Source organism: Quercus lobata, chromosome 4, assembly GCF_001633185.2.
Source record: "Quercus lobata isolate SW786 chromosome 4, ValleyOak3.0 Primary Assembly, whole genome shotgun sequence".
Lineage (NCBI taxonomy): Eukaryota > Viridiplantae > Streptophyta > Magnoliopsida > Fagales > Fagaceae > Quercus > Quercus lobata.
Window position 1 is genome coordinate 77,045,637 of NC_044907.1, and position 72,089 is coordinate 77,117,725.

Consider the following 72,089-nt stretch of genomic DNA (forward strand, 5'->3'; position numbering starts at 1 on the left):
TGCATGGAGGCGGATGCGGCCGTTTTTGGGCTTGAATTTTTTGGGTTTTGTAGATCATGAGCCGATGGATCTAGTGGTGGTTTCTGTTTTCTGAATTGGTGTCCCGATTTGCACAGATTTGAAGGATTAAACCGTGGGTCATCGCGAGTTTGTGGCCGTGCGTGGCGGTGCGTGGTGGCTCCGTTGCTACAGATCTTTCTGAGTTTTATGCATCAAAGTCCTTAGAAGATTTCTGTGGGTTGATTTTTTTGTGAAATCTTGTCAGAAATTTTAGAAATCCGGAATGGGAAACCGCATTGTTGGACTTGTTATCATTTCAGACTTTTTTAGTCCACTCTACGCTGGCTGCTCTGTCAGGAGGGTGACTGCGTTTAGACTTGAGGGTCAAAACGTCAATAGTGAGCCTCCATTTTTTTGTTTCTCTGCATTAAATGCCATCTTTCATTTTCAAAATTTGGTGCAGATTTCCTAGACTTTGAGTGCATTTGAGCTTGCAAAATCCGACTTTGAGCTCCAATTGTTCAGTGGCAGCATTTGATGACTTGCGTACTTTTCTTTTTCCTTTTTTTTGTCTTGTCTCTCAGAAGTTTTTTATATAAAGCCACTGGGGTATGCATTAAGTTGTACAAGCAGCATCTCTTATGGGTAGCATAATATTCTAAGTGTAGAGAAATTATGCCTTCTTTCTTTTTTTCTTTTTCTTTTTTTTCTCTTTTTTTTAATATATATTTACATTTTTTTTTTCTTTATAACCTGCTTTATTGGTACTGATTTTTTTTTTTTTTTTTTACAGACTAGATATCAGAAATGAAGCTCTCTCTTTGATTTTTATTTTTTATTTTTTTAGACGTGCCATGAGATTTTCTTCTGATAAGCTTTTTGTTGTTGCTTGTTTTTGTTATGTAGCATGCTTTCCTTGGCAATTAAGCTGCACCAACACTTGTCTTTTCAACGCAGCCATTTCAAGAGTATTTGCAACGTAACCGCATCAAGAGTTTTACCACGAAGCCGTGCCAGCATCTGTCCTTGTATTGAAGCCGTGCCAACATTCAACTTTGTCATGAAGCAACGTCAACACTTCATTCGTGCCAACATTCATCTTTGTCATAAAGCTACCTCGACATTTTATTTGCATTGAGGCCACATCTACACTTCATCCATGTCGAAACCGTGATAATATTCATCTTTGCCATAAAGCCATGTCAACACTTCATTTATACCGAGGCCATGCCAATATTGCATCTTTGTCATTGAAGCTACGTCAACACTTCATTTGCCGAAGCCGTGACAACATTCATGAAGCCACATCGAAGCTTCATTTGCATAGAAGTCATGCCAACATTCATGAAGCCATGTCAACACTCCACATTGCCATTAGAGCTCTGTCAACACTTTATTCGCACCGAAACTGTGCCAACGTTCATTTTTGCCATGAAGCTACGACAACACTTCATTTTTGTCAAAGCCATGAAGCCACGTCAACACTCCATTCGTATTGAAGCCGTATCAACACTCATCTTTATCATGAAACTATGTCAACACTTCATTTGTGCCGAAGCCATGCCAACGTTCGTCTTTGCCATGAAACCACGACACCACTCCACATTAGCACTTGCACTCGCATTAAAGTCGCACCAAATTTTTAGAGGCAACATAGCTCAGACATCAAGGGTGCATAACATTTGAAGACGCCAAAGCATGCTACCAAGACTTTGAGGATGTTGAAACATGTTACCAAGAATTTTGACATTGCACGAACATGCCCATTGAGGAGAGATGATGTCACACCGACTCCAGATATATAATCTATCATCATTCCGGAGGAAGTTGACATCATACAGATTTCAGAGACATGATGTGAAACGACACCACTCAGAAAGGAGATGATGTGATTCTAATTTCAGAGTTATGAAGTGGCACAACCTAGAAGAGAAATGGTGTAGCTTAAACTTGCAAAGTACAAGAAGATGCCCCCAGGAGATAAGTGATGCAAAGCATATTTCAGAAATGTGGGAGAATATCCATTGAAGATGGGCAATGCCATGAAGACTTCATTTCTTGCAAAAGAAGTTGGAGATTTTGTTTTATTCTACAACCAAGCATCAACTTATATTCATCATCATTTCAAAGAAAGTTAAGCAACGTCAACTCCTTAGAGTCTTCATTTTCTACTACAACGATCTTTGATCATCCTATTGAACAATCGTCTGTCTTTAAGCAATGTCTTGCCAACCAAAGGGACCTTAAAAGCGCATTGATGACTGTTGGAAAACTCCTCAAGTTAGACTGGCCATCCTTCTTCTTTTCCTGTGACTGAACTTAGTGACAAGTACTAAGCTGCCTACGTACCCCGGAGAGGGATCAAGTCATCACGTAGTTCAACAGATTTTATTTATTTTTTTTTTTTTTGGGATGATTTCCTTTTTTTTTTTTTATGATCTTTTTTTTGATTTTTTTTGATGATTTTTTTTTCTTTTTCTTTTTATTTTTGTTTTTTTTTTCAATAATTTTTTTTAGTGCGTGACTGAACTCAGCAAAAGATACTAAGTTGCCTACGTACCCTGAAGAGGGATCAAGTCATCACGTAGTTCAAAAGATTTTTTTTTTTTTTTTGTTTGTTTTTCTTATGTGTTTTTTTTTTTTGCAAAAAGGGGGGCGCAGTGTGTAATAGTAGGTATCACCACTGATCGAACCCGAGATGGCCTCAAGGGTGACACGGGCGTCCAACCGCTACGCCACACTTGCAATTGTTGACATGGAGTGAGATTAATTTCTCCTTATTGGTACGCTTTGAAGGGTAATGGGAAAACATCATGTACTCTTGCAGCGCTACAGTGGGTAGTTTAAGCTCTTACCGAGGAGCAATCCTCGATTTTCAAGCATAGAAGCGTTTGAGGAACTTCCCATTGATGGGGCCGATCCTTACACCATCATTATCAATCAACTTGTAAGCTCCATTGGTGTAGACTTCTTGCACAACATAAGGTCCATCCCATTTTGAAGTGAACTTATTGCCTGTACGATGAGTTGTGATGATAGGTCTTCGAACGGCAAGGACTAAGTCACCAACTTGGAATGATCGTGGCTTGACTCTTTTATTGAATGCACTTGAAAGACGAGCTTGATAGCATTCAAGGCGTTGTTGGGCCTCGAGCCTTTTTTCATCAAGTGCCTCTAATTCTTGCAACCTGAGCTTGGCATTTTCTTCTCCAGTCAATCCTTCTTGAATGGCAATCCGTAATGATGGGATTTGGCATTCTAAAGGAAGGACGGCTTCAACTCCGTAGACAAGAGAATATGGCGTTGCTTGAGTAGGCGTTCGAAATGTTGTTCGATATGCCCATAATGCTTCTCCGATTCTTTCATGCCAATCTCGCTTTGTCTTGGATACCACTTTTTTCAACAAACTGCCAAGTGTTTTGTTAAACGCTTCAGCTACCGATTCTTTCATGCCAATCTCGCTTTGTCTTGGATACCACTTTTTTCAACAAACTGCCAAGTGTTTTGTTAAACGCTTCAGCTAGTCCATTTGCCGAGGCATTGTACATGGAGGAGTTGTATTGTTTAAATTCAAACTTCTCGCATAGCTCTGTCATCAGCCTATTGTAGAATGGTTTGCCATTATCAGTTATGATACATCGAGGGACACCATACCGATAGATCAAGTGAGTTCGAATGAAATTGACCACCATTTCTTTCTTTACTTTCCTAAGGGGTACAGCTTCCGCCCATTTTGAGAAGTAGTCAGTTGCGGCCAAGATGTACAAGTGGCCACCGGATGACTTTGGTAATGGCCCTATTGCATCAAGACCCCATGCATCAAAAGGCCAAGAAGCTACAGTTGGGTGTAGAGGTTCTGTGGTGTTTATCATCCGGGAGTCTTCCATGTTGAAGGTATTTAATGATCACTTGTCGCCAATCTTCTTTTTCGACAAGGCATACAGAAATGATGTTCGCTTGCTCTTCCTCTTCTTCTTCAACCACAAGAGGTATTACCCACCTTTGGGAAATAGCGACTTTGGTTGTTTCTTCTTGGGATAGTGCTAAGGCAGTAGCCAAATTAGCTAAAGCATCGGCCTATCTATTCTCCTTCCTTGGTATATGCTCCAATGTAGTGGTCTCAAAATTTGATAGCAACTTCTTCGCATATTTGCAATAGGGGATGAGGTCATCTTTCTTGACGTCATATTGCTCCAAGATTTGGTTAATAATTAATTTGGAATCCCCAAAGATCTCAAGCTGCGCTATGCCCATCTCAATGGCCATTTGTAGACCAATAATCAATGCTTGATATTCAGCTACGTTGTTAGAGCAAAGTTCGCTTAATGAGAACGAGTACAGAAGTATTTGCCTTTGTGGAGAAACAAACACTACACCTGCCCCTGCTCCCTCTCGACATGCAGCCCCATCGAAAAACATCATCCATGGTGGCATTTCTTCAATGTAAAACACATCTTCATTCGGGAAATCATCGGAGAACTCCCAATCAGATGGAACTGGGTGATCAGCTAAAAAATCTGCCAATGCTTGACCTTTGACAGCTTTTTGTGGAATGTATGCAAGGTCATATTGTTGTAGCAAGACTGCCCATCGAGCTATACGACCCGAAACTACTGGCCTGGAGAGGACATATTTGATCGGATCCGCCTTTGCTATCAAACGGACTGTATATGCTTGCATGTAGTGCTCCAGTTTGTCTATGGCAAAGAAAAGAGCGAGGCACATCTTTTCGATAGGAGAATAATTTAGTTCAACCCCATTGAGAGTTCGACTTAGATAATAAAGGGCTCTTTCTTTCCCCTCTTTATTTTCCTGCGCCATAAGAGCACCTAGAGACTTTTCTTGGGCCGCAATATACAGCACCAAAGGCTTTCCTAGGATAGGAGCAACTAAAACTGGAGGATTAAGTAAGTACCTTTTGATGAGCGCAAAAGCATTGCTACAAGCCTCATCCCATTCAAAGTGCACATCCTTTTTCATCAATCTATTGAAAGGTTGACATCGATCGGCCAAATTCGAGATAAATCGTCGTATGTAGGCCAGTTTTCCTTGCAAGCCTCTAAGTTCTCGTAGATTCTTGGGTTCTGGCATATTCTGGATAGCTTCAATTTTGGACTGGTCAATTTCAATACCGCGGTGCCTCACAATGAAACCAAGAAATTTTCCAGATGTTACGCCAAAAGCGCATTTGCGGGGGTTCATTTTAAGCTGATACTTTCTCAGTCGGGTGAACACAGATCGTAGATCTGCCAGATGGTCTTCCCTCTTTTTTGTTTTAACCACCAGATCATCGACATAACACTCCACGTATTTATGAAGTACATTATCAAAGATCTTCTGCATGGCCCGCTGATAAGTAGCACCAGTATTCTTTAGTCCAAAAGGCATTACTTTGTAACAGTAGATTCCCTTAGGAGTACGGAAAGCTGTAAGCTGCTCATCCTTAGGATTCATTCGAATTAGGTTGTAACCCGAAGATCCATCCATGAAAGATAAAGCTTCATTACCAGTAGTGGCATCAACCATGACCTCAGTGATGGGTAATGGAAAATCATCCTTGGGACATGCATTGTTCAAATCACGAAAGTCAACGCACACTCGGATTTGTCCATTCTTCTTTTTGACAGGGACGATGTTAGCGATCCATTCCGGGTACTGCACTTCACGAATGAAGCCTGCTTCAATGAGCTTATTGACCTCGGTTTCTATTTGAGGGATAAGCTCTGGCCGAAAGCGTCTTTGAGCTTGTTTGACTGGGCGCACGCCCCTCTTTACTGCCAAATGGTGTAAGCCCAGGCATTTCCTTGTAAGTCCAAGCGAACACATCTTTGTACTCTACTAGGAGCTTGAGGTATCCTTCTTCTTCTTCAGGGGTGAGAAGTGCACTGATGAAAGTTGGCCGGGGTTCTTCAGTAGTTCCTAAATTGATCTCTTTAAGTTCATCAACTGTAGCTTTTCCTCCATCTTCCAAGGCTGGAGGAGCTTCATCGACCTCTTCATTGGTTGCTTCAGCGTCTGACAATGTACCCTCTTCTATTGTAATATGAAACGAGGATGATACCTCTTCAATTTCCTCATCATGGATGGGTAACTGACTTGTATGTACAATCGTTCGTCTTTTGACTTTGAGTGATCCTTCAGTGTTGATCTCCAAGGTAAAGTTACGTTTCATGCGTGAAGGAATGCTACTGCGAATCTCATCATTGGCTTTCTTCTCCCCTTGAACGTCAAAGTTTATTGAACTTTGAGAATGACTATCAATAGGCCTTTTCGTTGCCCCCAGTCGATCAAAGACTGATTTACAAGCAAGAGTGTCCCGATTTGGTGTTAAACAAGTTGTATTTAACCTGTCGAACACTGTGATTCGTGATGACGAAGCCTCGATGCGATCAAACACTGAGACATGGGATGAAGAATGGTCTTTTCTTTGATTTGAACTTTCGCCGACCTCCACCGTTATGTATTGGGAACTCGAAGGATCGCTTCTTTTCTTGATCCATATCTAAGCTGGTTGTTCGGGAGTATAACCTAATCCGGTCTTTGGGATATGAATTTCATGCCCTTCAAGCCGCATTTTCCTTTGTGTTTTGCTAAGGCCATGCATCTTTTCTCCGGTGGCTTCTGGAATTAGCTTCCCTAAGTCTTCTTGTTTTGAGAAATCATAGCCTGCTTTGGCTAATAGCCTATATGCCTTTAGGTCGAACCATTCTTTCGTCCGCTCACTTGGTAGAATACCATGCTCTATCGGACTTTGCGAAGACCTCACGAATCCATTTAACGGCTTCGAGGGCAAAGGGTTTGTGGATGAAGTTAAAGGCATGACATGATTTTCTTTCAATATGGCTACATCCTCCATCGTGAGCTTTACAGGTCTCCCCATGTCTTTTGTAAGTTGAAGGCATTCCGCGAATGGTGATTCTCCATTCTTGCGATGTGATACTGGTATATACCGGAGGAAGGGTTCTGGGCCTTTCTTTGGGGAAGAAATGTCCTTTTTGGCGATGAATTTAACATGCTCCTTTTCATCCTGTTTACTTTTCATAGACGGGATCTCAACTGGAAGAACCTCGCTAGAAATGTCTTCTTTTGCATAAAATTTTGCATCAGCAAAATGAGCTTCGGTTTCTGCAAAAGGCTTTAAATCGGCATCGACCTTTTTTATTCCATTTTGAAAGAACTTGAAGCATTGATGCAAGGTTGATGGCACTATTCCATTTTCATGGATCCAAGGACGTCCTAACAACATGTTGTAGGTCGTCTTAGCGTCAATGACGTGGAACAAGACGTTGCTTTTCAATTCTCCAATGGATTTCTAGGTGGATCAGTCCGATTGCACGTTGTCCTCCTTGATTAAAACCTTGGATGACCAAACGACTGTGTGATAATTCTTCCATAGTAAAACCTAGTCGTTTCATGGTCATTTTTGGAAGTATGTTAACGACTGAACCTCCATCAACTAGGATACGCTCGATCCTTTGTTCACGAGCATAACCAGAGACATAGAGTGGGCGATTGTGGGGCTTAGAGCCTAACAATAGATCCTCATCAGTGAAAGTCAAGTCTGGAGAGCATGCGTAACATCCCTGTGTTTGTTGAAGCGTATTGGTATGAGGGGCGTATATCTCTAGCTCCTCAAGAGCTCAGGTGAGCACTTCTTTTGGTGATGTGGAGGATTGCAAGGGTTCAACTTCATCGACCTGAGATTGGAGTTCCTCCAAAGATGACAAGGTCTCTTTTGGATCATCATGGTCAACGTCCTCCTTTTCGTCCTGGATTTCGCAACGAGAAATTGTGTGGACGGCCTCGGCTGAGTCATTTTGAAAGAATTTTCTGGGGAAGAATTCTTCCAATGTGATGAGCTTTCGAGACTTTTGGGTTTGTGCTGAATCTTCATATACTTTTGTTCCCAGTCTCCCTTGCCTCTTATAACTCATTCTTTTTGACCAAGGTTGAATCTGCTTTTGTGCTCTTTTGGACTCTTGGGTGATCAAATGAAGAGGGAATGCCCGTTTCTTCTTCCATCTCTTGCGAACAACCATTGTCCAGCCTTCTTCCTCATCCATCATTGACCTTTTATCATCATTTGAATTATAATGAGGTGTTTTTTGTGAGAGCTGAACTTGAACTGGTTTTAGAGAACCAAATTGGATGAGCGTGGTATTTTCCCCTTGCTTAGTATTTGGAGACAAGGAACTAGGTAACCCACAAGAAAATGTGACCAGGTTTGACTGAGCAACATCATTAAAATCCAAGTCGATTTTTCTTTCCTTGGCTAGCTTCATGATGAGTTCTTTGAGAACAAAGCATTTTTGGATTGGATGACTTATGATGCGATGATACCTACAATAGTTCGGGTCATCAACTTTTCTCATCTCTTCCGGTCGTTTGCATTCTGGCAATTCAATTAATTTCAACTTGAGCAGTTGTTCTAGCATTTCAGGCATATCGGCGTCTAGAAAAGGATAGACCTTTTGTTCCCATTCCTTAAGTGATGAGCGACGCGTCTTACGTTGTTGACCTCCTTCAGGCCTCTTTTCATTGGCCTTCACATTTTTTGTTGAAATTTTGATTGGGGCAGGATTGACATTCATTGAGTCTTTGATATTACTTTTTGCATTCCTGTCATTTTTCCTTATTTCCCGTCTTTCTTTTCTTTCTTCAGGTACGGGAGGTTTCGTATTTCCATGGCTGGAAATACTTAATTCCATGTCATGCGCACGAGTTGCCAACTCTTCAAATGTTCGAGGCTTTACTCCTTGAAGGATGTAAAGAAGTCTCCAATGCATGCCTTGGATGCACATCTCTATAGCAGATATTTCAGTAAGTCTATCCTTGCAGTCTAGACTCAAAAAACGCCACCGGTTGATATGATCAACGACGGGCTCATCCTTCCACTGTTTAGTATTGGTAAGCTCCATCATGCTTACTGTGCGTCGTGTGCTGTAGAATCGGTTAAGAAACTCCCTTTCAAGTTGTTCCCAGCTATCGATTGATTCAGGCTCTAAGTCTGTATACCAATCAAAGGCATTCCCCTTTAGTGAACGGACAAACTGCTTTACAAAGAGGCCTCCTTGAGTTCCTGCATTCTCGCAAGTTTCTACAAAGTGAGCAATGTGTTGCTTAGGGTTTCCTTTGCCATCAAATTGCAAGAACTTGGGAGGTTGATACCCATTTGGCATTCTCATGTTATCAATGCGCTTTGTATAGGGTTTGGAATATATGAGAGAACTTGTGGAAGAACCTCCATATTGTGCTCGAATGGTATTTGTAATCATATCCTGCAGTTGTTGGACAGATATTGAGGCCATTGAGGTGGAATGTCCATGTTGAGAAGTGCCTTCACCTCCTTTTCCTTTATCACCCTTGGCGTTTTCTCCTTTGAAGGTAAAACCAGGTGGCTACTCAGGGCCAAGACTTGATTCACCCGAATCTTGTACCTCCAGCTTGTTCATTAGGGTTGCAATTTTGACGTCTTCTTCTTCAAGTGCCTTTGTGAGAAGGATGACCCTTTGTTCCATTTCAGCCATCTTTTCTTCCATGGTAAAGGTGTTAGTCATCATTACTGGCATAACCTCTATAGATGATGGAGAAAATGATGAAACAGGATGAGTTAGAGGTGCTTCACTCCTTAAGTTTCTCATCACGGGTGAAGAGTTGATAGAAAAGGTCTTTTTTGGGGATGATTCATTACTGGTCTCCAAATCTTTCGAGGCAGATGAATCTTCAGTGGTAGCTTTCCTATTTGCAAGAAAGTCCAAAGAGATGACAGCAGGAGATTGGTTTTCTTGGGTTGGTTGAGGTTGGAGTCGATCAAAAGCTTTGGATCGACTACGAGTGATTGGGCCGACATACTCATTAGCACTGAAATCATCAACCACTGATTTTTGGACATTCTTGCTAAAGGCCATTGAAGCTAGTAGCAAAATGATGTCGAACTTCTTTTCTTTTGAAGGAGAAAGAGATGAGAGGCAGAGAGGTCCCACCAGGCGTGCCAGAATTTGTAAGTGACTAAATTTCTAGTTTGAAATAAATCAAACAAGTAAAATAGTTTCACAAATGCGAATTTATATTGATGATTGTGTGATACAATTCTCTGGAATTACAAAAGAGTGATCCTCTGATTCGATCTCCTTGCAAAACTTATTGATTAGATTTATGGTAATGTGGATTTGACTTGAACACAAAATATCCTTCAATTTGGTTGAGGGATGGATCGAAGATTACTGAAACGGAATTACAATGAATCTCTGGCTATGAGCTTGTTTAGAAATCCTTTGTTCTTCGCGTTCTTCGGGTTCTTCGTGCGTTCTTCATCTTCGAAGGTTTGTGGTGGAAGTTCTTCGGGGCTTTAGAGGCTTGAATCCGTTGAGCTTCAATGATTTGTGATTTGTTGATGTTTTCGGACACTTTTGGCTTGATTCCCGTGAACTTTAGGATCTAGGCAGATGATCTGGATGATTCTGCTTCGAATGTTCTTCGATTTTGGGGTTGAAGTTCTTGAAGTTCTTGAAGGCTTTTGAGGCTTGATCTTCGTAGAGCTTTTTCACTTCTGAATTCTGGTCCTCTTAAATGTCTTAGGAAGGCTTCTATTTATAGGAGTTTTGGGGTGGGTGAGCGACACGTGGCGGAACTTTATTGGTGACACATGTCACAGCCTAATTGGTTCGCTTGTGTCATTGCTTACACGTGCTGGACCGCTTGAGTCATCGCTTACACGAGCGAGGCTGCTTGAGTCATCGCTTACACATACGAGGCTGCTTGAGTCATCGCTTACACATGCGCTGATGCGTGATTGGTTCTTGCATGACATTTGGCAAATTTCTATTGGCTTCTGAATAGTGATAGCAAAACCTAGCAGCAATACATGGTGCTCTGTAATTGACTGTATTTTGTGGACTTGATAATGTGACGTGTCAGCTTGTGATAGGTCGGGAATTTTCCCTTTCTACAGCCTGGACTTAAAAGTCGCAACTTTACATTAGCGTCATATCCCCACTTTAGCTTCTGATGATAATAGGCCATATGGATCATCGTTTTTTCCCTTTTTTCCTCAGCTAAGTCTAGACTTCTCCCCAGTAACTCGTCATTGTTTTCTGGGGTAAAAGTGCTAGACATCAATGTGGGGAAGCTGTTCTCGATTGTTTTCTAGTGGCCCAATCCTTATTGGTCAAGTCTTGGTCCAAAAAGTCCCACACAATGAATTTTTGTAGAGTATGGGCTAAAGAACTTGGTTTTAGTTAACTTAAACGATTTGTTGCATGGGTTAAGAAAATACAGAAAGAAGAACGAAAAAGATGGACGTGAAGAGAGATCCCTCTTAAATGGTCAGGCTCGAAACTTCATTCCTAGGCATATATTAATACAATAAAATTTCTCTTCTGTGTTCCTCCTCTCCTCTTTCTTCCGTCCCCTCCTCTTGGGGGACTTTTACATATTATATAGGCCCTCTCCTATCATCTGGGTTTTACACTTGTTGATCATCCAAACCCCTACTTGAGCACCTATCCCATCAGACACCCATATCAATTCTTTGTGAGTTGCAGTGGCCAAGGTAGCACTGTTCAGGGGTCTTCTCTTCATTAATGCGGCCAGGAGAGTAGTTGTGATGCATTTAATGTGGTGGTGGCAACCTTTGCTGAGATATTTTGAGTTTCCTTCTTTTTTACATATTTGGGGGATGGGCTACAGTGGCTTGGACGCACCTTTGATCTAGATTTTGCTGTGTCCGAGGAGGAATTACTTCTCGGACATGTTCTCCTTGCCCCAGTGGGCCTAAATAAGGATTGTCTGGGTCACGATGTCTCCTCGGAAGAACTGGTCCTCGAACGGGCTTAGGGCCCAGCCAACTTATTATTCTGAGCCGGTCCCCACAAAAATGTATAGAATGAAACTCAATGATGATATTTCATACAATAATATTCATCTATTATCACATTCATAGTGAATTCTTAAAATTTTCATTTGCAATATAAATTACTAAGTTATCTACCAAAGTGAATAAAAAAACCTCCAATGAAACCAATGAAGTCTTCAAATTATGGACCAAAACTTTAAGTGCATTATTGAAATTGAAAAAAAAAATTTAATTAATTTTATAATTACTAGGATTGTTACTTTGTTAGTCAACTATTTTTTGTTACGGCATTGTTTAAGAACTTAGAATTTTTGGGGGGATGGGAGGCAATTCCTAATTATTTTATGAACACTTAAAAATAAATAATAAATAAATAAATAAAACTCAATTAATATATACACTATAAACAAAATTTTTTAAAAATTTTTTTTTTGGATGACTATTTCAGTTTTTCTTCATTTGTTTCTTGGTTCAATCTTCATGTCTTCAATGATATCACTTGTTTTGATTTCTCAACACACTTCATGATATTCTAAACACATCTTAGATCTACCCAATTACAATTAAAGTGCATTTTGTCAAATGATATATCAATACATAATAAATATGACCCTAACATGCTCCTATATGAAACCTATAATAGCGGTTGTTTTCTATTGCAATAACTAATTTATAATAAGGTGTAAGAATGGGAGTACTAGTGGTTTTTATTTTTATTTTATAGTAGTGTTCTATAGAAATGTTGCTAAAGAATCTCTAGTAGCAACTTAGAAAACCGCAGTTAAAAATAATTTATGCATAAGGGAAAGGTATACTAGCATTTTTAATTTTTCTAGCGACGGTATACAAAACTATTGGTAAATAATCTATAGTAGCAATTACATAATCGCTAATATAAATAATTAATTCCAAAAGAAAGGTATCAATGAGTGTACTAGCAGTTTTTAAATATTTTCTATATATTCTCGCAATGCATATATTAAAAACATGGGTTTTTCGCAACAATTTGCACAAACAGGCTCTAAGTTGTGAATATACCATTCAAGGCCAACACAATATCTTAACTCGAAAGATCAAAAACCCTTTGTGATGGCACCTTATATACTGACAATTAGTTGGTCATCTAATATACCTTACGATCTCTCGTTGACATGTCTCATATGCAATTCACACTGTCAATTTATTTTAATAATCTATTATAATTTTTTATTTTTTATTAAAATTTATTTTATGTAAAGTGGTGAAATTCGGTTCTATACTTTCGCCACTTTACATAAAATAATTTTTGCTGTTCTATTTTTACTTACTATTTTATTATTGAATTTCAATTATACTATTAATTCACATATGATTTTTCATTAAACTATATACCGCATGAGCATATTATTAGTAAAAAGAAAATTTCTATCAACCTCTCATGAAAATTGAATTGCCCCAAATATGTTGTCATTCAAGTAAAATTTATTGTGCAAATCACAAGACTGGGACCATCACCTCTCAAATTTAAATTTCAATGAATCAGTGGCATTGTTTGAAGTGGAGGCTATTAATTAGTTTGAATTTCCTCTTTCCCTTCTTAAAAATAAAAAGATCCAAGAATTCCTTTCTAGATTATGAATTTACACTTGCTGAAATGTAAAATACAGTGGCTGAACTGGCGAATATCCATGAGATCAAATCCTTAACATATCTAATTGGTTTGTTAAATGAGACTTCAAGTCATCTCAACTCTCAAAGGAATTTTAGAGTGATGCCTTTGATAAATAAATGGCTAGCAATATTACACCAGGCCATGCATATAATTAGTGTATGCAACAACACAAAACCCGCCAAAGTTTACATGTGCTTATCTAAGCAATAAAGTGAAGGAGAAAGTAACATAAAATTAAGTGAACTTTTTACTGTGGAGCATTTAGCTGAAAGCAACCCAACTAGAAAGCGAATAATATTACAAAATCCCAACATTAATTTGCCTTGTTTTCGAAACAAGATAGAAAGTCATGCCCTGTTCAAACATCTCTACAATATTAGTTGTCAATTTTGGCATAAACTAGCTCCACCATGCATCTCACCCAGCAATATATGGTAAATACATTAAACTTGCCATAGCCTCTTGCAGCCACTCATCCTCATCAGTTTTTATCTGCAAAATTATACAAGAAATAACATGAATAAACATGTTTGCAAATTGATGAATTCAATAAGAAAATGGAAAAGTAAAGAAATACTGAAAAGGATTTTGTCATAGTTATTCTTATATACAAAGATTGTCCCGTCAACTTCTAAGTATATACTCTCTAATCTCTTCTATGTCTTTATCACCATCTAATATATATATAAAAGTATAAAACACATTAATCAAAGAAAGATTATATATAAAATATAAGATTTCCAATCATACAAGGAAACAAATACTCATTTTAAAGGGAATAAACTCTCATAAATACACATAGAATTCTTTGAAAAGTTGTGTATTATTATATATATAGAGAGAGAGAGAGATTACCTGCAAAGACTCACTACAGCAAAACTCCTGCTCCTTGTGAGGGTTGTCTTTCTTTTTCCTTATCATTTCTTCTTCACATAGTTCACTGTTCCTTGCAAATCGCCCACGAACTCTGACTCTCCTGTCAGCTAGGGTCTTGCGACATGCATACTGTATACAGTGGATTATGGAGTAAATGCACATGTAAGAGGTCAGACTATGAAATGAACAAAAACTATTCTACTGTGTCTCTCCAAAGCTACTTGAATGAGAGCAAGCGTGTGTGCGCGTATGCGTGTGCGTGTGCGTGTGCGTGTACCTGTCTACAGGTGTGTCTGAGAGAGAGAAAAAGAGAGATACAGACCTTGATGGTCTTATTGAAGTTCCTTTGGTTTCTCTTCTTCATATATCTTAGAATCCTTTCCTTCCTTTCTTCCTCAGAGTACCGACCAACTTTGATGTTAGACTCTTCAATCAGAGGTGGTTGATTACCTTGAATTCCCTGCAACAAAACACAACATTGAAATAAAATTAGTGCTAACATAATTAACATATAGCTAATCTAAATCATTTTTCCTCAAATAAGATGAAAATTTTCAAGCTCTAATTCTCTCGTCACATGGAAAGAGATTTTCTTAAATTGTTACAACTGCATCTAGAGCAATCTCAAACTAGCTTGTTCAGTAAATTAGCTTCTTTACCATTGGCTCAATAGTACGTATAGTTTATGCTATATTTAGAGAAACTAATAAAGTTCGGTTTTCTTTAGTTAATAAAGATATAAAAGAAGTTCCTTCACTCTCGATATATTTGCTTTGTTTTCAAATTTCTTATATATATATATATATATATATGCTTTTTTTTCCTACAACCCCAATCAATAATATAAGCTTACCCAATTTTCTCCAACAGCAGGATAAACAGGCTTAAGATCCTCCAAAAACCCACAACATTCATCTCCAAAGTCACACATAGTTTGTTGGTACCCGCTACCAAAGTTGCCAACTCCAGCCATAGCACACGAATCCATTTTGTAGTCAGGCAATGCCGGCATGGCTGCTAAGTTTGTCGACGATGTCCCGAGTAGCCCTGGAATTGATGGCATCCTATTGTCGGATACTGATGACACAATATGATCAATTGCACCATTATTATCAAATAATGGCACTAAACTTTCTTGACCAGTACTCCATATTGGACCAGTACCAAAAATTGTACCATGGCCAACACCACCACTACTCACACCTGCAGCCATAGTTGGTGTAGAAAACTGAGAAAGATTATCAGTAGCCCATGTGCAATCGGGGTAGAATTGAGGAATAGAAGCCATTGCAGAGGAAGAGAGAGGCTTGGAAGTGCTTGATTATAATGGTGTCTGATCTGGGTTTGGCTTTATGTGACACTGACCCTTTTTCTCTAAGCCTTGAACTTATATAGCAATGTGATAGTGCTCTGGCTCTTGGCCAAGTTGTTCTGCTGCCAGCTTGGACAACTGAATGACTCACTTTCTTTTTGGCATAATTAGCTTAAAACTAACTCATACGTCACTGTGTGTTAAGCTCTAACTAAGTGTTATAGAATGTTTTACTGTCTTATTAAGCTGTCACTATGTGTTAAGCTCTGTAAACGCGTAAACTTTGTAACAAAAATCAGTTCTTTAGGTTATCATTTGGTTAATTTTGATAAGCTAAAATTACTACCAATTTTTACTGCAAAAAGTGTTAGCTTAAAACTAACTCAACTGTCACTACTTTATGACTTATTTATAAATCACGTGAAAAAATTCTATACCACTTATTATAATTAACGTGATCAATATAGCCAATATCATTAATAATAAATAAATAAAAACTTGAACTTGTTATTTAGGAAATTTTATTTTAAAACTAACTCATCTGTCACTACATTTTTACCTACTGTACTTAGTTACAAATCACGTGAAAAAAAAAAAAAAATCTCTACCACTTATTTTAAAGATTTTAAAGTAGACTTTTTGCAGTTCTACTATTTAGTTGGCAAAAGTGTCACACCCTATTTAGAATGGTGTAACTATGGTAGCTAGATAATTGTTGGATAGTTTTCTTCTCACTAATTCAAGGTGGGTTGTTTTGATATATATCACATAAACAAAGCAAAACAGATAACCATTTTTAATCATCTAATATGATTCCCTTCTTTTCAAAATTGTCAAATAATTTTGAATGCTTTTGTACACCCAATTAATATAGCCATAATCATTTCAACAAGTGAGAAAAATGAATTATTATTATTACTATTACTACATACAGTCTTGGTTGTGCAAACTAGTTAAGGAAGATATATCATTTGGAACATAATTTTTATTGGACTCAAATTGTTCAGATATGATTCATACATGATGAAAATGCAGAATAGAAGAAAAAGGTGATGATAAAGGGAAATGGAGAGGGGTTCATGTGAATATTATTCTTATTTACTGTTTAAAGGCTAAAGCTGTGTACACCCATAAGTACTATATATAAAGATCTGACCTAGTCATGTAGACCAGGAATCTAACACATGGGCTTGTTAGATTATGCATCCACATATTTTCCCTTTTAATCTTCCCAATTTTCATAGCTTATATATAATATATATGCCATGCAAAATGACATTTGTTATCCTCGCTATAAATTGTGCATCACAGTCCTATGTTGACACGTGGCACCAAAATATTTGCCCTCGTATGGAGGATAGCTTTGCATGAAAAAAATAAATAAATAAATAAATAAATAATTGAACATATTCTCTGCGCTGTTGTTATTAATCAAAGGAAGGAAGATTCTTAATTCTGCATGCCCCGTAAATCAAAACTTCCATTTGGTACAAAATGTCATGTCTCTGTCTGTCCTTGTAAATGATAACATGTTAATTCTCTCTCTCTCTCTCAATCCTGGCTCAACTGTGCTTCCATTTAAGAGGAGGAAATTCAAGCTTAATTAGTTTGGCCTAGGAGTTTTTTTCTTTTCATTTTTTTCTTTTTTCCCTGGCCAGTTAACCCTAGAGTACAGTAAGTATATCTTAAAGCATTAAAAAGTGTATTTGTAAAAAATAAATAAAATAAAATATACCTAAAAAATGAATTCGTATAAATTGTACAGAAGTTTAATTAGTTGAAAAATAAGATCATTCAAGTCAGGACAATTAGTAGAAATCTCAAAACCTTCACCAGCATCTCAAGATCTCCATCAAATCTAACAGAGATCTCAAGATATCCATCAAATATCAAGCAAAGAATGGTGGCACGACAATGATCACAAAGGCAAGGCATTGAGCTCTACACTTCGAACAAGTCAGGTTCATTAGATTTCCATATGGAAAACCCGCCACTCGACCTTGATTAGGTTTCATTGATGCCACCCCAGCTAAACCAATTCTCAAAGCCAATGTTTTTCGGATGGGTGTCTTTGGGTCAATCGGGCTTGTTGAGTGCAAGTGTGGGTTGATGAATGCCATGATTAGGAGAAATTATAAAGTATTCTGGTGGACCATATTACTTGTCCATCATTCCATTAAAATACTTTTATTTGTTTAAAATTACTAAGTTAGTAATTAGTTTTTGTTTTAAAAAATAGCAATTTTAAATAGGTGGGAGCTTTTTAGTAAAATGGTGGACCACGTCACTTGTCCACCATGAGAACCTTATAATTTCTCCATAATTAGCTATTTCATGCTTTTGAACATATTCCTCTTTTTTTTTTCTTTTCTTTTTTTGTAAATACTATTTTGCCCCTAAATTTTACCAAAAATTTGTTTTTATCTCTAAACTTAAAAAGTCTGTTTTTCATCCCTATACTATTGAAAAATTCGATTTTCATCTTTAAACTATTAAAAATGTTTTACTTTATATCCTTAAACTTAAAATAAAAAATAAAAACTATTTTTATCCCTAAACTATTAAAAAAAATATATATATATATATATATATATACCTCTATTTTTGTCTCTAAACTATTAAAAAAACACTTTACAAAGTTAAAGGATGTGAAGAAAATTTAAGTTTAAAGACGGAAAAAATAAAATTTGTTAAAGTTTAAGAATAAAATACTATTACTTTTTTTTATGGGATAATGAGTGAGTCTTGGTCCTAAAGAGGGTGGGTGGGAGCGAGAAAATTTGAACCAATGGCCTCATTGATGCGTAATTCGGATTCCAACTAATTGCATTACTTTCAAAGATTACGAAATCACCCTTCTTACTGATTCAGAAGCTTCAATCGGAGGAATTAGAATAAAATGCTTTGTGACAAATCATTTTGACTATGATTAGCTAAGCTAAACCACTACTTTAGAGACACAAAGTGAATTACAATTGAAAAATTCCTTCTTACGGGTTTGCAAAGCCATATTGCTTGTGTGCTAGGTTCCCTCTTGAGGTGCCAAATAAATTATCAGAATATTAATTATGAAAACCTGTAATATACCTAGTTTACGACATTCGCATGCACGCCCAATTTAAAGTAAGACACTAATCCAAAGCTAATGGTAATGGTAATAGATAATAGATGATAATGATAATAATAAAGGTCATATGCGCTTTGTTTATAAGTAGCAGAACTAAGAGGTTCACTACTAGTACTTTTGTTTTTCTTTTTTGAATACTTTTTCTGCATTTGAATGGTATCTGGTTCAAAAAAAAAGATTTCTTACATTTGTCACGATATCTTTTGTTATCTCAAAAGATTCCTAATCTTACCAACTAAGTATCGTATACAAATCTGTCTCAAAAAAAGTATCGTATACAAATATATAAATTTGGAGAGCAACTTGGTAATGTAAATTGTCATGAAACTAATTACTGCTGAAAGGCAATGTATCTTAGAGGCTTGTGGCTCAAATGTTAACATTCTCTGTCTATTTGCCACAAAAAGCAAAGTAATAGATAGAGATAATGGAAGATTTTTCCAGACACAGTACATAGTATCAGGTGCCTGTGGTTATAGCCTTTCCATCCCATCATCCAACATAATAACCAGCCAGCCATCCTGACCCCCACTTGCGTGTCTCAAATATGGGCCTCCTAAAGTAAAGAATTTTCCTTGGTTTTCACTTGAAATTCATGTAAAAAGACAAACATTTACCCTGCCTTTTTGACCCTAAAGACATAGGTGTCATGGTTGATCAAATTCGAGCCCAGTTTTATAGTAACCTGCTGGGTTAGAGGTGGCATGGCAAGCTACCATCTAAATGGGTTATACAATTCGAATGTGGATTAGCCACATTCTTACTTAAACCAGCGGCTCAATTGTGACATATATTCTGTCAATGGCAAATTGCAAATTACACTCCTAAAATTTGTGAGTATTTGAATTCTACATTCTGAAATTTCAGAATTTAAATTTTACCTCCTAAAGTTTGAGGGTTTGGATTTTATACCCTAGCGTTTCAAAATTTGAAATTTATCCACTAAATTTTAGGGGTATTTGGATTTTACTCCTCAAAATTTGGAAGTATTTGGATTTTACACTCAGAAGTTTTTGAATTTGGGAGTATTATGTCCAAACACTCTCAAACTTTAAGGGATAAAATATAAATTCTGTAACGTCAAGATATAAAATCCAAACACCCCAAACTTTAGGAGGTAAAATCTAAATTCTAAAACTTTAGGATGTAAAATCTAAACACCTCCAAACTTTTTGCAATTTACTCTGTTATAAAAAAATTATTTTAAAAAAAAAAAAAAACTGTGATATATATATAATAGCATAAAAAAAAGAAGGGGGGGAGAGGGGGTGGGGTTGGGTGGGGAGTAACCATAACTTATTTCCGGTATATTCAAAACTACAGTTTTACATTTGCTTAGTTTATTTTTTACAAACCCATGTAAATAAACCCTCCCAATCCACAAACATTTTTTGCTCTTCCAATCCCCAAACATTTTTGTTTCGTAGAAATTCTAATGATATAGCCCACAGCCTGGCCAAATGGTCTCGCAAGCATAATATATTTGGTTCTTTTGATATAGGCTGATGCCCTCCCTTGTTTTGATACTATTATCAAGGTCGAGGTATGCATTCCTACTTCTTTATAGTTCTTCTATTCTATTTTCAATAATAAATTCTTCTTTCCCATAAAAAATAATTAAATAAATAAACTCTCCCAAAGGAGAACTTAATTTTTAAATTTAAAAATAAAAAAAATCCTTGTCTCCACACACACATATTTATAAAACATGTATTTATTTCAGGTGTAACAAACATGTTTTCATCAATCTATCTTTACATAACTGAAGAAAAATATTATCTTTCACCAAGTCACTATGTGATATCTGAATTATACATTGATCATAGTTAATATTCTCCAAACGTCTTAAATCAAGGATTTTTTTTAATTAATCTAGAGATTTCACAATTAGAGTATATAACAATTTGACAACTTTTAATTGATATAAATGATAAATTAGTTTTTTTAGAAGAAAATGATAAATTAGTTGACTGTGTGGTTGACATGAACAATGAATACCAACAAAAAAAAAAAAAGGTTGGAAAACCACGATTACTGCATGGAAGTTGTTTATAATAAGACTTGATAGCATATTATGGGCGACCGTTATCCTAATTCATGTGGGCTAATGGCTCTTACTGTAGGCTAGATTTTCGAGAGTATGTTATTAATTACTAGCTCCCACATTTAGGTTGAACAACCTCAAGCTTCATGAGCTAAAGTCTAGCTCAATTATTTTGAGTGTCTAAAATGATATGAGTAGATTATGAGGACTGTGTGTTGATTTTATTCATATCAACACAAATTTTAATTCATTTAAATAATAAAACATCATTTTTATATGCCTAAAGATTTACAACCCATTATTTTTAATATTAGAAAAAACATATAACAAAAGTAGAGACGTTAAAAAAGACTTGTGTCTCTTTCTTCCCAAACTCCAAGCCATGGAAAACTTAACGATAGAAGTTTTTACTATCTTTCTATTTTTCCATCCTCTCAACCAAACATACAAAAGGTCCGTTTGGGTAGTGCGACTACGTCCGCGTTTTCACTGTTTTGGGGTTTTTTTTTTTTTAAGTCCAGCGTATTATGCACTGTTCATTGGTTATGAACAGTGATTTTAGGCCAATGAACAATGCTGAACAGTAAAAAAACAAATTATTTTTTTTTATTATTTTCAGTTTTTAGTTTTGAACAAAATAACTGTATCCAAATACACACAAAGTAGAAAACAAAATCTTATCTGTTTAGTAGAAAAATAGAGGATTTCAAAACACGGCCCATCCAACCGCCATTAATATATATATATATATAAACACACACATACACTCTTATTTTTAAGGCTAACCCGCCATGTATCCGAATGGTAATGGCGTGATATTGGCACCAACTTACCCTCCTGAATTCACCTATGGAAATTCATGCACATACCATACCCAGTATCATAAATACAGAAATAAATAAATAAAATTTTAAGTCATTTGGCGATTAGGTTGAGGCAATTTGTACGAATTTTACTATTGCGCCTATTGCGTAGTGCCTACTTAAATGAATAAGTTCGAACATGAGGAGAAACCCAGCCCCAGATCATGGTCAAAAGTGTCAGGCTTGTGCATGGCCCGCTCAAGCTTCTATCTGTCTGGGGAGCCTTTATCACATGTTCTGGATCATGATAAATTTCATTCTAACGAGACAAATAAGACCCACAATTTTTGAGTTTATATGCATCTATACCAATTTTAAAATCCACTTGCTCAAGAACCCTAAAAGGTTACATATATTTATCAAACTTTTTTTTCGATCAATGAGATTTATGATTCGTATACTGTGGTGGCGTATTTATTTTTTAATTATATTACCACCGTTTAACTAGTGTAACATTTTATCTTACACAACTAAATAACTCTACATTAGATCAACTTTTGCAAACTTATATTAGATTACATCGTATTACCATTCCCTTTACAGCTCTAAATAACTTAAACATTTTGTTAATTTGATTAACAAAGTGAACCCATATTCAATTAATTGTATGTATGAACAGTTAGGTTTATGATTTTTTTATTTGTTATATATATATATATATATCTTATTTAGTCAGGGTAATTGATTCTCAAAAAAAAAAAAAAAAAAAAAGTCATGGTAATTGATACCAAACTTCTAATTAATTTGCATCAATCCTGGCATGTAATCCAACTATTTATTGAAGCAAAAAAAGAGTTGTTTTTGAATTTGTGTGTTAAATCTTAATTAAGTTTGCCAACTTTGTTTCTTTAATGACACTTGGGTTTAATTTACACTTAGTGTAACATTTTATCATACAAATCTAAAATTAATCTTCATTAGATCAACTTTGTGGCACACTTACCATTGGATTACATTGTATTGTAATCCCTTTACACCTCTAATTAATAACTAAAACATTATGTTTAATTAACAAAATGAACCCTAAACTTCTAATTAATTGTGCATTTCTTCCTTCTTTCTTTTTTAAGGAAAGACAAAGAGGATGAGGCCCATATATATAATGGAGTTTAGTCGAACATGAAATTCACATAAGTTAATTTAAGCCATTTTATGATAATTTGATAGGTGGAAGAGGAAAGATTTGAACCTAAAATGTCTCCATTAATAACATTAAGAAGTGTTAATTAGTTAAATTACAAAACTCTTAGAAGGTTTATGTCATTTTAAAAGGGAACAAAATTCATAGTATAATCGAATTAACATAATTCCCAATTGTTATACTGCATGAAAAAGTAAACAAAACCTTTTGTTTAACATAATCCTGGTAAGAGTAAATTACTCCCCAATCATCTAAGATTCTAACATAAATACATCTTTTATCTCTAAAACCCCGTCCCCAAATTATTCACAGTCCCCAACAAACTCATGTTGGTGCATGGTGTATGTTGCCTAGAAGTGAATCTATAGCCTGATTTTCAAGCATAAGATCGCTACAGCATTTTATTTTTATCTTTTCAAATTTTTGGGGTCTTAAGTCCCTACAGCACTTTTCACCATTCCATCATTTGCATATAAGAATTATTCGTGTTCCATAGTACACTTTTATTTTTCCTAGCAAGCTTAGATACTCTTTTGTTGATTTGTCAAACTTTTCGTGTACAAATACATTTTCTCTCTTGCATCTTAGGGTTGGAATTTCCTCCCTTGTCTAAACGCAATTAGAGAACTTTTCTTGTTCGCAATCTTTTTGAATGATTTGTTTAAGCAATGATACAGAATAATCAAAGGAGGCTCAACTTGCCAGGCCCAAAAAAATACAAATAAATAAATATCTACAAAGCTCTAACTGGGGCAGGTGGCCCAAAATCTATTTTCTATAACCTTTTTCTTTCACTGATACCACCCAAATAATTGTTATTAGAATATTCATAATCAATGCCGTTATTCACCGTTCAATTATATAAATAAATAAATATATATATATATATATATATATATATCTGAAAAATTTTACGTCGAACATTACCTTTCAATGCTTTCATGCATGCCACAAATGACAAAACAAAATTTCTATCCGACATAAACACTATAATTTTCTGCACGCCATAAACTCTTTATTCCCCTTATCTTTTTTTGCACAATTATTCCCTTTATCACAAAACTGTTTTACTCCTAAGAGCCATAAGAAAAATTGACTGGACGATTCTTCAAATTTGTTTTTATTGATATAATAGGAGTCTTAATAAAATGAGAGGGTATATGGTGTATCCGGTATATGTAATCACCCTCTTACATAGGGTGAGCCTTACACTTGTGAAATTCACCCTTATATAAGAAAATGGTTATATATACCAGATACACAATATCCTTTTTCCTAAAGAAGCCACATCCAAAGGAGTGAATTATATAAGTGCATCCACACGTTGACATGTGCTATTGTGAAAGCAAAATAACGTGTAGATCTAAGAGTATCGTTAGGGACAACTTTTTTCACAACTAAAAATGTCTATTGTGGACAAAACTCTTGTACCTCTCAATTAGCATCTCGAAGTGTTTCCAACCTAAACATCCATGATTCAAATCCTCTCATCTCCGACAATCAATTTATCAAAAAAAAAAAACAATGTCCATTATGATTGGAACATCACTTTCACCTAATTCACCATTTAGATCATTTTTATTATGCACAACAAATTATATCAATAATTATGAAAAATATTATCTCCGTAGACTTATTACAAATCTAAACAATGACACATCTATGAAAGAGTAGCATGCTAATAGCAAGGGTTTATTTATCAAAAATTCTAAGATCACATAAAAAAAATCATAACTTTTATCACAATTGCCCGTGTGACGGACTAAAGGTGGTTAATAAAAAATGATAGGTTCATATAAAAATAATAAGCAGACATTCATAACCTACCACGTAAGATGATTTTGGTAAGAATGGCAGTTTGGTAAGAATGGCAGTTTTTTACACCATACTAGAATTAGGCTTTATTTACACAGGACCTAAGAACTTGACACGCCTAGAGTTACTGTTTATTTATATAGGACGCGGGAACTTGACACGCCACCAAAGTCTTGTGCCTTTGTAAATAGTAAAGCATACCCAACATTGTAACAAAAAATGGGATAAATCATCCACGGCCCCACATATGCGACCATGGACTAGCTAGCATGTCAACTTGCATATCAATCAATTTCACATCTAATCGCAGAACGGCACAAAGGACAGACAAGCATATTAATTTCAAAGTGAGAACTTAATCCCAAGGTCTCTTCAAAGACAAGCATGTCAATTTCAGTGTAAACTTAATCCCCAAGGTCTCTTCAAAGACAAGCCTTTGCTTGCAAAGCATACTCCATTTTGTACAGCATGAAAGTCGAGACAATCATCCATAGCACAAAGCATCTGGCATACATAAACTAATGCAGAGTAAAATAAATATAGTATATAGATTTCTTTTGGTTGAGAAGAAAAATAAAAATATAACTTTATGAGAATTTACAAGTATGCCCTTATATAAAGAAGTTTTTTTTTCCTCTTATTTTTTTTTTTTTTTATGGTGCTTCAAGGTTTTACAAGAACATCAACCAAGCAATAGCGTATTTACATTAACAAATAAATTGCAAGAAACTTCCAATTTTTGATAAATTTGTTGTAATAACATGCGTAATGATATACATATGTTTAAATTTAATTTGGGTCAAGCTTGAACAGACTTTAGTTGGTTTTAATTAAATTCGGGTGAGGCCAAACTTGATCCATTCTTCTCTTTCTCCTTTCTCCTTTCAACTTTAATCTGGTTTCAATTTAATCATTTTGTCCAATCTCATTTTAGTTTTAGTATTTTTCAGTTTCCAAAACATTGTTTTGATGAACTTAACAATGTAAATTGAAATTGTACAGATGAACTAAAAAAGATTGAATTGAATCATGTCAAACTGAATCATCGCCCTCTCTCTCTCGACAATCGTCTCCCAGTTGCTAATCTCTCTGTTTTTGTCTTTCTTCCCTATTCCCTAAGTTGCCTTCTCTTTCTTCTCTCTTCATTTTCATCCCGTCTCTTCCACCATCTCATCTCCTTTCTTCCTTACCAACCATTTCCAAACCAACCCCCCCCCCCCCCTCCCCCAAAGTTTCTCACCACCACTTGACCTTCAAGACCAACTTTGTTGTCACAGATTACTAGAATTCCTATTCTTTGAGCCACGAAGCAAAAGTTACTGCTTGTGCTAGCAAACAAAGGTGAGGGTTTTGTTTAAAATGTGAGTTGGGGAGGGAGGTCAATCAAGAGCAACTGGTGGCACATGGGTGGAAAACACCTGACCACACCATTTTCTTTCCCCTCTTTTCTCCCCAACAAAACAACTGAAAAGGGCTCTCTCCCCTCAATTTTCCTTTCCCACATATCTATCCTACATTTCAGCCCAAACAACATAGCGTAAATGAAGCCGAAAAACAATAATGATAACAAAGACTATCACAACAACTACCTATCAAAAAAATAGGGCTCAGGGTTTCTGTTACAACATTGGCTGGAACAACAATCGCCATTCAACAAGTCCGGTAATAGGCAATATTTATTATTTGTTGCTAATAGCAACATGTTACATGCTTGATGCTACTTATCAAAAAAATAATAATAGCAAATGTTACATGGTTGAGTAAACCAAGCTTGGCACAACAGCAATCAAATGTTGATAGGCAGTGATGTAATAAATGTAATTCAACATGCACACTAGAGCAAAAAAATAAAATCTCAATGATTTAATCATTTATCAGAGATGAATTGTATGAGAGAGAAGATGCAATATATCAGATGCATTGAAGAGCATTCCCTCTTTACAAGCAGTTTTAAGAAATGAATCTTCTAACAGTAATGTCTCTTAGATAGCCGAGCAGGTGATGCAGAAACCAAAGCATTTATTTACACAGCATACCTGCACTAAATGGGACATACTGAACCCTACAAAACCCTACTCTTGTTTGCTAAACTATAGCTGATCAAACTGATGTTGATCACAACTTCGACAAATTAAATACCACTCAAAGCAGCTAGGAACAAGTTTGGTCCAATACCTGCCAACCACTAATGGAAAATTGACCTGCAATCAATAATAGCGATCCAAAATCCAAACAGATTAATTCAAATTTTTCAAGTCCTTGATCAGAAGGCTAAAATAAGTAATGCAATTACAAAATAAATATAAACCACAAACATGGGAAAACAGGTCCAAACATGTGGATTCACTCAAAGTAGAAAGTCAAATGGAAGTTAACCTTTTTTTTTTAATCTTTAAACAAGTGTTTAGCGTTTCCCAGAACCTGGAATATCTAGGTCTGCAATGCTTTAAGTCCGCAATAACTTATGCTATTTGTTCACTACCACAGCAGAAACTCTCAGGCCATAGCAAACATTTTGAATTGAATGATAAATCTCATTGTTCGAGAACAATAACGGATGTTATTTTAAAATTAGTTATCATTGACACTGCTGATAAATATATCATGGAGCCATTTTATTGTCACCTTGCGAGATATTGCATAGAAATATTATTAATATTTATACATATTAAGATAAACTTAGCTCAAGAACCAGCAATTACAAAACTACAGAGCATAAAAATTGCAACAATCAAACAAATCAGCCAAAGAATCAAAAGTAAGAACACCCAAAGCATTTTTCCACTCAAACAAAGTCTAGAGGAAAAAAAACTTCAAATCATGAATTGATCTCTCACTTCCTTCAAGATTACAAGCTTTCCTCTCTCACCAAATACCCCACATGAGACAATGAGGGATGATGACCCAAATCACTGGAGATCTATGCCTGTTGAACTTGTTCAACCATCTAGCTAGCAGTTCCACAACCCCACCCAGCATAACCCACTAAACCCTGAATAATGAAAACATCATGTTCCAAATCTCTCTAGTAATAGGGCAATGCATAAGTAATTTCCCCATCTCTCTTACACATGCAACACCAGTCAAACACAACAAGTGGATGCCTCCTCAAATTATCAGTAGTTAATATCCTCCCCAGAGCAACAATCCAGAGGAAGAAACTAACCTTTGTTGGCACCTTCAGCTTCCATAAGGTTTTCCAAGGAAAAGAGAGTAGGGTATTAGAATTATAAACCTTATAATAGGATCTAACATCAAAAATCTTCTTGGAAGATGGTTTCCAGCAAAGCTGATGCACTCCATTCCATCTCATCAAACCAGAATAGATCAAATCTAAGAAAGATGCAACTGAGTCCAACTCCTAATCTTGAGCTGGTTGAACAAAGCTGACATTCCAGTTAAAACTATACCCTGAGAGAGATAACAATTCTGCCACTGAAGCATCCCTATTACAAGCAATGCCATAAAGTTCTGGGAGGTTGTCCTTAGAGAGCGAATTCCCCACATAGATCAAGCAAAAATTTAATAGAGGAGCCGTCTCCCACCTTAAAACTAACAAAACAGAGAAAAGAGTCCCACCCCTTCCTGATACTCTTCCAAAGTTAGAACCATGGATCCTTTTTTTTTTTTATTGACAAGTTATACACACATCGGGTGGATCTTGAACCCAAACCTCACCCTCCACCTAGGATTTATAAGGGGAGGACGTGCCAAATGAGCTAGACCTCATTGGGTGGATCCTTTCTAACTAATTGGGTCAAGTACATGTATTTTTTACCTTCATGCCATCATATCTTCTAAGGTCTCTTTCATTTCCATGCTTATAATATCCTCTTCGTTATTTCTACCCATGGTATTACAAGCATCCTTCTACCCCTTTCCATCCAATCCGATTTAAATCCCGCTACGTTTACTTTTGCATCTTCACACAGCCATTGAGCCACATCATAAACCCTGGATGGAGGGTAAAATAACACAACCAATTTCAGAACCAACATACATTCTTCCAGGATCATGTCTGTCTTTTTTTATAATATATAACCAAAAAAATTAATGTCCATAGAATTGTTTTCAGTTCTCACGTCTGTAACAAATATGTGAGCCATAAATTTAATGCAACACATACATTGAGTTTCTTACCAGACTTTTTTATTGGTTGTCAATAGTTAGTCAGACACATTCCAATGTGTTACATATAAGTGATACTTCAATCTTCTTTCTAAATAACAACCACTCCTAACAATACTCCTTCATGGCTACATGTGATCCTAGTTAAACAGCATATCACTAATGCTACGGTGATATCATTCTCCTTTTTTTTTTTTATAAGTACAGTGATATCATTCTTCTGTGTTAGTACAGTGATATCATTCTTCTTAAACAGTGCAAATCAAAGTGGGATATACTCATATAAGCTGCTTCTTAAACAACTAGTAATATCAAATATCCAACCATCAGCCGAAGCATCATAAGTCAATCACTATAAATTATGATGTTTTCATTATAATAAGCTCCCAAATCAAGCCAAGTACATGTGCTCTACAGGAAAACTCAAGCTTGTGTTTTTTTTTTTTTTTTGGTAGTCATACAATCTTCAAGATTTTGTACATCAACGGTTGAAGCTGGAGTAAGCAATCTAGGCAGCTTCAATTTTTTGTTGGCAGAAAAACAAATGGGGCATCTGCACATCAATGAATTTATCTAAAACATCAAAAGCAACCATAAATTTATCCATTGCTTCTGCCAAAGAGCTCTAGCCCAAATGGCACGTCCTCCCGTTAAAAGAACACAGTGGATGGTGAGATCATAAGTACCCACTACATGCATGTAACTTACTAGTTACTATCGTCTTGTACAGAATTGCACTCATTATGTAATTTCAGTCAGCATCATAAGTTAAATAGGAGGTAACTCTTGCATTAGACATTGATGTAAAACTTCTCAGAAATTTATGGTCCAATTGGTTGGAAGATGGAAAAGTGAGAAGATAAAAGAGATTTTAGTTTCCCTCATTTGTGTTTAGTTGGGGGGGGAAGAGTGGAGGGATGGAAAACCTTTTTATTTGGTTGAGAAGAAAAATAGGAGGATAGAAAATAGAGTTTGTATAAATTTACCATCATATCCCTATTAGATTATAAAAAAATAAAAAGTAACGTTATATTTTTATTAAAAAAATTGTGTATGAATGGACACTATTTTTCTAAAGAAAATAGCACAAAAAATTCAAGAACCCAAAACTGTTATAACAATATTAAAAAAAAAAACAAAAAAACAAACAAACAAACAAAACTGGTGTGAAAAGAAACAAATGAGCGCCCAAGACAAAAGAGAAATGAGTGAGACTCAAACAACATTGAAAAAAACTAAAAAGGAAGGGGGAAAAAAAAGAGTGAGACAACATTGAAAAAGACAAAAGACAAGAAACAAAAGAATACGTTTGTTGAGGTGCTAGGGGTAGTTTTGTCCAAAACATATAAGGAGCAAAGCTTCTTGTTTTCCTTCCTATTTTCTCCCCAATTTGGGGAGATTCAAATCTAGTGGGCCTGATGAGAAAAGACCCAGGCGCCACTAGTTTTCCTTCCTAAAATCCCTCCAACCAAACACCCCCAAAATTCATTTTCTCTCCCCCATTTTCCATCCCTCCTAAAATCCCTTCAACCAAACAAACCCTTAAAGTGTATTGGCAAGGGTGCTCAAGTTTGGAAGTCAAGACTAGGATTAGTTTTCTTGCTTATTCAGTGAGGCTGACAGAAACAACCATAACTTTCATAACTTTTCTGTTTCATGAAAGGATTAAGTTGTTTCAATTCATTAGTAAAATATTGAGAATTACACCTCTTTGCATCAAATTCCACATCAACTCTTCTTTGATTTTCTTGAACTAGAGAAGTAAGATTGTTACAAACCCCTGACAACAATGGCACTCCCCCCTTCTTGTTCTCACAAAGAAAAGCTTTCAGGTTTTCTTTGATAATTTTTGTAATAGAAGCACCCCTTCTCCCAAAGTTACGGGGCTATTTTGCCGAGTTCCTTAGAGAGATTTGTCTCACACCCCTAGTTATTCTCTACCTACCCACCTGTGTCGGTAGAATTAATCCAGATTTGGTGTTTAGTATGTCAAATTACCAGCTACAATATTACCAAGGAAGTTCAGTGATGTGGACACAAGATATAGGCCTCCAATTATACAGACCTATGGGCATAGATATAAAAAGAAATTGACCCAGCCTATTGCCTAATGGATGAAGCCTGCTAATAATTGAGCCTAAAGACCTCACCTACCAAGCACAGCCATTTAATAATTGGGCTTTCTTTTATGTACTTTGTTACTCTATTCAAAGACCATTGGGTTCCATTTTTGAAAGAAAATTTTGAGATTGATAATAGCTTCTTTTAGTTATATGGTCTAGTGCCAACTCCAGCCAACCCTAGGTAGCGACTCTTTGTGGTTTCCTTTGCTATGGAGATAGTAACTTACTTCATATCATAATTGTTAAATTACTAATTGTCCTAAAAGCTAAAAGCTTAAACTGTTAGAAAATTGTGAATTTAATCACTTAACCATAATTCTAACACTCATCTCACATGTGGGCCTAAACTCCCCCTTAATAAGTGTTGTGTGAATTTAATCGCTGAACTATGATTCTAATACTCCCCTCATGTGTGGGCCTAACCTTCCCCTTAGTAAGTGTGACCCAACACGTGAGATTTTTAACATTTTAAATGAGAGGTAGAGTAAAGCCAAGAATCGAACTCAAGAACTCCTAGTCTGATACCATGTTAAATTACCGATTGTCCCAAAAACTTAAGCCATAAGAAAATGGTAAATTTAATCACTTAACCATAATTCTAACAATAATAAAGCAATTTTAACCCTTTGAAGTTACTCAGTGCTGAAGTAGTTTGAAGTAAGTAGCGAACAATTCATTGCTTCCTCCCTAAATATTCTAATAGCTTTACTCCAAGCCTAGTGATTTCTCCTATGAAGCAAAGCTTTAATCTAGAAGATATACTATTTTGAAAAGCTACTTTTAATTTTAAATCAATGTAAGTTCTATTATGTCTCAATGTGCATATCCTTGTTAGTACCTAGCCAACTTTTTGTGAAATATTTTCTTTTCTCTTCATTCTGACTAAAAATTATTCTTATCCACAACCTTTCTAAGCAAGAAAACCCTTTGATCTCAAGCATTCAATCTCAATGGTTATCCTGCATCCAACATGATGCCCATGAAAAAAAAAATTATATGATTATATTCAAAAGTTACCCTTAGTATTTCAAAATTAATTGTTTCATTTGATCCAGTAAGTACATGAAAAATCATTATGTTATCACTTTATTCTAATATCATATATACTACTATGGAAGGTTTTGTATCCCTTACTCCAACAAAGTCAGAGCATTCTTATCAACTGAGATTCTCTACTATAAGTTAAGATGGAGATGACACATTTATCAGCACCAACTTCTAACCAGTTTCCTAGGAAATGATTCAGAAAGAGGCTCTATCATTATGGGAAACAAAGGAGTCCTGACTCCTTTGTGTTGTGCCTCTTTCATTAGGCTCTCAACACAGGTATGTGGAAGAAAAGTTAAAATGAATAGCAAAGGATCAAACGCCTTCATATTAATCACCACTTGCAGATAATGCAATGCTCTATAATGATTCTCCAAATGATAAATCACATTAGATGCATTTCTTGGTGGCTTCAAAAGGCATGCAAAATTTACAATGAATTTGAATTAAAGTAAAGTAGACTGATCTCAGATGTAAACTAATTGTGGAGACAATTTTGTGGAACCTCAAAAGGGAGGGTATGACACACACATGCCAAGCCTTGTGATGAAAAGATGAGTGAAGAATGGCTACTGATGTCTCACACACACACAGAGATGTTGACTGAAGATAGACATACCACTTATTAAAAACCATCACAAGCAATGTACTTTTGAGTTCTAGCGCACATTGCGGTTTAGCAATCCCTGAAATGATAGGTAAAGATCTTTGTTATCCATCCCAAATATCTCTTCTGCTTTCCTTAGAGTTTCCTGAAAGGAAATAATTACAAACCATTTATCAATTTAACATAGGTGCAAGCAGTTTACTTGCTTAAAAGTAGCAAACAACCAAGCATTCAACAACTCATTACCTCTCGAGTTTGCTTTTGAGCATTCAGTTCCTTGATATTGGCCAGAAATGCACTGAACTGTTCATATGATAGCCGACTCCTGATTATGGAAATATGTAAATCAGTCTGTAAAGAACCCCATCATTATTGCAGTAAATTAGTCATCATATATTTGAATAGAAATAATGGAACACACCTGGCTTGACGAAAAAACTCCTTTCCATCAATTCGAGGAGTCCGCCCTACACATTTTTTTTTTAACCGCAAAAGATAAAAGATAAATGAGACAGCATAATGAAACTATCTATTAAATGTAATTGAGACATGAGCTAATCAGCAGACTGTCATCATCTATTACAGGCTACACGACCAGAAAATACACGTGCAAGCTGTATGGGGACATTAGGGTGACCAAAAATCACATCAAAGCCTACATAAGTTGAAAAGGAGGAAACCTACTTATTGAAAACAGCAAAAGCCATCAAAACCGTACTCAAATACCAATAACCTTTAAATACCTGGCTGTGAACGTCCTCGAGGAGGAGAGTTTGCTGCTGATGACTGCTGGCTTGATGGGTACCACGAAGATAGTATGGCACGCCCTTCATATGGTGGTTTTGTGGGAGATGTTGCACCAGAAGTTTTCTGAGGAGATCCAACAGAAGAGTAACCTCTAGGGGATCCACTTGTGGAGATAATTTTTGGAGTTCCAGTTGGTGTAAGCCGTGGTGTGATATATGGAGTAATAGAAAATCTTTGCCCAGAACGCCATGACGCTGTGGACCAAAGTAGCTTACATGCATAAATTTATAACCTCTGATAACTTATATAATTTCAATTCAACTATGACAGGATTTACTAAGTAATCTTAAAAGGAAAAATTTTTGAAAAATATAAAGAAATTAAGATGCCTCAAATATATATAATAGGTTTATGTGACACTACTCTATAACTTTCAATTGGATGTGTATTTTGACAAATTAACCATTGGATTATATTTTCTCTACACACCCTCCATCTCCATACTAGCAAATTTTCAAGATGGTTTATTGATCAAATATTTAATTTTCCAGTTTTTTGTGTTTAAAAATTATAGGCAGAACATGTGTTTATTGATCAAAGTAATTAATATCCAATAAGTTAAGAATAATAATAATGTGTAATCAGTGGTGAGATTTCTAAAATATAAATAAATAAATAAGTTATTGAGAGAAAATCAAGATCATATGCACTATCAAATATGATTATAAACAAAATTGTAAGCTATTAAAAGGGAACCATGTAGAGGCACAACCTAAGCTAAAAAGACAAACGGATCATATACCTTCATCAGTTTTATTTGCTAGGTCTGTTGAGCCAGTCAAAGATTGATGTGCCACATAGCCATTTGCCCCCTCATCTGTAAGATTTAAAAAGATGAATGTATGATGCCAACCACATGCAGGAAACGCAAAAGAAACAAATGTGAGACCCTTGACAAAGAGCACAACATCTGCTAGATAATATTAGTTCATAATACGGTCACATTTATCAAAAGATTCATGAAGTCAGGCAATATACCCTTATCAGGATACGCCCTAGGAACCAGTTGGTCACATGTACCAATATCAACAGTTTCAGCTGTCTGTTAAAACAAAACATAAAAGCTATTTATTTCTCAGGGAAAAAAATTCATTAATACAATAGATCCATATAACTCATGAAATGTCTTTGTTAAAAAAAAGAGTAGAAACAAACGAAATATGGAATCTTACAGATGTGTCATCATTTAGGGACTGCATCAGTTGTCTCTTAAATTGTTCCAACTGTCAATTCAAAAAGACAGGCCAGCAGTTATCAAATAAGCTTTCAGTATCCACAATAAAGATTTGGTAGCAACAAACATGTTAAACAAGCAAAACTGAAAGTAACAAAAGAAAGAAACTCTAAACAGAAGAACAAGGGACAATGGGCAACATGAGGGAACCAAAAAACTGAGAGTCCTAATTTAAAAAACAGGTCAGTAACTTTATCTCTCGAGTTAATATAGTAAGGAATTCCATAAGTACAGTTAGAAGCACTATATTTCATCCTGTCTGCTTTATAGTGCTTCTACCTATCCAAAAAAAAAGGAAGAAGTACTATGAAGCAGACAAGATGAAATACAGATATGGATAAAAATAGAAAAAGGAATGGAAACAAGAAAATTCCATACAAATTGAAAGATGAACAAACTCATTTGCTGAAATAAACATAATTGCAGTCATGTATTAAGGGGGAAAAAAAGCAGATTTTACTAGTAAGTTAAACATGCACCCAGTAAATATTTGAACAACTGAAACCAAAAACTCATCCTGCACCTTTCCCAGTTTCCCTTACAAGAGGTGAAGATGACATTTGAGCTACAGTATGCTATTCTCCAAAGAAATTTGCAAGAAAAACAATACAGAAATATAAAAAATAAAGCTAGGAATTAGTACATAGGGTTGGCTGGAGTTAACACTGTAATAGGACCTATTAATGAAGATTGATTTTATTTGGCCTTATAAATCGTGATTGACAAAGATGGATGTTATTAGAGAGATTTGATTGCTATTAGATTTTTATTTTCATATGTGATGTAATGTCATTATGAGCTTATTTTCTTTCCTTATTTGACATAATTAGAAGAGCCTATTAAGAGACCCCTGGGCTCACTATTGTAGATAGTTGATCATGGATTAATGAAGTTTGGGTTGGAAGTTTTCTTTCACTGCTTGGTGGCAATGGTGATTGTAGTGTTCCTATCCTTCACCAATGCTTGATGTTGATTCCAAACAACCCTAGGTGGTGATTCCTAGATTTATTTTGCTATTTTCACTAATTGGTGGTGATTCCTAGGTTCTGTAATTTTTGTTCCTTTTGTTTCCTCAAACATCAAGTCCTCTTTTGAGAGTGCATTGTCCTGCATCCAAATGAAGGAAAAACCACCTTGTTAAACAAAAGTAGATATCAAAGAAGCCCAATACTAAGCATTTTTAAGGCCTTTGAACATCACCAAGCAGGTCCAAACTCTAACCAGGAGCCACTAGGCCATATCAGATGGACTCAATTTGGCATATCTTTCCTGGCCACTTGAAGCAGATAATCTTACAATCAAACTACATGTGATTCATATCAAATTGGTATTAACATCCCAAACAATAAATTTAATTTAACTTCTGGAAAATAAAATGAAACAAGGTAAACATAGAGGAAATGCCAACTACAACAGATGCCAAACTTAGCATCATACACAAACATAAGCAGCTCCTTGTGACGCAGTTATTTCTATAAACTTATTTAAGAAATCAGCAGCTAAAAGTTCATGGCAACAGATTAGTCTACATGTAAAATGTTTCTGATATTTCACATTAGCTAGACATTTTAAATGAAGTTACATCTATCTGTTCTATACAATTTTTTATTAAATGGTCATTACAGTTGTCTTAGAAATCAATTCTGTGGAAGTTTCAATATACTAAACCTTGAACCAAAACCTAGGATCTGATTGGCAATAATGATTTTTTTTGTTAATCTAGAGAATGTTAGCGTGTTAAAGATTTTTTTTTTTTTTTTTTAATTTGGTGGGAATGAAATAGGGATGAAATAAAAATATATGATGGAAGGAATGACCAAAACGAATTTTGCTTTGATGGAGGCAAAGCCTACCATTATATTCCAATAACTTTTTTTCCAACTCCATTGACTCACTTTTGCCATCGATTATGGAAGAAAGAATAGAAAGAGAAAAGGCAGCCCAAAATTTCACTATACAACTCATTATAGTATTCTTCAATCATGAAGAAAAAGTTGCAAGATTAATAGAATAGAAAATAAAAGAACCTTAGCAAATGAACAACTAGATGACTAAAATTCAACCACAAACAAATATTAAAACCTCACCTTTGCCAAATCACGGCCAAGCTTCTTTGTAGTTATTTCCAAAGAATCCCGTTCCCTTGAAAGCTTCATCTTCAATCCAAAAAAAAAAAAAAAAAAAGGAGGCAAAAATCAGTTTCAAATGCTTCATTCTTTTAATGAGGATTTGAAGGGAAATAGATGGAGGCTAAAAACCCATCTCTCTTGGACCATAATACAACAACTTGATTTAAATTAGTTTAACATTTGCAAAATATCGAACTTGTCATAATTCAATCAAAGTTTTATTTTTTTTTCAGTTTTCTTGGAAACCAGGCAAAGATTAAGGTCTAAAATCATTCACAGGCAAAGATTAAGGTCTAAAATCATTCACAAAATCCATACTTATAAGGGCCAACATTTTCATACAGCATACTCATATAGGCCCATCCTTTTTATACAATTCCACTCTCTAGGCTTAATAAAAACAATTTTACTGAACCGATTCCACCCATCATTAATTGACAACCCAAAATAGCATAGATCAAATCAGTTTGCTGGCAACTACAGGACTGTCTAATATATCTACTTATTGGGGTTTCTATCAACAAGTACGGTCATCAGTTTCCAGTCAACAGCACACAACACAACTATAAAAAGCTTCAATAGAGTTTAAGAGTGTGTTTGGATTGGCTTATTTTCATTGGCCTATTTTGTTTAAAGAAATTAGATATGTAAAAAAACAATTGTAACTAGAGGGGGAAAACAGCTGGCTTTGAAAATTATGCTGGCATTTTAAGCTTAAACAAACAAACCCCTTTTTTATTGAAAATAGTAATATGTAAAATTCAAAATTAGAAATTGCTACGTTCACCTTTCTCTTCTTTTTGAGCATATCCAGAGCACTACTTTCTCATATTCTAATTGCAAATTATCCCAACTTAAATTTCTCATTGAAAAGGTTACACAATCAAGCTTCACTGTAACTCTAATCAAATCCTACTCATTTCCAAAATCCCAAAACTAGAAAAAACTCAAAAGTATTTCACAATTTCCTTCCCCCCCAAAACTCAAAAGCTTTCTTTTCTTTCCTCCTCCCAAAAAATTCTACTCATCCAAACAGCACAAAAACCCACCAAATCATCATTCAAAGCTATACAACCTAAATAAACATTTTTTTATTATTAAAAAAAAACCACCATACACTTTGTCTGAACTACACAACTATTTTATTCAATCGAGCTAAACAGTAACACCACACACTTTATGAAAAATAACTATAACTGACCCAAAAATAAAATAACATAGAAACCCTCAAAACTTCCCCCCCCCCCCAATTTTTTCTCAACAGACAAACAGCACCAAATCATTGCTTTCGTAACAAAATAATTAACTATTAATTAAATTATAGCCAAAAAATCAAAGGACAAGAATTCCTCATATCTCAAAACAATATATATACACATAATTCTTTTTCTTCTCTCAAATTTTCTCCTCAACCAAACAACACAAAAAACACAATTCATTGTCTTTGACTCACACAACTATTTATTCAATTGAGCTAAACACCCCCACACTTAAACATAAAAATCAAAAAAAAAAAAAAACATTGGAAACATCAAATTTTTTTTCCCCAAATTTTCTCAGCAAAACAATCAACGCCTTAAAGCATTAGAGAGGCAGGCAGGTAGGTAGGTAGGTAAGTACGTACATTATCATCGAGAGCGATATTGAGCCTGGCCTGGGCCTCCTGGTAGGCTCGCTCGAGCGAACCGAACCGGTCCTCGAGGTCGAACAGCGCCTGGTCCTTCTCGTGAAGGCGGTGGCGCATGCGGCCCACCTCGGTCTCGAGCTTGGACACGCGCGAAGCCAGCGCCATGGACGTGATCTTCCGGGCCAGATCGAGTTGCTCGTAGGGATCCGTGGGAATCACCGAGAGTATCTCGTCGGGGAGCTCGAAGTCCGGGCCCACCACAGTCACAGTCCCACCTCCGCTGCTCTGCTGCAACATACCTGATCACTGCTCCCCTCCCTCACTCTCTCTCGATGAATTTTTGTGTAGTTGGAGAAATGAAGAAGTGGGACAGGTGATGTTATGAGTATCTGCTTTTTTTGGACAGGCCGGGTTTGATTTGGTTTGGTTTGGTTTCGATGTTAATTTTTCGTTTTTGTTATAATTATTATTAGTATTATATAGCTGTCTTCTTCTTTTTTTAAGTTCTTTCTTTTTGTCTTTTTGTGTGTGTGTGTGTTTGGTACGAAGGATGACTTGAATTTTTCGTGACATTTTTGAGTTTGAAATTTATGGGCTGGAGCTTTCCCTCCATTCCGACACGCAATAATATGCCAAAATCTTTTTTAAAAAATAGAATACAATCAGGCCGGCCCAATGGATTGCGAATCTTAAATAATATTTAACAAGTATTTTGTAGAATAATTTTTTTTAAATCTTTTTTTTTTACTTTTTAATATGATTTTTTTTTTAGAAAATGTTAAAATTATAACAAATTTTACTACAAACTGGTGTTGTAATGAATGTGATCAATGACATGAGCCTTACAAAAATACTAGAAATATTATAAAATTTACATCATGAGAATTACAAAAATATATCATCAATCACAAATATTCTTTCAAAAATGCATTCAATAATTTGTTGAAATCTACTTATCATATTCATTCTCACGTTAAATTATAAAAGTTATGGAGACCACCACACACCTTTGGTGTAGTGATCATTCCACAAGTATAAGTTATTGTGGGGTGTGGGGGACAATGGCCAAGATTTAAGTCTCTAGATGAGAGTTTCACACACATATACACTTAAATTAGACTAGAGTATAATTTTTATCTTTTATAAAAATAATTAAATAAATAAAATTTATGTAGTAAAATTTATAGTATTTTTAACATTTTCCTATTTGAATTACTTGTAATTAGTAACACATCTATTTGTAAAACCTATTTATTTAAATTTGTCTTATCTCTATCTCTAGCATTACTTAATTCTTTGAACCTTCTTAATAGTGAAAAAAAAATGTAAACTAAAATGTTTAATATTTCCCAAAAATATTTATATATAAAAATAAAAATAAATTTGCCCCAAATTTGGGGCCTTCTCTAGTAAAGGGACCCTAGGCAATGTTCTAATTGGCCTAAGCCTAGGGTCGGCCCTGTATACAATATACGATTATACGTATATAGTTTTTCCTTTTTTTTCTTTTTTCTTTTTTTTAATCTTTTTGTTTTCTTAGTTTTTTTAATCCTATTGATAATTAGCATATTCACCTCAAGCATCTCAAAAGCATTTATATATATATAGACAGACATACATACGTGTGTGTTTGTTTTAAAAAAATAAATAAATAAGTATTTTTTTTTCATTTTATATATATATATATATATATATATTGATGGGTCATTTTATATATGTTGAGGCTTGGGGCATGAGCCCAACCAAATTTTAACCTAATAAAAAATGATAAAGTCATAAACAATTTTATAAATTGTTAGTATGCTGAGTTGTTATTGGTAAGAAAAATAAGTGATGTTAGTAGTGAGACAAAATGAGTGGCTATTGCATTACTTTAAGCTAATTTTTTTTTTTTTTTTAGAATACTAAATATTAACACACACAAACAGGAAGAGGGGAGAAGGTTTTTAAAAAAACCTTACAATGGTGTATATCCAAAAAAACTTTACTTTAAGCTAAATGATGTAAGAATTTTGACTTTGTCACATTAACTGTTTATTAAAAAATTGTAAAATAATGTGTGGCTATTGCATTACTTTAAGCTAAATATAACTAAAAAGTTTGCTCTTATCTTTTTACCGAGGTAAATTAATATATATACACACATCACTCTATTTATTATTTTTATATTGCTATTTAAATATTTTATTTTATTCTCTTTAACCATTTAAATATTTTATTTTATTTTACTCACCTACGACAATGTAGACAACCTTAAAGTCATGTTGGAACTCTAATATAACTTTCAACCAAGTCTTGTTGACTTCTTTGTCTCAAGTTGTTAAGCAACAACAGCAACATTGCTCTATCACCAAAATCTGGTGTCTTAACATGATGATTAATATCAATTATTATGGAATAAATGTCATTGTAGACATCTCATTTTTTACCCCTTACAACTTGAGCCCCCATTCCCCAATAACGACATCACTATGAGGCCCAAAAGTTGATTTAGGGCCCAATCTTATAAAATCTCGACTTGAAAAGATATTTTTGAAAAATAAAAGTATAGAAAAAACCCTAAGTGTGAGTACACATACACACATTTTCGCACACATTTAAAGTATGCACACACATCTAGGGTCTCAGAATATATGAAAGGAAAGATTTTGGGCATAAATTCATGTAAAGTGAATCTCACATCGCCTGGGAACTGCCCTACACCCCTCTATGATCACTATAAAAAGTCTTAAAAGGCACTTTTACAAGGGAGGACAAATATATACAAAATTCACTAGAAAATAGTGAATTAAAGAGGGAGTTTTTAAACACTAAAACATCCTCAAGTCAAGTTTTACTTGGTTGGGATTTGAGTTCTAAAACTTTGCTAACCTTCTGAGTTTCGATATTGATTAGATTGATTAAGGGGAACGGTCAAATCAAAACTCTAGAGAGTTCTTGTGTTGAGATAAAGGTTCAAACTTTAGCCCTTCACTTCTTTGTTTGTTGGTTGTTTACTTTCATGTTTAAAATGTTTTATTTACTTGTGTTAACTTAGGTTTATTTTACGTTCATATTTGAAGCATGATAGATTTTTAGATTTCTTGTTTTGATTCTTTCTTGTTCTGGTTGCTGGGTTTAAGAATCTGAGTGTGTATGCATATGCATGCTTCATGCATGTGTCCACATACAACTAGGATGCGCACACATACCCTATGTATGCGCATGCACACTCGTGCCCAGAAACCCATATTCAGTTTTCTTTGTTTTTTATTTGTTTTCTTTCACATGTTTAGCCTCTATTTGGTCTAGCTTCACATGTTTAAGTCCTGGAGTTAGTAGATTAACATGTTTTGTATTGTTTATTTATTAAATGAATGATTAGGATTTCATAATCGATCAAATGCCATGAACATGCATAAAACATGAACATACATTGCTGCATAGGTGTTGTAATGTAGTGAGGTAAGTCATGCATTTGTGCATTTGGGGCTCCTGGAAGGCTCGCTTAACTGAACTGAGCCGCTTCTTGAGGTCAAACAACGCCTAGTCCTTCTCATGAAGTCGTTGTCGCATGCGGCCCACCTCAAACTCGAGCTTCGACATGTGCGAAGCCAACACCATCGACGTGATCTTCTAGGCCAAATCGAGTTGCTCTTATGGATCCATGGGAATCACCGAGAGTATCTCGTCGGGAAGCTCAAAATCCAGGCCCACCACAATCACAATCCCTCCTCCACTGCTCTGCAACATACCTGATCATTGCTCCCCTCACTCTATCTCCCTTTTTCTCTGATCTTGTATTTTTATATTTTTTTGTATTTTTGGAGGAGAGAAACATAAAAGTGAAGTAAAATCACATATTTAGCCATGTTTTTAACAAAAGTGGTTAAGAAAATCTAATTAAACTAACCTCAGGTAAGTAAAATATCAAATTTCAAACCATAGGTAGGTAACTTAAATTTAGGCTAAACCACAGATGGTAAGTTGTAATCTACCCTTTGTGTGTGTGTGTGTTTTAGAGCATGTGCATTAGCTAACCAAATTTTTAGCTAAATTGGTTCTCAAAAAATAAAAGTTTAAATTATTATAACTTTAAAAGTCCACTATTTTTTTAATATAAAAAAAAGTTCACTCTATTCTTTTTAGGCTAAATCACAAATTAAACAACCAAAATTTGGGGTGTTTGGATTTTAACTCCTAAAGTTTTGGGTGTTTGGATTTTACTTCCTAAAGTTTAGTAGTGTTTGAATTTTACACATTGAAATTTCAAATTTTGGATTTTACCCCCATGAAGTTTGAGGGTGTTTGGATTTTACATCCTGAAGTTTCAGAATTTGGATTTTAACCCCTAAAGTTTGGAGTGTTTGAATTTTACCCCCTAAAGTTTAAGGATGTTTGGATTTTATATCATGAAATTTCAAATTTTGTATTTTACCGTCTGAAATTCTATCCTATTTGCATCAATAGTCTCTTTGTCCATATTTTTCATTAAGTGCCACATAAACTTGTCATGCATGTTTACTTCATCCAATAAAAAAATGTCACATCATTTTTATCATGCCATGCCATTTTTAATTATTTAATATTTTAGGCTACATAAATGATGTGACATCATTTTAGTAGATAAATTAAATATGTGTGGTAAATTTATGTGACACTTAACGGAAAATATTGACAGAGGTGCTACTGATGTAAATGAAATAGAAAATTTCAGGGAATAAAATCCATATTTTGAAATTTCAGGATGTAAAATCTAAACACTCTCAAATATTATGGGGTAAAATCTAAATTCTAAAATTTTAAGGAATAAAATCCAAATACTCCCAAAATTTAAGAGTGTAGTTTGCAATTTAATCTTTTTTTAAGCGAGTTTACTTTTTATATATGCATGCATCAACGTCACTCTCTACATTATTTTCATACTTTTGTTTTTTTTCTTTTTTGATAGGTTCATATGTCAATTTAAATGTTTTCTTTTATTCTCTCTAAACCATTTAAATATTTTATTTTACTCAACTATGACGATGTAGTCAACCCTCAAAGTCATGTTCCAGCTCTATTATAACTTTCGACCAAGTCCTGTGAACAGCTTTGTTTCAAGTTGTTAAGCAATAATAGCAACATTGCTCTATCATTAAAATTGTAGTGTCTTGACCTAATAATAAAGATCATTCATCATGAAACAGATGTCATATGCTATTTAAATTGTATCGTAACTATCAAAAGAAAAAATTATCAAGGTCGTACAATAATTTGAATATCGGTCATATTTAGTCCAACAAATAGGAAATGTTACAAATCAACAATTACGACACCAGATCTCCCACCGCCTAAGACCAAAGATCTCAACCTACCACAATCTCAAACCCAATCTACCAACAACAACAAAACCCTAAAAAAGATACCACTCACGCCCTATAATCTTCTTCAAACTCACCCAAACGATCATCCTCAACCAATTAAAGACAAGCACCATCACAAGCCATATTAATATTTGTCATTTACTACCACCTAAGACCCACACCTTCACACTTATACCATCCAAACATCGTTTCCACACTTCACCTAGAGAGAGAATCATGGGAGCTAATTAAAATTGTTAGCTCCCATCACAAGCCATATTAATACCTGTCATTTACTACCAAGACCCACACCTTCACACCAATACCATCCAAACATCGTTTCCACACTTCACCTCGAGAGAGAATCATGGGAGCTAATTAAAATTGTTAGGATCATATTTTATATGTAATTGGCTTATCTTTTGTTAAAACGCACTTTACTTGTAAATTAGGTAGATCTAAGTTGGGTTTGATACATATCAAGTGGTTGTATTAAAAACATGAAAATTGATCCAAGAAACAAGTGAATAAAACATGTTTTATTGAAGCTTGACAGATGGCATCTATTGAGATTTACTGGGCAAGCTTGACACTAGCTCGATCTATCGAGCTTTACGAATTCAAATATTTCAGATCTGAATTTCGGCCCATGTTGATATATTTGTTTAGGGTTTCTTTTCTCACAACCCTAAACATATATAAGGCTTATTTTAAAAGCTGTCATACAGGGAAACAGAGACCGAAGAGCTTAATTTTCTCTATGAGAAGCTATTGCATTTATACACCATAGGTTTTTGTAACTAAGTACTTCCTGATCTTCATTATGAATGAAATGAAGAATTTTGCAGCCAACAACAACCATTCAAGTTGCTGGAGTTAGTCACGTACTGAGATTTGTGCAAATGGTTAGTCACAAATTAGAGATTTGTGCATCAAGGGAAAAAAAGCTACTATAACATCAAGTTCAATTGGATATTGGAGCAAGGATTAAACTGTAGGTTGATATTTCGGGATAGGCCAGGGTAATGGTAAGATTCCTTATACTTGTAACTGCTTGATTGATTATTAGTGGATTATTGGGAGTGGTGTCCTTAAAATCACCCGGTGTGGTTTTTGCCTTGTGAAAGGTTTTCCCCATTTGTCAATAAATCACCATGTCAATTTAATTTCCACTGCATTTAGTTTAATTGGTGATTTATTGGTGCCTCCACGATCTGCATGCAATTTAACCTAATAAATCAAATTGGGTAATTGAATTAATTAACAGGGGTCAAACTATCTTAACCTAACAAAAATTAAACAAATTAAGAAAAATATTTGCATTGCTTTGATAACTCACAAAGAGTTAGAAGCTAGAACTAAAGGCAAGAGTAGTGGCAACATGTGGTGGCACCTTGCACCTATTATGTGAAGGGGAATATTCACAAAATTCCTAAGTCTGTGAGATGCAAAAATAGAGAAAAATATGCTTCAAGGAAAACAATCACACAAGACAATATTTACGTGGTTCAACAATTTTCCTACGTTCACCGAGTTGCAGAGATTTCACCATTCTGGGGGAAAAATACAAGATGTAGCAGTACCATTTTCTCTCTAAAAAACAACATTGAACCCTAATTTCCAAAATAATAATTTTTCCATCCTGCGCACAAGATTCGCAATGGGATACAAAACAGACCAAAAAATTTTCTTGGAGGCGTCACCCTCAGACCCCCAGTGAGGCTTGTCCATGAGCGCTACAACTTGGGCCTATCGGCCTAAGCCTTTATTCCATAAACTAAGCCTTAGAAAGTATCTCATTAAAAACTGTAACAATATTATTTCAGATTGGGTCATAATCTGAATCAAAACACAACTAGGCTCCACAAAGCCTAACATTATAGCCATATAAATCATGGCAAGAAGGTGGCATACTATAAGATGGACAAGGTGGCTTTTAGTTGTGGACAATAGCAGCTAATGTTGCCCTATGTGGTGCATGGCTTATACAAATTGTGGTGGCTTTAAGGCTTGATTGTGGCCTTGTGTTGATGTTGGCTTCATGCTCTTGGTTTGGCAGGTTGTAGGCAATGGTGTGTATTGTATATAAGATGTGTCATGTTGGGTTATGGCAACCTGGCATGGGCTTAGCCATGGGCAAGTTGTGGTGGATAAAGGTGTTGTTTGTGTGAAAGTTTAGGCTGAGTTACCTTCATTGCAAACGCATGTTAGGGTTATGAGGAAATAACGAGTCTATGTTGTGAAATGCTTGATAGGCACGATTGGATATATATGGGTAGTGATCAAGTTGTAGCTAAGAGGCTAGTTGGGAGGTAGCATTGGCACAAGCCAAGCCCTTTATATGGTGTCTGTTTGGGTACAACTTATCTGGCTTTTTACTAAAAGTGTGCTAAAATATAATTGTACCTTGAAAATGTGAGAAAAAAGTGAGATTTTAAAAAGTTGTACATAAAAGCTAAAAGTTAAAAGTTGAGGCCAAATAGAAACACATGGTTTGACATGGACCAAGGTTCGATGTTGGGTAGCATGATTTGGTTGTCAAGATGAGGAACAAGGACCATGATGGGCTAAAGCATGTTTACATGTGTAACAAGTGGCAGAACATTGTAGAGCAATTACCTGCATATATTTGCCATGTAGTGGAGGCCTTTTTTTTTTTTTTTTTGGTTATAAAGACTTACAATACTTAAACCTTTAAAAGGGCCTAACTCTCGAAGGCTTAAGCAAGGCTTTTAAACTCACACACACAACTGAAACTAAACGATGTGGGACAAGAACCCCACAAGGAGACCCTAGGATTAACTCACCACTAGCTGAATTACAGCCATTTGTTTTTTTGTTATAAAGACTTATAGTGTATTCTCAAGGGGACCCCTGGATCATTGGCGGTTCTAGGAATTTGTTTAGGGTGTTCCTTAGGAAGCATAAATTACATAATCTTATTTCTTTTTAGTCTTTAGGTAATTAGGTTTGATTCAATGTTATTAATTCTATTCCGTTCCGACCGTAACGGCCAGAAAATACTGTGCCGGTAAACAAACCGGAACGGTAACCCACCCTATTCCACTTCGAAAAAAATTTTGGGTCATTCCGGTCTATTTTGGGTGTTTCGATAAATACCAGCCGAAATTCAAGATTCGGTCAACATGAAGTTTGTGTTTAAAAAAAAAAATTGTTTTTAAAACCAAAACAAATTTGCATTTTGTAAACCAAAAAACCTCAAAAGGAAAAAAAAAATGAAAAGAAAAGAAATGAACAAAGGTACCTGTACAGCTAAAAAAAATTGTATTGAGAAATTTAAGGCTCAAAACTTGAAAAGAGACACTGCCGCACTGGTATTGGTAGAAGATACAGAAGTTACAAATGAGGAGGAAGGCAAAATGTAGATGTAGAAGTGTAGATGAAGATGTGATAAAATTTAAAAGTATGAAGCGAAAAAATCGAGGAGACAGAAGATGCCTATGGTTAATAATAAACAAGAAAAAATAATTAAAAATGAGAAGTAAGTAATATATGTCTGGTGAAGGAAAATAATATTGTAATAAAAAATAATAAAATATTGAAAATTATGTTGTATTGGGCAGTTTGCTTAGTCGAAGGAATCAAGCCACCGCCTAGCTTGTAGTAGTTTTATTATATATATATAATTTTTTTTTTTTAAGATTTTAGTTCAATTTTTTTTTTGAATTTTTCCTTTTCACTTGAAAGACACCAATATATTGTTAAGTTGCTCAAATTATGGACCAAAATTTAATTTTATTGGCATAAAAAAATTCAGGGTAGTCCCAATTTTTTTTAAAGGTAAATAAATATAAAATTTTAAATTATTATATATAATTTTTTTTCAAGTCAGGGTGGTCCTGGGACTACCCTGGCCATAAGGTGGCGCCGCCACTACTCTGGATTAACTCACCACTAGCTGAATTAGAGCCATTTGTTTTTTATGGTGTGCTGGCAGTGCAAGAGATGGTCCAAGAGAAATAAGTAGTTGTGTGTCCTTAGGCAGTTTTAATGCTTGTGGTAGTATGTCCATGGCGTAGTTACTTTTTTTTTTGGAGGTTGCAAGGCGTAGTTACTTGGTAATTGGCCATCGGCATTTATTTAGGCTTCGTTTGGTTGGAGTGAAAATAGGAAGGATGGAAAAGAAAGAGAGGAAAACATGGAAGAAAATGAAGTTTTCCTTTGTTTGGTTCAGAAGAGAAAACACAAATGATGGAAAACATTGGGGAAAAAATCCACCTAGGCCCACAAATTTTTATCCTCCCAATTTGGGAGGAAAACTAGGAAGAAAAGAGAGAAGGGGGGCTTAGCTCTTGAATTACATATTTACCCCTCTCCAAGTTGATGTCTTATATGTAGGCTTTTTCCCTTTTTTATTTTTTATTTTGGGAACTCGCGTGCTGGTGAGTTAGAGGCTATTTGGATGAATTTTTTTCATCACTCAATTTCCATCACTCAGTACTCATCACTCATCACTTAATTTTTCACACCCGTTTGACACCATCACTCACTTTCCATCACTTAATATTTTTCACACTATTTGTGGGCCCTATACCTGTCATCGGTGCAGCTTTTTCATTTTTTTTTTCAGTACCCAAGCTCACTGAACCCAGTGAAAAAAAAAAAAAAAAAAAAAACTGAACAGCCAACCCAAGAAAAGAAAAAAAAAGGTCAAAAGGTGGTCAAAAGTTGTGGCTGTGGGTCCTCTATGTGTGTTTAATTACAATATTGTCATTGAGTTATGAGTTATAGAAACTGAAAACAGCTAAAATGTGTTTTCAGTTTCCATAACTCATAATTCAAAAATCAGAGAATTGAGTGATGGAAATAGAGTTATCGTTTGCCAAACAACCTTTTTGTCATGGGTCCCACTATTTTTGAGTTATGAGTTATGGAAACTGAAAATTGAGTTACAGAAATAACTAAACCAAACAGCCTCTTAGGTCCTTGACTCCTTTCTTTTCTTCCTTTTTTTTCCCCCTTTTTATTTAATTCTTTTTCTTTTGTGTTCATACTACACCCTTACTTTTTTCAATTGTTTTGGTGTTTTTTTTTTTTTTTTTTGAAAAAAAACTTTTGGATTCTTGAACTTTTTATCCTCTTTTTATTTTATTTTTTTAATGAAGAAATCATTCATACACATTTTTGTAATAAAAATATAATGTATTATTTTTGTTTTACCTAAATTGGATATAATGGTAAATTTATACCTACTTTATTTTCTATTCTCTCACTTTTCTTCTCAATCAAATAAAAGAGTTTTCTATCCCTCCACTTTTCTACCCTCCCAACCAAATACATATGAGAGAAAACTAAATTTTTTCTATCCTTCCACTTTTCTATCCTCTCTCCATTTTCTATCCTCCCACTTTTCCACTCCCTGAACCAAACGGACCTTTAATGTAAAACAATAAATTCCTTGAGGGTGTTGAGGGTGTTAACAACAAATGAGGTAGAAATAAAAGGAGAGAGTTATGTGCGAGTATTTAGTGTATTCTTTATAAAATTGGTGATGTTTTGAAGTTATTTATGAATTTAACATTTTTTAATTGTTTTTTAAAACATGATTTCAACTAACTTTGCTGAATTTTAAGTGAACTTAAAAGGTTAAATACATGTGTTTGTTTTAATGGAAATTGATTTCTAAAAAATATTTTTTATATTTCGTGTATTTGGGGTGATTGAAATTGCTTGTCAACCTAAAAATAATTACTGGTTGATCATAAAATAGAGACACTTTGGGAGTAAAATATTCTACGCTTTTATTTGTAGTCGTAGTATTTGACTCCTCATGCAAAAAACGGTCCCCCAACCTCCACCCTCACCCCCCACGCCCCACTAATGTCACTTTTCTCAAGTAGTTGGTTACAGCCTATTGTTGTTTTCTCTCCCTTTCTTATGATTAATTTAAAAAAATAATAATAATAATAACCTTCTTCTTTTTTTCATTATATATATATAGGAACTGAGAAAATGTGGAAAAATAACCGCTTGAAAATATTTTCTTTCTTTTAGGTGGAACAGACGTAACGTTAAATAATCTTAAATCAATGATAATTTATATAATTATTATTAAAATGATAATATTTTTTTTAACAAATTTTGCCCATATGCTAATATTCACTTAAAAAAGTATTCTAAAAAAGTAAAAAGGCCAAATGCTATAAGTATTTTATTTTGGATTGTGGGTCTTATTTTTTGGTTTTGACTCTTTTACTATTCGCATTAAGCCTCTTTAAATTATTAATTTTTTTCAAAGATAGTTTCAGCCTACAAGCGTCCGCAATTAATGATTGCTCTTTATTATCATATCAAGACACCAATTAGTGCAGGCAGGAATTGAATCTTTATAGTTAAGCTAAGTAAAATATACTCTCTGGACCTTCAAAAATTTAATAATGCTATGTTGGCCAAGCAAGTTTGGCATTTCATTCACAACAAAGATACTCTTGTGTATAAGGTTTTTAGTGCTAAATATTTTCCTAATGGTAGTATCCATGATGCACTTGTTCATCCAAAAGGCTAGGGAGGTAATTCACAAGGGAGCAATTTGGAGGATTGGGAATGGCGAAGCAATCAATATTTGGGATCATCATTGGTTGCCTAAACCGAGTTGTAGTAAGATTGTGTCTCCTAGAGCCAGTTCTAATGTGGTTCAGGTATGTGACTTGTTTTTTCCAAATTCAAGGACTTGGGACCCAAGTAAATTGGCTAGCTGTTTTTAACCCTAGGAAGCCGAGAAGGTAGGGGGTATTTATGTGGGAGAGGCTGAGGCAGAGGATGTCTTGATTTGGCCATTATCTCCATTTGGGAGTTGTAGTGTGCAGAGTGCATATCGTATGCTTATGGAAGCTAAAAATTCTACCTTGCCGAGTTCTTCTTCTCCGATGTCCCCGAATAACATTTGGAAGAAGATTTGGAAGCTTCAAGTTCCCAACAAGGTGCACCATTTCTTATGGAGAGCGGTGAGAGACTTTCTTCCTACATGTTAAATATTATTATTAATAATAACGCGAAGTGTTATACCATGTTGTGTATGCTAGAGTGGATGCGGAAAGGGAAGCATAGAATAGGATACTGAGAACACGAGGGTTACATGGTTCAGCCTTGTCAGCTTACATTCACGGAGGAATCCCTTAAGGGCTACATCTTTATTGTATAAGAGTGTAGTACAATAACCTGTGTTATAACGAACCCTAACATGAGTATATATAAGCGACTAAACCCTAGACTACTAGTACAAGTAGGACTGGGCTTGAACCTACTACATTAGGCTAATATGTCTAATATATATATATATATATATATATATATATCTAACATCCTCCCTCAAACTCAAGGTGGAAGCTCAATGAAGGTTTGAGGTTGGATAAGCATGAAAAGATCACTTGGAAATGCCGTGAAGAATGCCTTTAAAGAAACCACAATGAAGAATGTGCCAATTGACCAATTTCGGAGCTTCAAATGAAGAAACGGAGTCTGAAATTGGAATCTACGCGAAAAACTGAGCAAGATAGGCCCTTTCAGAAATTCGAGGATTTAATATGTCTAATATATATATATATATATATATCTCTAACACTACAAAGCAAAACCTGAAGCAGTGACATCTGCCTCTAGATGATACTTGCGATGTCTGTAATGATCAGTCAGAATCCTTTATGCATGTCTTATGGCTCTGCGATCAGGCTCGGGCTGTGTGGTTGTTTGTCTCTGTTTTTCTTTTCTTAACTCATAAGCATTGCAGGTCTTTCTTGGAGATTTTGGAGACTTTGTTCTCTGTTGGGTCAGGTTTTTGGTGTGCTTTGTTTGCTATGGTCGCTTGGTGTTTGTGGGAAAGCCAGAATCGAGTTAGGGAATGTCAACGAACCTAGCAACTCCTTGAGGTTGGTGATAGAGCTTGAGATTTGGTTTAAGAGTACTGGGATATTCACTTTAAGGAGAAGCTGATCCTTGTTCGTCATCTTGCAGTTTGGTGGTCTCCTTCTCCAACTGAGTGTTACAAGATTAATTTTGATGCAACTATCTTGGAAGGTACAAACCGAGTAGGGATAGGGGTGGTGTGTAGGGACTGTAAAGGCCATATCTTGGCTGCTTCGAGTCAGAACGTGGCATTGGTGCAATCGGTGGAAATGGCAGAGGATTTGGCAGGGAAAAGGGCAATTGAGTTTCTTTAATGTGCAGATTGAAGGTGATTATCTTCGTGTCATTTAAGCTTTAGAGGATTCGGATTGTTGCTTTACGCTCTTCGGTCATATTATTGAGGAGACTAAGAGGTTAGGTAGTTTTTTGTGCCGGTGTCAGTTTCAACATGTTCGATGGAATGGGAATCGATTAGCTCATAGTCTTGCTAGGAGAGCAACTTTAGTTGTAGATATTAATGTTTGGGTAGAGGATTTACTTAGAGCATCCACAACAAGTGTGGCAAATGTGTCAAATGCCAAATATTTGGTACATTTGCCACACCAAACACAAAAATAGAGCTTTGTCAAATGTGCCAAATCCCAAAAATTATACCACACAGCTACAGTACTGTTGCAAATTTGCAACGGTACGGAATCAGATGGTATAAGTTTTAATCCTTTTTTATTCTCTTTTCTCTCTCTTCTCTCTCACCAATTCCCTCTCTTCTCAGCCACCGATTCCCTCCGTTCTCTCTTTTCCCTTTAATTTAAGATTAGTTTGATGGTGGCCATTATCACTGGAGGTGCAAGCCATCGCTGAGCCGAGCCTTGCGAGCCATCGTCATCGCCGAGCCTCGCGAGTTCGCCGCTCACGGCGCACGAGCCATTGTCATCGCCGACGTCCAAGATGAGAAGGGCCATCGTCATCTTCATCGCTCTTCGATCTCACCGATCTCTCTCTCTCTCTTTTGGTGGTTGGTTGTTTTGATTGTTGTTGGTTGGCTAGATTGTTGTTGGTTGGCTGATTTTGGTTGATGGTGGTAGGTTGATCAGGTTGTAGGTGTGAGATTTGTGGCTGTGTAGTGTGTGTGTGTGTGTGTGTGTGGTAGCAGTGGCTAATATTGGTGGTCGGTGGTTGATTTGTGGGGGGTGGCCGGTGGTTGTGGGCTGTGACGGTTGATCTGCGGGTGTGGGTTGTTGTTGTTGATGGTAATGATAGGGAGGAGGAAATATATTATTTTAATGTGTAGTAAATATTATTTTAATGTATAGAATTGAATGATAAAACATCTGATAAATGGGATGTTGTAAAATGATGTAGTAAAATAATAAAGTAGGTCTTTAGTGTGGCAAAATGGCATAAATTATGCCACACCTGCTGTGGATGCTCTTAGTGATTTGGATGATATATTCCAATCAGATTTGTTTTAGTTTTGTTAGTTTTTTTTTTTTTCCTTAATAAAATTTCACTTACCTTTTGCTCAAAAAAGAAAAGAAAAAAGAAAGTAAAATATACTCTCAAATTATTTAACTAACCCCCCCCCCCCCAAAAAAAAGCTCAACTCTTCTCTTTCTAATTTTGTTATCTAGGGACAATTACAGTAAACTCACTCGTGGTATAACCCGTTTTCATTTTGCTTACCTGTAGTTTAAAACTTTACACTTTGTCCACCGGAGGTAACTTCCGTAACCGACCTCTCCATTTGCCATTAGAAAAACACATTTTTAGGCAAAAACAAGTATAACAAGAATAAAAAAGCTAGGATTTTGATTGCTTAAGAACTTCTACAAGTACAAAGTGGAGCAATACAAATCAAATATAAATAAAAAAAATCCAATAGCTTCCAAAATCAAAGAACTCTATTCTAATCTAATATACTACATTGGACCCCACAAACACGATTCTTGTTATGGCACTCTTTTAACATTTCCAGACAGAAAACTCAAACATGGAACTGTATTCCAGTAGCAACAAAAGCACATCTACTGCAATCTATACAACCACCAACTCATGAAATCAAACCCATATGTTTATTTTTAACATCCGAATGGGCCAAAGGGCAAAAAGAAAGAAAAATCTCCATCCACCAAAAGGCAAGTTAGATAAAATAATGAATACATGAGGCCCACTGAGTTAAATCCAATAAAATTGCAATAAATTAACAAACCCCCAAAACCAAACCCAACATAAAACCCAATCTCATTCTTAGATTGAAAGTAGCAGGAGAGAATCAAAAGGGTTTCAAATGAGTTCCAGCAAAGGCGAGAGAAAGAACCATGGTCGTTAATGGTGGCGGTGAAAGAACCATTGCAGCAGTGCAAGTTCTAGCTTTGGCCATGGGTTCCTTCGCGTTGAGTTTGGCTCCGACTGTGACTTCAATCCGCCTCTCTCTCTCTACTATCTTATTTTCTTTGCTGTGGGTGTAGTGGGTCTGTGTTTGTGTTGCTAGGTGTGGTGGGTTTGGGTTTTGAAGAGGGGTTTGCTTTGGTTTTGGTTTGAGATTTGAGAGAGAACTAAGGTGAAGCCGTGTATGATTTTTGTGAATGACTGAAAGTGTCTGATAGGATTTTTGTGAAATTAAAGTAGAGCACTTTCAAGTGTAGGATTTTTGTAAATGTTTTTTTAGGATTTGTGCGAATATAAAAATTTTATTTGAATTGATTGGCTCAAGACTGTTCATACCAAGAGGTAGTGTGTTCTTGAACCCAAGCTACAAAACCCCCTCTTTGATCTTGTTTGTTTGAGTTTTTTTTGTTATTTTTTGTTTTTAGAGGAGAGAGACATAAAAGTGATGATAAAATACATTTTTATCCATGATTTTAACAAAGATAGGAAACGGATGGGTAACAAATTGAAGTTCAAGTAGGCAAAGTGTATAGTTTTAAACCACTAATAGATAGAATAAAAATGGGTCATAGCGGGTTTACTGTAATTAACCTATTATCTATATATTTTCCACGCACATACATCAGTTTCAATTAAAATATTTTTTTATTATTGATATTCACATTTTTAACCCCAAAATCGACCGCCACCCATCACAACCGCACATACTCAGCTCTGCTGCCACAAATACACACCCACCTTGCACAACCACACACCCACCCAAAAAGCCCACAAAAAAGCTCAGAACTCACAAACCCCAGCTACCAAAACGCCGCCGCGGCCTTAACCCACAAACCCCAGTCACTAAAACGCCGCCGCCGCCGCCGCCGCAACCCACAAAATCCAGCCATCACCGCCTCAACTCTCTCTCCCTTCGCTTCACCAAAATTTGATAACTGCAAAAAAATAAATAATAAGAGAGAATGTCGGTGCTGATAGTGACGAGCTTAGGGGACATAGTGGTGGATTTGCACACAGACAAGTGCCCCTTGACCTCCAAAAACTTCTTGAAGCTTTGCAAGTAAGTCTTCATATACATTATCAGATAAAATTAGCTTGAGAATTTATCTATTTTATGGGTTGCGATAAAACAAATGTGTATCCTCTTCAGAAACTGATTATAAAAAATGTCTCGTAGTCTTGTTTTTATAAATTATCATTACATGGTTGATTCAGGATCAAGTATTACAATGGGTGTCTATTTCACACGGTTCAGAAGGACTTCACTGCACAAACCGGTGACCCCACCGGTACCGGGTCCGGTGGCGATTCAATCTACAAGTAAGAACATCTTCCTAAGCAAGCTGACTAGAAATTTATGAGTCCGTTTGGTTAGGCGTTTCGCAGAGATTAAAAGAGCGTTTTTTTTTTTAAACCCAATACTCTGTTTTGCAACTACAACTCCTCTTAGTTCTTTTTTTTTCACAAACGCACATTTCAAACTCAAAACATAGTTTTCCAACGGTTTATACAAACGCACCCTATATAGCATTTCCCCACACACATATATTTTTGTATATGTATATCATATTTGCTAGAAAAATTTAATTTTAAACCCTATAGTTTAGCGAATCAAACCTCGAGGTTTTAAAAAGTGACAAACAATTAAACCTTAGCACATTTGAGTGGATAAGCATTGTGTTTTGGGTTTTATATAGGCTGAGCGATTAGTTCGTTACATTTTGAAACCTTAGGGTTAGTTTGTATTTTAGAAATTTTAGGGGATTTAATTTGTTACTTTTGAAATGGTTTAATTTGTTACACCTTCTATATGTTAGAATCATGGGTAAATGATTAACATCTTAATTTGAACGTGCTATTAAAATTATTTTTTTCTCTTTCTAAAAAAATTATTTTTTTCACACCAATATTAGCTAATAATAACATACTACTTAAAATTTATTGTGAAAGTATTGTGAAAATATTGTGATTCCATTTCTTTTTCTTTTTTTTTTTCCTTTTTTTCCCTCTTTTTTTATCCTCCACACATGTACCGCATTTCTTTTTTTCCTTTTTTTCCCTTTGTTTTTTCTCCTCCACACACATACCCTTCCACTTTTCTTTTTTCACTTCTTTCCTCTTTTGCAATCTACCACTTCCTCCAAACTTAGAACGTTCCAGCTCTCCCTTTTTTTATTCTTTTTTTTTTCTTTTTTCTTTTTTTCTTAGCACTTCCTTTCTCCCTTACTAAAAATATACCCTTACTCTTTTCTTTTTTTTCCTTTACTCTTTTTTGCTCTTTGTTTTTCCCAGAACATTCCACAGACTCACAGAGCTCTCCTTCAGTCATTCTTCCTCTTTTCTTTTTTTCTTTTTTCTTTTCCCCTTTTCTCTTAGCACATCGTCTGTAACACCCATGCAAGGGATTGATTTTTTTTTTTTTCCTTAGCTAATTTGGGAATTTGTTATAGATTTTTTTGCGTTTGGATTTGGAAATTTGTTATTGAGAGGGCAGAGCAGAGAGATGAGATGAGAGGAATGAGGACCGCGTGAGAACTGAAACCATTTATCAAGGGTAATTTGGTATTTTTCTGCAGAGCCCAACGGATACCATTCAAACGCGCATTCGACTTTTTGTTTATGGACCTCCAGAGGTCCATAACTGTCTTGCGCATTTATGCCTTCGTCCAAAATGCAACTTTTATATAAAAGTTGCGTTTCTGCTTCACCAAACGCATATTTCTGTCCAGCTTTTAGACAAACATGCGTTTCAACCCCTAAAAGCTTAAACAAACGGGCACTAGCTGAATTACAGCCATTTGTTTTGATGGTGTGCTGGCAGTGCAAGAGATGGTCCAAGACAAATAAGCAATTGTGTCCTTAGGAAGTTTTAATGCTTGTGGCAGTATGTCCATGGCGTAGTTTCTTTTTTTTTTTTTTTGGAGGTTGCAAGGCGTAGTTACTTGGTAATTGGCCATCGGCATTTATTTAATGTAAAACAATAAATTCCTTGAGGATGTTGGGGGTGTTAACAACAAATGAGGTAGAAATAAAAGGAGAGAGTTATGTGAGAGTATTCAGTGTGTTCTCTATAAAATTGCTGATGTTTTGAAGTTATTTATAAATTTTACATTTTTAATTGTTTTTTAAAACATGATTTCAGTGAACTTTGCTGAATTTTAAGTGAACTTAAAAGGTTAAATACATGTGTTTGTTTTAATGGAAATTGATTTTTGACAAATATTTTTTATATTTCGTGTATTTGGGGTGATTGAAATTGCTTGTCGACCTCAAAATAATTACTAGTAGATCATAAAATAGAGACACTTCGGGAGTAAAATATTCTACGCTTTTATTTGTAGTCGTAGTATTTGACTCCTCATGCAAAAAACCATCCCCCAATCTCCACCCTCACCCCCCCATGCCCCATTAATGTCACTTTTCTCAAGTAGTTGGTTGCAGCCTATTGTTGTTTTCTCTCCCTTTCTTATGATATATATATATATATATATATTTTTTTTTTTTTAAAAAAAATTAAACTTCTTCTTTTGTTAATTATATATGTATATAGGAACTGAGAAAATGTGGAAAAATAACCACTTGAAAATATTTTCTTTATTTTAGGTGGAACAAACGTAACGTTAAATAATCTTAAATCAATGATAATTTATATAATTATTATTAAAATAATAATAATAATTTTTTTTTTTTTTTTTTTACAAATTTTGCCCATATGCTAATATTCACTTAAAAAAGTATTCTAAAAAAGTAAAAAGGCCAAATGCTATAAGTATTTTCTTTTGGATCGTGGGTCTTATTTTTTGGTCTTTACTCTTTTACTATTCGCATTAGCCTCTTTAAATTATTAATTTTTTTCAAAGATAGTTTCAGCCTACGAGCGTCCGCAGTTAATGATTGCTCTTTATTATTGTATGGCACAGGACTCCCAAACCCATTTGGGCCTTGGGCCTTGAACTCCAACTTTATAGTATGGCCCATGGGCCCAATCCTCTTGTCCAAAACTGGGCTCTAAGCTTGCTGAGGTCATGGGCCCGGGCCTCATGACATTACGCTCGGCCCAAAACCCGTTGAGCGAGCCATTATAATATACGTTCATCATAGTTCATAGCCTGGGAGTTGCCCGGCAAAGTACACCTTGGACGGGATCATGATTGCTCGGGAACGTTGTATCTCGGTTACCCGATACCGCCTTGGGAAGTATCGCTGCCGAACATCCCTTATGAAGTGGGGAGCCAGTTCCAATGCCACTCTCACCACACCCCACTCCTAACTAAACATCCACTTAGCGATAATAACATTGGACCTCCTCTACCACTAACCACAAGAGTAATCATAACTCCCCACTAATTATTAGGCTATAAATATGAGAAGCTAAAGAGGGAAATGGTTGTTGAAAGGTTCACAAAGAAACTGAGGGTAGAAAGAGCAAGAGTGTACCAGGCTAGCACAACAATAATAGGAAGAGAGGGGGTAAGATAATTTAGAGGGGAAGGTAGTTCCATTGGGTCTCTGTATAAGGAACTACCCAGAGTAGGAAATCCAAAGCCCATATCACAAATAGATTGTGAGCCCAAGTGAGGGTTGGTCTGTCAACCTCACCTTTGGCGTGCACAATTATCATATTAAGACACCAATTAGTGTAGTCAAGAATTGAATCTTTACAATTAAGCTAAGTAAAATATACTCTCGAGACCTTCAAAATTTTAATAATGCTATGTTGGCTAAGAAGGTTTGACATTTCATTCACAACAAAGATACTCTTGTGTATAAGGTTTTTAGTGCTAAATATTTTCCTGATGGTAGTATCCTTGTTTTTTTCCAAATTCAAGGACTTGGGACCTAGGTAAATTGGTTAGCTGTTTTATACCCTGGGAAGCTGAGAAGGTAGGGGGTATTTATGTAGGAGAGGTTGAGGTAGAGGATGTCTTGATTTGGTCATTATCTCCATCTAGGAGTTATAGTGTGCGGAGTGCATATCGTATGCTTGTGGAAGCTGAAAATTTTGCCTTGCTGAGTTCTTCTTCTTCGATGTCCTCGAATAACATTTGGAAGAAGATTTGGAAGCTTAAAGTTCCCAACAAGGTGCGCCATTTCTTGGGGACAGCGGCGAGAGACTCTCTTCCTACAAAGTAGAACCTAAAGCAGCGACATCTTCCTCTAGATGATACCTATGATGGCCATAATGATCAGTCGGAATCCCTTATGCATGTCTTATGGCTCTGCAATCAGGCTTGGGCTATGTGGTTATCTGTCTCTGATTTTCTTTTCTTAACTCAGAAGCATTGCAGGTCTTTCTTTGAGATTTTGGAGACTTTGTTCTCTGTTAGGTCAGGTTTTCGGTGTGCTTTGATTGCTATGATCGCTTGGTGTTTGTGGGAACGCTAGAATCGAGTTAGGGAATGTCAACGAACTTGGCAACTCCATGAGGTTGGTGATAGAGCTTGAGATTTGGTTCAAGAGCACTGGGATATTCACTTTAAGGAGAAGCCGATCCTTGTTCGTCCTCCTGCAGTTCGGTGGTCTCCTCCTTCAACTGGGTGTTACAAGATTAATTTTGATGCAGCTATCTTGGAAGGTATAAACCGAGTAGGGATAGGGGTGGTGTGTAGGGACTATGAAGGCCATGTCTTGGCTGCTTTGAGTCAAAACGTGGCATTGGTGCAATCGGTGGAAATGGCAGAGGCTTTGGCAAGGAAAAGGGCAGTTGAGTTTCTTTGATGTGCAGGTTGAAGGGTTGAGTTTCTTTGATGTGCAAGTTGAAGGCGATTGTCTTTGTGTCATTCGGGCTTTACAGGATTCGAATCATTGCTTTACTCTCTTCGGTCATATTATTGAGGAGACTAAGAGGTTGGGTAGTGTTGAGGGGAAATTTTTTGATGTTCCTTAATAGAATATGGGGTAACCAAGCCGAAACTCGACAATGGACCCTTGAAATAAAGCCCAAAGGCTTTCGGTGTCGTGTAACCTCGCCTAAGCAAGAGATAGAGGTTGCACCCTGACAAAAAGACAACAACAAAGCACAATAAACATGTTACTGTTGTTAGTTTGTTATATTATTAGTCCTTTTACAGTATCATAGTTCAAATCAGTCCTCCAGCAGTAGGGTAATTGCAGTATGGTAAATTATATTCAATTATTAAATAAATTTAATAAAGCATTAACTTTAGGGAATTCTTGTGTATTTTGTTCCATAGGGTCCACAGTACTCTCAGCCATCATTACATTAATATGAAGGAAAAATTCCAAAAAGTCTCAAATAAATTATAGCCTCCCATAGTAAAACAATAAGTAAGTATTAGTGGTTGCATAGTGATGAAAAATGAGTTATTTGGCATGGTATGAAGGGAGAGAGAGATCCCATCTCAGTGCAGCAAGTATTAAACTAAGATTTTGGTGAGTATAAGTGCATAAGGCATGAATGAGGTAATGTGGATTGTTTTGAGTGAGTGGAATGGGATTAACAATGAGGTTATGGCTTTTTGTGAGTGGTGGGTTGTTTATGACTAGTTGAGAGACATTTATGGGTTGTGATTGTGTGAAAGGGAAAAAGAGTATCTGAGATTAAATGAGTGTGGGCTAAAGATGATGAGTGGTGAGCTTGAGGAAAGCTAAACTACAAGCAAAGTAGTAAACAAACCCAGAGTTTCAGAGGGAGTGGCTATTCTGAGTGAATGGGATGAGATTAACACTGAGGTTAAGGCTTTAGTGAGTAGTGGGCTAAAGGGGGATGAGTGGTGAGCTTAAGGAGAGCTAAACTACAAGTAAAATGGCAAATAAATTAAGAGTTTTAGAGAGGGTCTGTCCCCCCTTGTGGGCTGAGATGCTTTTGCTTTTATAATGAAGTTTTAGAGAAGCATTAATGAACAAGAATTCAAAAAAACGTAGGCTTGATTCAAGGGAGCCAGACAATTGCATTAATAACCTGGATTTGGCCTAAAAATGGGAGATTTGCTTTTGGGGCTACCTTGCTTCTTTGGGTAATGGTGGGATTTCAGAGTGTTTGGGGTAATCTTGCATTAAATGATAAGATTGCTGAGATTATGTTCAGCTAATGGGATTAAGGCAAGTATCAAGAACGAATCCTAATACTACAACTGAGATTTGGACCCTAGGAAGTAGGATTCAACACCCTAAGCCAAGTGTCAAAGTTTAACCCCACTTCAAAGGGTTCCGCTGGAGATCCGTTTATGCCTTTCAAACCACATGTTCCCAAATTTTTCCCTTTAGGATTCATGGGCTTGGCTCATGAATTATGTCTTGAACGTTTTTAACATTTATAGCATCAATTTGTTGAAGTTTAGATGATTTAGTTTCAGCTCCACTTCCGCTGGAGGTGCAGTCTTAAGAAAGATGATGGAGTCCCATCATCCTTTGGACTTTAGCTGATATGACAGCCCTTGGACACTGTTTACGTCAGGCAGAGGGTGGTAGAAAACTGATGGGACAGCCCCTAGTTCATCCCCAAAGGCTTGGTTCTCTTGTAGGGGTCCTTAATTGTTTCTTTGGTTAGGGATGAATAAGGGCTGGTTGCCCACTTTCAAGCCTCTTGCTGGGACCTTTTTAGGCTGGAACTTTGCTCCATTTCAGCACTTTTAGTTGGGCCACATGGCCCTTTCTTTGCTTGGGCTTGCTCCCTTCTCCACGAGATTCTTGGGCCTACAAAATGGGCATTAAAGACATGCTTTGCCATGAGTTTTTTACTCCTCATGGGCTTTAGTTGTTAGTAGAAATAAAATGAATCTATGAGATTTAATAAATATTTATGATAGATTTTGGGTATTAATTCCCATGGGCTTTAAATAACTTCTCATAATTTTTACTATGGATTACTTTGTAAATGATATTTTTCTTGGGATTTTTTTAAATAATGTCCTCCAATATTTTTCTTGAGAATAATATTTATCATGGGTTTTAAATAAATATGGTAACAACCACTGTAATGGAATAATGTGATGTTCTCATGAGTTTCTCTATAGATAATCATAATGGACATGTAGGATGAGTAATTACCATGAGTTTTGGTAATAAATATTATGAATGTTGTGATGTAAGATGGATAATGAACATGAGTTTATAATATGAAATAAATAAATGTCATGGGTCTAATAATCATATCTTTCCATGGACTTTTATAAGATGATCGCCATGGGTTTTGAGAGTAGATAATTCATAAATTCCATGAGGTTGTAATATTATGATAATAGGTTTAAGGATCTAAAGTATTGTTCATTATTGGACTTTTAAGTGAAATCATTATGATATAGTATTTTGCCAAGCATTGATAACCTTGGGTTTAAATATTGCCAGTGAGAACTGAGCTTTGATATTGCTAATGAGAATTGAGTTTTGATGTTACCAAAGAAAATTGGGTTTCAAATATTGCCAGCGAGAACTAGGTTTTGATATTGCCAATGAGAATTGGGTTTTGATATTGTTAATATGAATTGGGTTTTGGATAAATAAATTGCCATGAGTTTAAATCATTAGCTTTGATTATGGATTTGAATTTCATTAATAAAATCGTTTTGTCATGGATTTGAATCATGAGCTTTTCAAATATTGTTAAGTATAAGTATTCTTGGATTTTAAATAGAATAAGATGTGTGTATTGGGTTCATAGGGCCGATTTTGGGTTTAGCTAAATAATGATAATAAAATTGGATAAAATTTGAGTTATTGGGCTTTTTGTAATAATTTATATCATAACTCAATTTAAGCGATGAGATATGAAACATTTGTTATCTATATATATATATATATATATAAAACCGAAACCTTTGTTGGTACCACAATTTTCCACGTCAGCACAATATTTAAAAAAGCACAATATTTGAAAAATAAAAAATAAATAAAAATTATAACTCCTCAAAACCCTAACAACCTTACCCCTCTCTCAAATTAAGAAATATAAAGCCACGGTTTCTGTAAACTCTCTCTTTCTCCAGACATAGGAAGCCCTAAAGTATTCAAGATCTACAAAACCCTAGCAACCTTACCCCTCTCTCAAGTTAAGAAATATAAAGTCACGGTTTCTGCAAACTCTCTCTCTAGACGTAGGAAGCCCTAAAGCATTCAAGATCTACAACGCACGGTATAGATTTTAGCTTATAAAGTTCAGCTTTTGTAAGGTTAGTTTTGTTTATATATTAATTAATACATAGTACTTTGTTCACCATTGAATACTCATATAATCAATTTCCAATTCAGTGTTCAAGAATTAAACCAAAATTCTAACTGCGCTATCATAAAATATTATTATTAGTATGAATTTTATGGAGTTGCGGTGTTCAAGAATTAAACCAAAATTCTTTTAAATTATCTATAATATTTTGTCCTCTGAAAATTTTATCTCTTTGATTTTAGTATATTGTGTTTCTTAAACTATAGAGAGATTTTCTTTGGTTTCTGCAAACTCTCTCTCTCTCCAGATGTAGGAAGCCCTAAACGCACGATATAACATTCAAGATCTACAACTCACGGTATAGATTTTAGCTTATAAAGTTCAGCTTTTGTAAGGTTAGTTTGTTTATATATTTAGTCCTTACGTTTAGATTTAGGTTTAGGTTTAGGTTTTAAGAGATTTATATATTACTATTACGTGGCTGAATTTCCTGTGACATCAGTTTTATGTTTTTAACCAAATACATCAGGAAAGCAAGAGAAGACGCATAAATATTTAGTCCTTACGTTTAGGTTTAGGTTTTAAGAGATTTATATATTACTACTATGTGGTTGAATTTCCCGTGACATCAGTTTTATATTTTTTTATTTTTATTTTTTTTTAATTTGTTTTATGTAAGGTTAGTTTGTTTACATTAGTTCTTTATCTCAAAGATAAGGTTTTTATTTCTACCGCAAGAACTATTTAGGTATGTATCCCTTGTAAGTACACATTAACTTAAATTATCTTTTAATATATGCATGCTTTATTATTTTCTAATAGTTTTCCCGTGCATCGCACGGGTTAGTGACTAGTTAACATAATAGTAGAGCAAAAAATATTTGGGAAAATCCAGTAACTTATTAGTGGTATTTGAAAATAAATAAGTGGTATTCAAATAAAATTAGGTGTTCAAAAAAGTACCCTAACAGGTAGTTTTTTGCGACAATGTCAATTTCAACATGTTTGACGGAATGGAAATAGATTAGCTCATAGTCTTGCTAGGCGAGCAGCTTTAGTTGCAGATATTAGTATTTGGGTAAAGGATTTATCTAGTGATTTGGATGATGTATTCCAATTGGATTTGTTTTAGTTTTGTTTTTTTTTTTTTCCTTAATAAAATTTTGCTTACCTTTTGCTAAAAAAAAAAAAAAAAAAAAAAACGTAAATTATACTCTCAAATTATTTAACTAACCAAAAAAAAAAAAAAACTCAAACTCTTCTCTTCCTAATTTTGTTATCTATATATTTTCCACGCACATACATCAGTTTCAATTAAAATTTTATTATTATTAATATTCACATTTTTAACCCCAAAATCGACCGCCACCCATCACAACCGCACATACTCAGCTCGGCTGCCCCAAATACACGCCCACAAAAAAGCCCAGAACTCACAAACCCCAACCACCAAAACGCAGCCGCGGCCTTAACCCACAAACCCCAGTCACCAAAACGCCGCCGCCCGCCGCCGCAACCCACAAAATCCAGCCATCACCGCCTCAACTCTCTCTCTCTTCGCTTCACCAAAATTTGATAACTGCAAAAAAAAAAAAATAATAAGAGAGAATGTCGGTGCTGATAGTGACGAGCTTAGGGGACATAGTGGTGGATTTGCACACAGACAAGTGCCCCTTGACCTCCAAAAACTTCTTGAAGCTTTGCAAGTAAGTCTTCATATACATTATCAGATAAAATTAGCTTGAGAATTTATTTATTTTATGGGTTGCGATAAAACAAATGTGTATCCTCTTCAGAAACTGATTATAAAAAATGTCTCGTAATTTTGTTTTTTATAAATTATCATTACATGGTGATTCAGGATCAAGTATTACAATGGGTGTCTATTTCACACGGTTCAGAAGGACTTCACTGCACAAACCGGTGACCCCACCGGTACCGGGTCCGGTGGCGATTCAATCTACAAGTAAGAACATCTGCCTAAGCAAGCTGACTAGAAATTTATGAGTCCGTTTGGTTAGGTGTTTCGCGGAGATTAAAAGAGCGTTTTTGTAAAACCCAATACTCTGTTTTGCAACCACAACTCCTCGTAGCCTTTTTTTACAAACTCAAAACACAGTTTTCCAACAGTTTATACAAACGCAGCCTATATAGCATTTCCCCACACACATATATGTATGTATATGTATATCATATTTGCTAAAAAAATTTAATTTTAAACCCTATAGTTTAGCAAATCAAACCTTGAGGTTTTAAAAAGTGACAAACAATTAAACCTTAGCACATTTGAGTGGATAAGCATTGTGTTTTGGGTTTTATATAGGCTGAGCGATTAGTTCGTTACATTTTGAAACCTTAGGGTTAGTTTGTATTTTAGAAATTTTAGGGGATTTAATTTGTTACTTTTGAAATGGTTTAATTTGTTACACCTTCTATATGTTAGAATCATGGGTAAATGATTAACATCTTACGTTTTTGGGATAATTGGTAATTTATCATGGTATTAGAGCAGGTGTCCTTGAGTTCGAACCCTATCTCGACTCTACTTCCCGTTTAATAAGTTAAAAATCCCACATGTTGGGCACTAGTTTATTAAACGGGAGTATGGACCCACATGTGAGGGAGTGTTAGAATTATGGTGAAATGATTGAATTCACTATTTCCTAGTAACTTAAGCTTTTGGGATAATTGGTTATTAATCAAGTGACAATAGTCTAGTTAGTTGGTATTTGCTATTATAAGTAACTTTTGTTCTCACATAGCAAGGCAGAACATACTTATTCCATTCTACATTCTACTTTCAGATTTCTTTATGGTGATCAAGCTCGCTTTTTCAATGATGAGATTCATCATGATTTAAAGCATTCTAAGACAGGCACTGTTGCCATGGCTAGTGCTGGAGAGAATCTTAATGCTTCTCAGGTATTAGAGTGTTTTTCTTGCTTAATGGGGCTGAGAATTCTTTTGCTTAATATAGCTTTATGAAGATGAAGAAGCATTCAGTGTTTTTTCTGCATCTTATTGGGAAATAGAGTTTACTTGGTTTTAATCCTAGCCCATATATTTACTCTTGAAATTGCATTTGTTTTCAGTTCTATTTCACACTGCGTGACGATCTTGACTATCTAGATGAGAAGCACACTGTGAGTCTTCTGATCCCAGTGACCTGTTGGTTACTATATCTCGAATTAATAATTGCTGCTTTCTCAAAGGAATAAAGAATTGTTGACTTTTATGATATTTTTTGTCTGCTCGTCTACTTTTGTGATGTTGTGTGCTTGTTTAATTCCATTGATTTAATAAAAAATGTGGACATACTTCTGACACTGAGAAAACCATTGCAAAATTTGTTTTATTTTTTTATTTCTTTTTTTTTTTTTAATCCGACCTTGTTGATTAAGAGAGGCCATTTATTTATTTTTATAGGGAATGGGAAAAGAGGGGGTGGAGTGCTTCAGCTCTTTTCTAGTTCTCTTTGTTTGGTTTGCATGGTCTGCATTTTCCTTTTGATGTCATGGATGCAATGTTGACCAGACGGTTCTTGTGTGTTTGATATTTGAATGTGGGGCTGCTTCTGTAATCTTGTGGGAGTCCTAATTGTGTTGCTCATTTCTGGTAAATTTGTACATGTACACAAATATATATATATATATATATATAAACTACATTATGCTGGTCTTGAATGGAAGTTATTTTGTTTTTTGTAAGAGTTTTGAATGGAACTTATTGGTTTTGTATTGATTAACTGGTACTCCTTGATGAGAAATTAAAAAGATTCTTTCAATTTAGATGATAGACTTGTTACCCAATCATATCCATATAAGCTAGTTACTCTTTTTTTTTTTTTGGGATTGGTAATCCATATAGGCTGATCACTGTAGTACAATGGCTGTTGTGCCTAATATATATTATTTTGATAGCTTCATCAATATGGAGACCAATATGTAATACTGTTTTTAGAGCTTGATTTTTTGCAAACTTTTTCATGGAATGAGTGTCACTCTCTCTCAGCATTTAGACATAAAAACATTTTGCTTATCTGTGCCTTCCTTCTGGAAAGTCATTATGGTATGCACCATCCAATTGGCGTTTAAGGGCTCTTTGTGGTTCTAAATTGCAGCCTTAAATTGAGTGATTAAGCTTAATTTAAGCTTGTCATGCATTGGTTTCCCTTGATGGTTGTCCAACAAAAGTATTAGGTTCTTGCTTTAACATGTGTGGGATGCTTGATTTATCAACAAAAAGAAAAAAAATAAGTGTGGGATGCTTGACCTTCTGACAAGCTGTTTGCATGGAAAGACATGAGGGAGGTTCTGTTTTGTATTACACTTTTACATTTGAAGGCAGATTTGGGGCATGATAACTGAATTTGCTTCCCTGGGGGAGGGGGGATGTTAGTCAATTTGACAACCACCACTTTGAAGAATGAAGAACTGGTTTGTTACGACTGGGGACCAAACCTTTTTCTAGGAAGTATTGAGTGTGCTGTATAAGGCTGTGGAGAGTGAACTCCCCTTCTAGATAAAAATGTTTCTATTTCCTAATGTGAGGAGAGTTTATTGTTGTATAATCTATCTAAATAGTGTTTTTGGGTCATTGCAGGTTTTTGGGGAGATCGCGGAAGGGCTTGATACATTGACGAGGATAAATGAAGCTTATGTGGATGAGAAGGGCCGACCATTTAAGAATATTCGGTTGATTCTTCTTTCTTTCTTTATATATTATTTTGTTGATGTAGTGACAATGTACTATGCTTCTGAAATTAAATTTTCTTGACTTTCTCTTGATACCAAAATTTATTGCATTTTCATTTATTGAACAGAATCAAACACACGTACATACTGGATGATCCTTTTGATGATCCTCCCCAGATAGCTGACTTGATTCCTGATGCTTCGCCAGAAGGAAAACCAAAAGATGAGGTAATGACCAGACTACAGATATTAGTTAATCATAATTGGGGGAGAGATGAAGTTAATTAGAAAGGAGTCATAAGGAAATCTTAGTCATTTTAATGTTTGTCTGAAACTTAATAGAATCATATGTTTATCAAATGCTTCAAAACCAAGTTGGAGTGCTTTCATCTTGATGTCATGGTCATTGCCTAGGGATTCAAACTAGGAATTCTGAAAATTCTAATTTGGCAGATATTTCGTTGTTAGTTTTAATATGTCCAAAATGATGTAAATAAATTAATAGTAAAAAGGCGAATGGATGACTGGGTCAACTTGGTTAATTCAATTTTTTTGTTGGCTCTCTGAGCATATGGTGGCTGCTTGGCAAACATCTTTGTTTGAAGTTATGACTTATATGTCAATCAATGTTGTAACTAGGTTGATGATAATGTGCGGCTTGAGGATGACTGGGTGCCCATGGATGAGCAGTTAGATGCTTCAGAGCTTGAGGAGGTTCTCCGCACAAAGGAAGCACATTCCAGAGCAGTTGTACTTGAAAGTGTAAGTATTGGGTACATTTAATTCATTAGCCTAAATTTCCAATTTTAATAAACTATGTCGTTGTTTTAATTTTATTTATTTGTTTTCTTTTTTTCTTTGCCTGATTTGCATACAGATCGGAGATATTCCTGATGCTGAAATAAAGCCTCCTGATAATGTGCTATTTGTTTGTAAACTGAATCCAGTTACTGAAGTGAGTGCTTGTTTTGTCATAGTTATAGGGAATGTCTATCCTTTCTTTTATTAGGAAGCTGCTACTCTAAAATGCAATAACGTTCTGAATTCTGATATACTTATTGAACCCTTTGTTAATGAGTTGGTCATGTTAAGGTCATATTTAATATTTACTTGTTTTTACTGCAGGATGAGGACTTGCATACCATCTTTTCACGTTTTGGAACTGTATTGTCGTAAGTAATGATAGAACTTTCTTGTGGTATTATTTAATTATTCTGGGGCCTGTTAGTTTGTAGTTTGCAAGATGCATTTCTCATCATAAGTAAATGCTGGTGACAGGGTTGAAATAATTCGTGACTTTAAGACTGGAGACAGTTTATGCTATGCTTTCGTAGGTGAGTGGCTTTTTTGCCATTTTATGCTAGGATACCTTTTAAGTCTTATTTATTGTGCATGAGAAAGTAAAGTTTCATTCAATGTTTTTGAATCCAATTCCGTACTGGTGCATAAACCAGTACATAAAACCCTCTGTTCTGTTTTAACTCAAACATTTGGCCATACTTGGGTGTTCTGGGCATTTTGGATGAAAACTCCATTTTGGCTCGGAATAGAATTTGGTTTAAATTGTAATTCTTTTTAAACTTTGTGATTTTGGTAATTTTTCCTCCCCCAAATCAGACCTAATCGTGTAAATTTTCATTTTTTAAATTGGCTAATTCTAAAAATTTTATTTTTATTTTTCTTTTTCTTTTTCTTTTTAGAATAATTCTAAGATGGTATATATGAAATTATTTGGTTATTATTCATGTTTTGAAAATTCTATAGAGTAATGAAATGGCATGAATTATGTAGTTCTTAAATTTATTTTATGAGGAGTATTTATATTTACAAATATAAAATATTTATAGTGGTAATCCTAAAACAGTACATTGGTACACACTAGTACAGAAATATTCATTTCTGTTCCAGTGGCCAATCTGAAATGACCACTGATGTGGTATTCAGAACTTAGGTTTCAGCACCTATTCCCCCCTCCTTTTCTGGTTTTCCTCTCATGCGGAATTCAGAACATTTTCATTGACTTCCACATAAAGATTGCAAAGACAACTGGACTAACAAATAGACTTTAATTTCCAGTTCTTTTATTATAAACAACAACAACAAATTATTATTATTTTGTTATTATTATTATTCACATGTAACTTAATATGTGATAAACTGTTACAGAAAATTCTTCTGGTTTTTTATGTAGTGCCTTATCTTTAGCATGGAGAAAGGAGGGATATATTTAGGTTGATGGCTATCCCTAAGTTTTTACTTGGACATTATTATAACGCCAATATGATGCCAATGAGCTCTAGCTTAAATGCAACCTCTTTCCCTTATAAGAGCAAGGTGTAGGGTGAGGACAAACTTATCAATAGAGAGAAATTACTCAACTAAGATGACCTGCAATCCTTGCTTCTAGCCAACCACAAATAGAACAAAATAAGGAAGGGAAGGAACAGCTGAGAACAGCATTCAAGATTGTTTATCTTTATAGTCTCAAAAAGATTTTTCCACTGAATAAAGGAATTTATAATTTAGCATGGATATCAAGATTTATCTTTCTCTTTTGTAGCATTAATTTTTGGTTCTTTCTACCCTGCTCTATTTGTGGCCAAGTGATTTGCATACCTTCAGTTGCCTAATTAATAGTCTATTCCTATCTGTTATAGAATCAAGTTTCTGATGACATATTTTGATTGTTATCAATTTTCTTTTCCCACTTCAGAGTTTGAGACGAATGATGCATGTGAACAAGCTTATTTTAAGGTATGTTGGACTGAAATGATGTCTCTCTCTCAAATATTGCATATATATTTTTCTTATCTGCCTGCATATCTAATGTCCCTTGATCAAGTACTAACTACATGCATCTAGTGCTTAAGCTGGTAAGATTCTGTTCTTGTAAGGTTTACCGAGATTGCACATTGTAACAATTTCTTTTGAAAATATAATTTTTTGGGGAGAATCTTTGGTTCATGTGAAATATTGGACTGTACTTTTTTGCCCCTACTTCAATGTTCTTTTACCTTTTAAATAAAATTTTCCCATTTTTCCTCATGTTTTGGTATAGAGGGTATTGATACAGCTGAGATTGACAATACATAATTTCCATTTTTCCCCCCTCCTTTTTGTTCATATACACGTATGTATTGCTTAAGCATTTGATGTGTAAAAACAATAGAAAAAAAAAAGGTATATAGAATAAATAATTGGGTAAAGGGTAAAGCTAACACCTTTTCCATATGAGTGGGGATCATTTATCCCACTGTCCAGGTGTGAATTGTACCTTAACTCCTTAAGTTACTCTAAAAACTATGCAACGAGAGAGGATTTTCTAGACAATAATAATAACATGAATCCCCTAGACAGAATGTCGTTTCATATTCAGAACTGAGCACTCTCTTTCACTCTGTCCGTGTCTCTGTAAAGGAAAGTAGGAGAAATTCCTAGACTAAATAATAATGAATATCTAATGACATAGGACAAAGGTGAATGAAACCAAATCAGATTTGAAAGTTCTAGACTGCTAGGATTTTAAAGAATTAGGATTAGGGTTTGGTGGGAAAAGCTGGAGAATAGTAAGCTATATAGGGTTTCTAACGGTGAAAAGGAATAGTAGGGAGGCATCTGTGGAGGATTTGTTGGTGAGGCAGATTGTTGGGGGAGGGCGGAGTTGGGATGTGAGATTCCAACGGGAATGGAAAGCTTTCAGCTGAAGAGTGTTATCCTAATCAAGATGTGAAGAAAGTGTGCATACATACTGAATGGATTTTGATTATCACTCTTATGAAACGTCTGGCTCTTTGATTGACTCTGTTGATGTCCTTAACTTTAAGATTTGGTCTTTAATTCTTTACTCTCTCTTTCTTGGATATGCCTTTTTGTATACTCTGTGTACATGAGTTGTGCCCTCCATCTGGCATTTTCTAATATATCATTTTTACTTGTTTGAAGACTACTATTGAGGTGCCTGACATCTCTTCTGCTTCTATCCTCGTCTAAATAATTACTTGAGTGACATCCTGAACTTGAAATTAGAAGGATTCTAAAGGAAAAAAATAGGACCTCATGTTGCTACATTGCTACCCCTTTAATTGTCTTCTGAAGTCTGTAGGCATAAACTATTTGTGATGTGGTGGAGTGTCCTTTGCCACATGCATTTTGAAAGGCATGAAAAACATGGAGATAGTGTGCTTTTAACCTAATGGACGTCAACAAGCTGGCTGCAAATAGAAATGATAAACTTTGTACTTTTGATTCAGAATAATCCAATTACTCTATCGAATAAATGAGTAAATAGTGTATAATTTAAAGTAACTTTTTTTG

General features: G+C 35.3%; 3 protein-coding genes across 6 annotated transcripts in view; 1 reads left to right on the forward strand and 2 right to left on the reverse strand.

Moving 5' to 3' along the window:
- Positions 1–13,670: 13,670 nt before the first annotated feature.
- On the reverse strand, positions 13,671–15,724 carry LOC115983415. The gene is made up of 4 exons (XM_031106084.1): positions 15,235–15,724; positions 14,704–14,841; positions 14,361–14,510; positions 13,671–13,997 (listed from the first exon to the last, which is right to left on the reverse strand). Exons 1-4 carry the CDS (start codon positions 15,667–15,669, stop codon positions 13,923–13,925), a joined length of 798 nt encoding a protein of 265 aa, XP_030961944.1. The 5' UTR covers positions 15,670–15,724; the 3' UTR covers positions 13,671–13,922.
- A 10,799-nt stretch (positions 15,725–26,523) lies between these two features.
- LOC115987010 (uncharacterized protein At4g15545-like) lies at positions 26,524–38,836 on the reverse strand. 3 transcript variants are annotated; one of them, XM_031110448.1, is made up of 10 exons: positions 38,383–38,836; positions 36,717–36,785; positions 34,568–34,618; positions 34,374–34,437; positions 34,138–34,212; positions 33,332–33,589; positions 33,010–33,055; positions 32,835–32,913; positions 32,601–32,733; positions 26,524–26,884 (listed from the first exon to the last, which is right to left on the reverse strand). In XM_031110448.1, the coding sequence occupies exons 1-9, from the start codon at positions 38,680–38,682 to the stop codon at positions 32,641–32,643; spliced, it is 1,035 nt and encodes a 344-aa protein (XP_030966308.1). In that variant the 5' UTR covers positions 38,683–38,836; the 3' UTR covers positions 26,524–26,884; positions 32,601–32,640. The 3 variants fall into 3 exon arrangements, with proteins under 3 accessions (XP_030966308.1, XP_030966310.1, XP_030966309.1); XM_031110450.1 differs by lacking the exon at positions 26,524–26,884 and adding an exon at positions 26,901–28,637; XM_031110449.1 differs by lacking the exon at positions 26,524–26,884 and adding an exon at positions 29,035–29,364.
- A 25,505-nt stretch (positions 38,837–64,341) lies between these two features.
- The window catches only part of LOC115986629 (peptidyl-prolyl cis-trans isomerase CYP59-like), a 10,187-nt gene continuing 2,439 nt past the window's right edge, over positions 64,342–72,089 (forward strand). For both annotated transcript variants that reach the window (XM_031109842.1, XM_031109843.1), the window contains exons 1-11: positions 64,342–64,787; positions 64,943–65,047; positions 65,886–66,003; positions 66,174–66,224; positions 67,684–67,775; positions 67,904–68,003; positions 68,415–68,537; positions 68,653–68,730; positions 68,901–68,947; positions 69,054–69,109; positions 70,489–70,529. In XM_031109842.1, the coding sequence (XP_030965702.1) occupies positions 64,690–64,787; positions 64,943–65,047; positions 65,886–66,003; positions 66,174–66,224; positions 67,684–67,775; positions 67,904–68,003; positions 68,415–68,537; positions 68,653–68,730; positions 68,901–68,947; positions 69,054–69,109; positions 70,489–70,529 (909 nt within the window). In that variant the 5' untranslated portion in view covers positions 64,342–64,689. The remainder of the gene's footprint in view (positions 64,788–64,942; positions 65,048–65,885; positions 66,004–66,173; positions 66,225–67,683; positions 67,776–67,903; positions 68,004–68,414; positions 68,538–68,652; positions 68,731–68,900; positions 68,948–69,053; positions 69,110–70,488; positions 70,530–72,089) is intronic.

Coding starts and splice junctions, on each gene's coding strand:
- LOC115983415 (XM_031106084.1), bottom strand. CDS start 15,669: ATGGCTTCTATTCCTCAATTCTACCCCGATTGCACATGGGCTACTGAT. Junction 14,842..15,234: donor CTGCTGTTGGAGAAAATTGG/GTAAGCTTATAT, acceptor GTTTTGTTGCAG/GGAATTCAAGGTAATCAACC. Junction 13,998..14,360: donor GCTGTAGTGAGTCTTTGCAG/GTAATCTCTCTC, acceptor ATAATTTTGCAG/ATAAAAACTGATGAGGATGA.
- LOC115987010 (XM_031110448.1), bottom strand. CDS start 38,682: ATGTTGCAGCAGAGCAGCGGAGGTGGGACTGTGACTGTGGTGGGCCCG. Junction 36,786..38,382: donor ATATCGCTCTCGATGATAAT/GTACGTACTTAC, acceptor TTTGGATTGAAG/ATGAAGCTTTCAAGGGAACG. Junction 32,914..33,009: donor GAGTTTTTTCGTCAAGCCAG/GTGTGTTCCATT, acceptor TTCCATAATCAG/GAGTCGGCTATCATATGAAC.